The 72,089-nt window shown below is 34.8% G+C and overlaps 6 protein-coding genes and 3 long non-coding RNA genes across 9 annotated transcripts; 6 read left to right on the top strand and 3 right to left on the bottom strand.

Moving 5' to 3' along the window:
• Positions 1 to 12,256: 12,256 nt before the first annotated feature.
• LOC123274156 (DNA repair and recombination protein RAD52-like) lies at positions 12,257 to 13,030 on the bottom strand. The gene is made up of 3 exons (XM_044741646.1): positions 12,931 to 13,030; positions 12,474 to 12,622; positions 12,257 to 12,382 (listed from the first exon to the last, which is right to left on the bottom strand). The coding sequence occupies exons 1-3, from the start codon at positions 13,028 to 13,030 to the stop codon at positions 12,257 to 12,259; spliced, it is 375 nt and encodes a 124-aa protein (XP_044597581.1).
• A 2,250-nt stretch (positions 13,031 to 15,280) lies between these two features.
• Positions 15,281 to 18,784, top strand: LOC123274155. The gene has a single exon (XM_044741645.1). The coding sequence runs from the start codon at positions 15,281 to 15,283 to the stop codon at positions 18,782 to 18,784; it is 3,504 nt and encodes a 1,167-aa protein (XP_044597580.1).
• Positions 18,785 to 18,794: 10 nt separating this feature from the next.
• LOC123274147 lies at positions 18,795 to 38,173 on the bottom strand. Its single transcript, XR_006511459.1, has 4 exons — positions 38,164 to 38,173; positions 31,060 to 31,070; positions 27,709 to 27,711; positions 18,795 to 19,280 (listed from the first exon to the last, which is right to left on the bottom strand). It is a non-coding gene; the product is annotated as an uncharacterized LOC123274147 (long non-coding RNA).
• LOC123274145 lies at positions 22,371 to 23,722 on the top strand. Its single transcript, XR_006511457.1, has 3 exons — positions 22,371 to 22,969; positions 23,095 to 23,390; positions 23,467 to 23,722. It is a non-coding gene; the product is annotated as an uncharacterized LOC123274145 (long non-coding RNA).
• On the bottom strand, positions 24,277 to 25,942 carry LOC123274146. Its single transcript, XR_006511458.1, has 4 exons — positions 25,394 to 25,942; positions 24,753 to 24,991; positions 24,506 to 24,644; positions 24,277 to 24,431 (listed from the first exon to the last, which is right to left on the bottom strand). It is a non-coding gene; the product is annotated as an uncharacterized LOC123274146 (long non-coding RNA).
• Positions 38,174 to 43,966: 5,793 nt separating the features above from the next.
• Positions 43,967 to 46,246, top strand: LOC123274154. Its single transcript, XM_044741644.1, has one exon. It carries the CDS (start codon positions 43,967 to 43,969, stop codon positions 46,244 to 46,246), a length of 2,280 nt encoding a protein of 759 aa, XP_044597579.1.
• A 102-nt stretch (positions 46,247 to 46,348) lies between these two features.
• Positions 46,349 to 47,296, top strand: LOC123274153. The gene has a single exon (XM_044741643.1). The coding sequence runs from the start codon at positions 46,349 to 46,351 to the stop codon at positions 47,294 to 47,296; it is 948 nt and encodes a 315-aa protein (XP_044597578.1).
• A 99-nt stretch (positions 47,297 to 47,395) lies between these two features.
• On the top strand, positions 47,396 to 48,990 carry LOC123274152 (ATP-dependent DNA helicase pif1-like). Its single transcript, XM_044741642.1, has 2 exons — positions 47,396 to 47,690; positions 47,762 to 48,990. Exons 1-2 carry the CDS (start codon positions 47,396 to 47,398, stop codon positions 48,988 to 48,990), a joined length of 1,524 nt encoding a protein of 507 aa, XP_044597577.1.
• Positions 48,991 to 49,123: 133 nt separating this feature from the next.
• Positions 49,124 to 50,137, top strand: LOC123274151 (DNA repair and recombination protein RAD52-like). Its single transcript, XM_044741640.1, has 4 exons — positions 49,124 to 49,326; positions 49,407 to 49,558; positions 49,650 to 49,785; positions 49,866 to 50,137. Exons 1-4 carry the CDS (start codon positions 49,227 to 49,229, stop codon positions 49,925 to 49,927), a joined length of 450 nt encoding a protein of 149 aa, XP_044597575.1. The 5' UTR covers positions 49,124 to 49,226; the 3' UTR covers positions 49,928 to 50,137.
• The last annotated feature ends 21,952 nt before the right edge of the window (positions 50,138 to 72,089 follow it).

Raw genomic sequence — 72,089 nt, 5'->3', positions numbered from 1 at the left:
AAAAACGTATCAATTAGTTACAAACTATTAGAAATTAATCTGAGAATCACTTACTTGCTTCAGTAGTAAGGATAGAATTTAGAAAAAGGAAAATGTCTTGAAATTTTTAATTATCAATCTAATGATAATTATATAGTTTTAAACGCATGAAAATATTTTCTTTTTATTTTTTAGAGTAAGCAGTTACAAGTATATTTTTGTTAAAGTTAGGAAGTCTTTGACGATGCTCTTCGACCACTTGCAGTAAATATTGCTTCTGTTCCTCACTTCGTGTCAAACAATCATTGAACTCCTGGATCAATGCAACGCCTCTTTCAGCGAGATCATTAACAACTTTTAAGTCTGACAGGACAAATTTGTATTGTTGATAATTTTGATCGAAAGTCCAGAGCTCTGGATCCTTGTTTATAAAATCATGCTCCAGTTCAAACTGTTCAAATAAAAATAACGACCGCTTGCTCGCGAAATTGCTGATATTCATCGATAATAATAAGCTTATATCTGTGACAGTAAACTTTTTGAAGTTCGATTGATCACTTTTGCGCGTTTTCATGGTACTTACGGTCTGTCTTTTAATTTTTGAAGAAATTGCATCATCAAACAAAGCTAAACCAATCAATTCTTCCGATAAGTACCATAAATGTCTTGATATTGTCGAAGTTGCTGCATCAGAAATTTGCTTATGAACAGAACGGAATATATAAAGATTTTTAACCATGTTCAAATCTTGATAGGATGACTTAATAGCAAGAAGTGCACTGAACCATGAGACAACATAAAAATTTATCAGAAATAAACAGATATATCTAAATCCATTAACTTCGGTTGCATTTATCTTGAACTGTTTTTTAAACATGAAGAGTTCAAAGGCGTAAAGAGATTTCGACATCCATCTTGCATGGTGGTTTGCTCCTGGAGCTCTGAATTTTATACCATTTGTCGGAGTACCGCCCAAAAATATCAAGGCCAATTCCAAAAACTCTTTATCGTCGTCTCTGTCATGTTTTTCCTGAAATATAAAATTTATTAATTCATGAAGCTGTAAGAATTTATTTCGAGAGTTATCACTGAATAATAGATTAACAACATGATCTCGTAAATGTCATTCGACAACTATGATTTGTAATCTGAATTTGGAAAGAAATAATTATTAGTTAATGTTAACTATATCGTGCCGAAAGAATGAAAAATCAAAGAATTTGATGTACTAAAAAATAAGAACCAAACTATTTTGTATTTTTATCGATGGTTCACTTGAACAAAGCTAAAAATTAGAAAAATAGGATTTTGTTGGTCTGTAACTTTGAAAATATTGACTACAAAAAATTTATTGAGATGTTCTTTGTAATGCGTCTAACGAACTACAAAATTGTTATTTGACTTTTTGTTCTATCTTGGATAGTTCAGCTAAAAATTACGAAAAACACGAAATTTGGAGAAAATTGATACTGTAAAGCTTTATAAAAAGTCAGGCTTCGATGGTAGCAATATGACCCAATGAAATTTTTTGGTCAAAATTTAATCTTAAATGAGGTCTAATAGTTTATTTTATGAAAAAAAGAAATCATCAGACGTTGCGGCAGTAAAAATGAAAAAAAAAATTTTACCCGCGTTATTTAAATGGGAAAAACTTTAGAATCGATGGAGGACCTCTTAAAATTAAAATTAAGAACTCTCCTTTAAACAGGCCTTTTGTTTCAACATCTTCTACGATATTTTTAGCAGAAAGTGAAAAAAAAAATATCCGATTTTTTTGGCACACCCTAATATATATATATATATATATATATATATATATATATATATATATATATATATATATATATATATATATATATATATAAATAATAAAGTTACTCGAGAATATATTTGATATGAGGTACCCTGAGATAGTAAAAATGTTTAACTACTACGCTTGAAGCATAAACACTAGTAATAGCCGAAAACTGTAGAGGTAACATCCCTACCCTGTGCTGTTTACAGGGTGAGAAGTGACACCGGTAGACACATGGAGGGGATAACTTACCAAGTGATAATAATTGATGTTATCGAGCGGGATAGAAAATGATAAAATTATAAAAATGACTATTAAAAAGCAAGGGTTGGTGATAAAAAAGTGCAAATTTAAAGTTGGATGTATTTTTTGATGCTACATAATAAAAAAATAAAAAAAAAAAAAAATTTTATTAAAAAAATAAAAAAAAAAATTTTAGGGTGAACACCCCTTATCACTTAGAGGTTAGAAAAATAGATAGTAGCCGATTCTCAGGCTTACTGAATACGCATAAAAAATTTCATGAAAATCGGTCAAGCCGTTTCGGAGGAGTATGGGAACGAACATTGTGACACGAGAATTTTATATATTAGATTAGATATATATATATATATATATATATATATATATATATATATATATATATATATATATATATATATATGTGTGTATGGAGACCGCTGTCTACATTAAGACATTACTCTAAACATACTCCCCCCGTTGCGAAGGTGTGAGCAATATGATATATGGATGTGTTTACAATTTGATGTATAACAGATTTTACAATAAAAAGTATTACAATTTTCAAGAATTGATTAGTAATGGACATAACAAAGTAATGTTTCGTTTGTATAGCCCTTGGGCCGTTTGAACAGATGCAATTCGTGTAACTTCATCATTCCCTGGATGGATTTTGTATAAAAGTTAGCAATTTATAAATTAAATAAGGTTAAGGATAATCAAAGTCAACTAAACTTAAAGGCTTCGTTGTTATTAGCACTTTTATTATATAATTTCACTTTAAGTTTAGTATCACAAATTAGTTCACAATATCACAATTTTAGTATATTTAGTTGTTAAGTTTATGAACAATACTCATGGAATAATTAAGTGTGTATAATTAATTGCACGTGTACGCCGAAAATAAATGTTGAATTTATTGGCACGGTAAAAGAAGTTAATCGAACTAATTAATTAACTTAATAAAGGAAAAATTGATGAATTTAATTATGTTAGTTTTTTATGTGCTGGATAACTGATTACTTTTAGAAAAATCGATTTAGAAAACAAATTAAAATTGCAAAACAATAATAAACCGACATTGCATGAAAGCGGACAGTTGGAGAAGAAAGAAGCATCAAATTGACGGATTGAATTGGTGCTGGCCATACTCGAACTATCATCGCAGTTGAACATGGGTTCAAGATTCTCCTCCCGTTGCACCATGAAGTGGTGAAACAATAATAAAACAAACCAAAAAAAACAAAAAAAAAAGCAAACCAAATTCATTGCAAACTTGAATGCTGGATTTGAAGTAGTTGATGTTTAGTGTACTTGTTTGACATGATCCGTAGATTCCAACAAATCTTTTGTACGCAGCAACGAAGGCTTCGTCGGTGTAAGCAGTGACGAGTTCCAAGTGAATAAATGACGTGGCTGCACAAATGAATAATGCAACGTAAGCAAGAATTCTTGGATTATTACTGCACCATTTTTTAAGATTAAATTGACCTTTGTTGCAGAGGCCATTTGCTTGGTCGACGATCTGAATGCATTCAGGAATAGTGTCTGCACTACCAAATTCATCATCAGCGTATCGACCTGAAGTAAGCATTTCTACTGCGCGTGGAAACTGATGTCCTTCATCTTTGATTAATTGTTGAAATGCTCGTAATGCTAGATAAGGAGCACAAGCTTCACCGTATGTCACGGTACATAGATGAAAATCAATGATTTTGTCACGTACCCACTAAAGAATTCGCTGTCGATCCCAATCATCAGGATGTAGCAGGACTTGGCGATACATTTGCTTGACATCAGCTACTATAACATATGAATATTTACGGAACCGTTGAAGTACATCCGTAATCTCAGTTTGAAGCTTTGGACCCGTGTAGACTGTCATTGAGCGATTTTCCGCTTGACGATCGTGCAGATCCATTGAAAACGGCTCGAAGTTTAGAAGTTGTACTGGTTGGGCGTAGAACACCGGGTTGAGTAAGATAATAATTGACTGACTTTGATATATGATTATCAGGAACCCTTTTCATGTGCGCACTGTCCTCGTAGTCGCGCATGAAGTCAAAATACAACTTGGAGTATTCTGAATCAGCTTTCAGACGTCGCTTTTGTGACAACAATATTTTTACTGCATTTGTTCGAGAATCTCCAAGCGTAGCTGGACTTTTTTTCAGTGGCAAACGTACGACGTATTGACCTGACTTAGTACGTGTGTGCGTGCATTTGAAATGATCTTCACAGGCCAATTCTTCAGGAGTCAAAGTAGATTGAGACGGTGTGCAATCGACCTCTTCCTGTTTCCAAAACTGTTGAAGGAGTTGATTTAGCTCGTCATTTGGCGTGGTGCAGAAATGAGCGCGAGCTAATTCAGTTGAAGATGTTGAACTGAATGGTCCAGATACAATCCAGCCAAATATTGTTGCTTGAGCGATTGGAGTGTGCTTAGGACCTTTGCGTACGCCTTGGAGGATGATTTCAGCGTAAACGTCTGCACCTAAAATCAAGTCAATCTTTCCTGGTGAATTGAAAGAAGGATCCGCAAGTTAAAGATTTGATAGATGGCTCCAATCGACGGATTTTTCTTCCGGTGACGGCAATAATGAAGTCAATTTTGGCAATATAAAGGCATTAACTGTGCAAGCATACCTGGTTGTAGTTGTTGAAAGCAAATTAATAGAGACCATACCTCTAGTAGTGGAAAGATATGTTGCTCCAACGCCGAGTAAGTTTATGGAACCTGTTGATCGTGGTAGTCGCAGCGTTTGGACGATGCGCTCGCTAATGAATGAAAGCTCAGACCCAGGATCGATGAGAGCTCTGAGTGTGTGCTGCCTATGATCAGTCTGGATAGTTACTAGCACTGTTGCTAATAGGACCTTGACTCGCCTATTTTTACCAGAAGACGAGTGAAGAACGTGTGCTGAATCATTGTTGTTTTGCCTTGACGATTGGTTATCAGACAATGACCCAGTTGATTGACTGCGTGAATAAGATGCACTTTGTTGACTATTTGTTGGTTCTGACCTGCGAAAAGCTTTATGTAGTAAAGAATTATGTCTTTGGTGACACTTACGACAATTTCCATTGGATCTGCAGTCTTTTACGGCATGAGGACCCAAACAAATGAAGCAAAGATGATTGCTTTTGACGAATTTATTCCTTTCTGATGCTGAAAGGTCGTTGAACTTTGGACATTTGAACAGTCGATAGAACTCATTACATGACGGACATTTTTGAGCTGGCTGTGCAGTTGTAGATGGAGCAGTAGTCATGTGAGCTTTGGCTCTTGGAGTCGACACCTGAGGCTGTCGATGACGATCCATTATTTCAATTGCTGCTGCTCAAGATTCCAGAAACGTGGTAAAAGTTAGCAGATCGCTTGGAATTACAGTAGCACCTTGATCGAGTGCCCATGCTTGACAAGTTTCTGGATCAAAGCATTGAGTGATCAAGTGGACGATGACGAAGTCCCAATGATCAGTTGGAGCTCCTAATGATTTTAGAGCTGCTAGATTTTCAGTTATCGTGGCAATAAGATCGAACAAGCCCTTTGATGCTTGCTGAAGTCGTTTCAGATTGAAAAGTGTTTCCAGGTGCGCTTCGATTAGGACACGTTTGTTTTCATACTTGGCAACGAGTTTGTCCCAAGCTAAGACAAAGTTCTCATCTGTAATTGCAAACGGTGCTATCAAACGCTAAGCTTCGCCTTTGACATTCTTCTTCAAGTATTGAAGCTTGATTGAACCCTTGTAGAAGCGAGTTCCGATCGAAGCTTCAAACATGTTGGTGAATAATCTCCATCCTAGCACTGTGCCGTCGAACTCTTCAAGATTCAGCTCTGGAAGTTTTGGTTGAAGAATGGACGGATCAGCGGCAAGCGTCATGTTTTGCATAGCAGTTCCATCCAGTGGATTGGCATCTGTGAAGTCAGCGAGCAGCTCCTGGAGGTATCTCGGTGCATGTCGTATTCTTCGAACATGGTGGCGAAGAAATAGTCCTTGACGTAAGGATGTTCCTTAAGTTAATCATACATAATCTCAAATATCGCATCATAATCGCGTTCGATTTTTGCCCACAAATTTTCTAGATGCTCCAATCTGGAGGTAATTTTTATTTTTGTTAACTGCGCGACTTCGAGATTTCGAATAGACGTTGTTGACGACTGCAGGCTCTTCATTCGGCTTAATTGAAGCTGGTATTTAGCCTCAAATGCGGTTGAAACAGACATGATGAAATTTCAGGTTATGCACAGCACTCACGTATTTCAAATTTGTGACAATTTAATCAAAATAAAATTAATATCAATGACCTTGATCTATCCGGCTCGAGGGACCATGTAAAAAAGTTAGCAATTTATTAATTAAATCAGGCTAAGGATAATCAAGGTCAACTAAAATTAAAGGCTTCATTATTATTAGCACTTTTATTATATAATTTCACTTTAAGTTTAATATCACAAATTAGTTCACAATATCACAATTTTAGTATATTTAGTTGTTAAGTTTATGACCCAAATTTTACTTTTTGTAATTGAGTATTTTAGTTTATTCGTTGTTAATTACTTAAAAATTAATAGAAACAATTATTGTTATTAGTGCGGCGATTATTATTTAATTATTGTATTTATTTAGTTAATAATTTTATATTATTGTTACCGAAGGTATGATTAAATTAAGAAAATAAGCGTGTGAGAAATTATTACGAAGCCGAGCGAATTAATTGTAAAAGAAATTAAAAGACTGGGAAAATTATTCTAAGTTCCGAACAAGATTTAGTATGGGAAAGTGATGAATGGATATAAAATGAAAGAAATGACGATTATTATTTTGTAAGAAATAAATTAGGTAAGCGAAAATTTTATAAGTCCCGAAGACAATTTAGTATGGAAAAATCAACGAATGGATATATAATGAAGGAAATTGCGATTAAAATAATAAAGAATTGTGAATTTGACGAAACGAATGGATAGAGAATGAAGAAAATTGCGATTAAAATAATAAAGATTTGAGTTTCAAAAATAAAAACTTAGAATTTCGCGAGACGAATGGATAGAAAATGAAGGAAATTGCGATTAAAATAATAAATAATTATTTTTGAATGCTAGTTCGAGAACACCGGATAGGTGTCTAAAACGACTCTTCCTTTTCGTTACAAGAGAGTTAGGCAAAAAATGATAAACGCCAAAATTTGGCTCGATAAAGCAAGCAGTTCTTTCTCGGGAGAATTACTCGGGCGAATACTCTTCACCAAGTAATTCCAGAGGATGATACTCTACCTGGAGTCTGACCAAGGCCCAGGTAAGTATCATGAACCGACCGGATGAAAGTGCTTCTCCCCGTGCCGAAGCCTTCAGCTGAGGTACGGTAGGTGATCATAAGCCGTGTAGGTGGGGGCGAAGAGGACACTCTCCATTCGCTCTCGGGGTAGAGGTTTAGGCCCAGGGGTGACGGCTAGTCTCCTGGGGAAGCGGGGAATCAGCTTTTGAAGTTTAGTTCGCGATTTTGACGCTCACGGCGAGTGAGAGTATGTGTGAGAAGAGTGTTCTAATATATCGTTTATATTGCTTAATTTGTTTATATTGTTTATATCGTTTATTAACATGTTCAGGCCAATAAAGAGGTTTTCTTTTTTTCTTTGATTTATTTAAAATAAAGTGTTTTGTTTATTATTTTGTTATTGATAATATAATCCCCGTTTATGACCCTGGACTCCGGCGAGCAAATTTCGAGCCGGGGACAAATAAATTATTTTTATTTATTATAATTTTTTTGGAAAACGTGGACGTTACAAGTTTATGAACAATACTCGTGGAATAATTAAGTGTGTATAATTAATTGCATGTATACGCTGAAAATAAATGTTGAATTTATTGGCGCGGTAAAAGAAGTTAATCGAACTAATTAATTGACTTAATAAAGGAAAAATTGATGAATTTAATTATGTTAGTTTTTTATGTGCTGGATAACTGATTACTTTTAGAAAAATCGATTTAGAAAACAAATTAAAATTGCAATACAATAATAAACCGACATTGCATGAAAGCGGACAGTTGGAGAATAGTTGCGGCCAGGCAATTGGCCGAATAGCGATGGAAAGTTTCGAAAGGCTCCGAAGCATCAAATTGACGGATTGAATTGGTGCTGGCCATACTCGAACTATCATCGCAGTTGAACATGGGTTCAACAGATTTCGACGACCACCCCCAGCTGCCACCGCATACATGGTTGATTTTTATCCATCAAAAGGACAACTTGATTGACTTTAATTTCCCCTTGGATTGAATGCCATTTCTGACGTGCTTGCAGCTCGTGAAGGTATTCCAAATACCAACGCCTCCAGAAATCCTGTCTGGCCTTGGTAATGAATTGCCATACGCTGAGTTGGTTGTCTGGAACGTCAGAAAAATCATTTTCAGGCAGCATTGTGAGAGATCATCCAATTAGTATATGAGCAGGTGTTAGTGCAATAGGATCATTAGAATCGCTAGATAGTTGACAAGGGACGAGAATTAAGTATAGCTTCAATTTGTATAGTTAAAGAGTTGAGTTCTTCAAAAGTGAGAAGTTGATCTTTCACCAATCGTTTAAAATGATGTTTAAAGGATTTTACTGCCGCCTCCCAAATGCCCTCGAAATGAGGAGATAGTGATGGGTGAAATTGCCAGATGATATTTTTTCTCACCGTGGAGTCGTTTACGAGATCCTGATGGGATTTAGAGGTAAATAAGGAGTAAAGCTCCACTAATTGATTATTTGCTCCCACAAAATTAGTACCGTTATCAGAGTATACATCAGATGGGACCCCCCGGCATCCAATGAATCGTCCAAAGGCGCCTGAAAAACTGTCAGTTGTTAAATCGCTGGCGATTTCGAGATGGACAGCGTTGGTGGCCATACGCACGAAAACGCACTCGTACACCTTTATCTTAGTCCGATTTCTAAATTTACACTCCTTGATAAACAGAGGCCCAAAATAGTCCACGCCCACGTGAGAAAACGCGGCTGATTCCGTGATTCGGGCACTGGGCAGGTCTGCCATTTTTCCATGTAGTTTTACGGGACGATGTCTAATTCAGTCAATGCACTTTCAAACAACTCGTCGTACTTGACTTTTCCCATCCTGTAACCAAAATCTATGACGAAGATTAGACAGTGTGCTTTGTATACCCGAATGATGTGCATTTTTATGAGTTTCGCGAATAATTAAATCTGTGACATAATGACGTGAAGGTGATAAAATGGGATCTGTTTCAGTAAATAAGATAGGCACGTGTTTTAAACATCCACCGACTCTTAGTAAACCCTTCTGATCAATAAATGGGTTAAGACATCTTAATTGTAGATTTTTTGTTTCTCCAGATTCTTTGATCTGCTCAATTTCGCTGTGGAATTTTTCGTTTTGAATTAATTTTAAGATTTTAATTTCGGTTTGTACATTTTCTTCTACGCTCAAAGGTTTATGTTCAAATGTGTTATTCTTAAGCATACGCAAACAAAATGACATTGAATTGATAAGAGTTGAATATGACGAAAAACGTTGGAATAAATTATTGGTAGAAGCTAACAAACAGGTATTTTTTCGGACACCGGGAAGTTCTGATGGAACTTCTTGTTGTAAAACGGGCCACGTTTTTTGGTCTTGTTTTAGCTACGTTGGGCCTTCGAGCCACATTTTGTTGGCCAGAAACTCAGACGGGAGCTGACCTCTAGATAATCAATCCGAGGGATTGTCACGAATTCTAGTATGACGCCATTCTACGTTATTTCCAAGAGACTGAATTTCTTTGACACGATTGGCTTCAAAAGTTTTAAGAAAATGGGGTGATCGTTTAATCCATTAAAGGACAATAGTTGAGTCTGACCAAAATATAGTTCTAGATATAGTATAATTAAAAGCTGGAAGTGTATCTTTATATAGTCGCGAAAGCGATTGTGCCCCACATAATTCTAATTTTGGGATAGTAATGTCTTTAATAGGAGCAACTCTTGATTTTGAACAAGCTAATCTAATAATTGGTTTTCCGTGTTGATGAGTTGATCGTAAGTAGATACAAGCCCCGAAACCGATTTAACTAGCGTCACAAAAACCATGTAATTCTATGACTGTTGCGTTAGGAATTATGATATTACGTTCAATTGAGAAATCTGTCATGTGAGTAAGTTGTTCAGCAAATTAACGCCAGTGTGAATGTAATACCTATGGTACCTATGATACCGCTTCATCCTAATGAATTTTCTGCTCCAACATTCTTGAATAATAGTTTTCGCGGTAAGGACTACTGGACCTAAAATACCAATAGGATCGAAAATTTTTGCGATTTCTGACAAGATGGTACGTTTAGTTATTTTTCGCGATGTATCAATTGAGTTAACAGTATAAATAAATTGATCAGTTAGTGAATTCCAATCTATGCCTAAAGTTTTTGAAATGGGATCATCATTAATAGCGCAATCTAAATCAAGAGTTCTTTGATCAAAATTATCAAGTGCATGTTGATGGTTAGAGGCCCGCTGCCTAAGTTCAAATCCCCCCTTTAGGACCAATTGAATAATTTCATCGCGCAATTGTAGAATTTCAGTCAATGAATTACTTCCAGTCAAAAGATTGTCAACATAACAGTCTCGTTTCAGTATTCTAGAAGCTGTTGGGAAGTTGTGAGCTTCATCGTCCGCAAGTTGATTTACTGTACGCGTGGCTAAAAACGGAGCGGCGGATACTCCAAAAGTAACTCGTTGCATTTCAAATGTACTAATATTGTTATTAGGATAATAAAGAATTCGTTGAAATTTATGGTGATCTAAATGGACACGGATTATATATATATATATATATATATATATATATATATATATATATATATATATATATATATATATATATATATATATAAGAGATTCCCACCTATATATTGACTCATCACGATATCTCTGGAACCATAAGGCGTAGCGACTAGAAATTTGGTAGGAATATTCCTTTCGCCGAATAGAGGTCAGCTAAGAACGGATTTTACGAAATTCCACCCACAAGGGGGGTTGTGGGGGCGTTAACAATAGAAAATTCCCATTTTTAACCTATAGCTCCTATTGACTTCAAATTTGGTAGGAATCTCCTATATGTGATGTAGAAATGATCTAAGAGCGGATTTTATGACAATCTACTCCCAATATGGATTGCGGGGGTGGACGTTAAATAAAAATTAAAAATTTCCGACTTCTAGCTCATACAGACTCCTAATTTTGTATGAATTTTGTGTAAGTGATGTAAAAATAATTTATGAACGAATTTTACGATATCCCACTCCACAGAGGAATGCGGGGTGGGTCTTAACAATGAAAATTTTTAATTTTTTAGCTGTAGCTCCTAAAGGCTCAAAATTTGATAAGTATCTGCTATATGCGAGGTAGAAATGATCTAAGAGTGGATTTTATGACAATCTACTCCCAATATGGATTGTGGGGGTGGACGTTAACAATGAAAATTAAAAATTTTCGACTTTTAGCTCCTACAGACTCCTTATTTTGTATGAATTTTGTGTAAGTGATGTAAAAATAATTTATGAACGAATTTTACGATATCCCACTCCACAGAGGAGTGCGAGGGTGGGTCTTAACAATGAAAATTTTAAATTTCCGAGCTGTAGCTCCTATAGGCTCCAAATTTGGTAAGAATCTGTTCTACGGGATGTAGAAATGATTCAAGAGCAGATTTAATGACAGCCTACCCCCAATATGGATTGCGGGGGTGGGCGTTAACAATGAAAATTTTAAATTTCCGAGCTACAGCTCCGACAGACTCATAATTTTGTATGAATTTTCTGTAAGTAATGTAAAAATAATTTATGAACGAATTTTACGATATCCCTCCCCACAGGGGGGTGCGAGGGTGGGTTTCAACAATTAAAATTTTAAATTTTCGAGCTGTAGGTCCTATAAGCTCCAAATTTGAAAAGAATCTGCTATATACGATAAACTGAAACTAAGGAAACGACCCAAAGTCGAAGAAAGTATTTACTAGCGTTATAGATTGAAATATAGATTAACTATCAAGTTGGGATACTAAAATAAAATAATAAATTATAAAATTAGTGTTAGAAAAGTAGATTTAACCGAAAGATGTATCAGAGTTTGTTAGACAAGCTGTACATCTGGTGCCAATAAATAATAAATAAAATTCTCTTATGAGTATTAAAATCAATAATAAAATTTAATGAATCATAAATAATTATGAATTATTTTTTTTTCTTCATTCAAATTTTAATCGTTCTTGATTGGCCAATCTTTTTAATTTTTGTTCGGTTAAAGAGAATAAATGGTCGCGGAATTCATTAAAAAAAAAGAAGGTGTCATAAATAGCCCTGATGAATGATCCCTATTGAAAATAAAAAGAAATTATTATTGTTAATTATTAAGCAAAATTAATTATTAACCCTAATACTAATCAAGGAAATTTAATGTTTTACATTTCGTGCTTGATCATATGCAATTCTATAAGAATCACTTCGTGATTCTTTAAAAGCTATTGCCTCATGAATGCGACCATCTCTCAAAAAAATTTTCACAATAGTAGTGCATCCAACGACATAAATCCCATCAATCTGGTCGACAAAATCTATTTAAGAACAAAAAAAAATTCTTAATGATTTTTGTGAAATTAATTGATCTTATACTCAAAGAAAAATTTAATTCTCAATGAAAAAAGTATTCAGAAAGACATAAGTTGTTTTAGAGCAAGAAAAAATTTTCTACAGTCAAGAAAATATTCTTCACTAAAGAAAGTGTTACATAAGTAACTAAAATATTCGATAACTAAAATAATTAAAGCTATCCAATATATTTTCTTGAGTCAAAAAAAATTGATCAATGATGTATGGATTTGTATCAAACAAGATAAACAAATAATGACTATTATTGACTTACCAATTATTTGTTTTTTAATTTCATGAGACCAATCGTGAGGTCCAAATGTTTTATCTCCATTTACTATTAATTGTTCTAAATCCAAATTATTTAAATCCATTTCGAAAAAAAAAATTGGAAAAAATTTTTTTTTTAATTTGTTATTTTATATTTGGTTATTTTATTGTTTTATTTATTGAACTTTAAATTTTTTTTTTATTTACATTAGTTAATTATTTTGTAAATATACTTATTAATAATATTGGTTGAATATTCTTTGTGAATAATCCCGATAAAAAATATTTATATATAATTATATATATTTATATATAAATTGGTTATATATGATTATATATGAAAAATGGCCAAATATAACCATATCTAATCATATATAATTATATATAATAATATATAACAATATTTAATTATATATTTATTACATCTAATTAATTATTGGGTTAATTTTATGGATAGAGTATTTAATATGGTCCTACGCAATTCTCTGTAACCAATTAAAATGCAAAAAAAATATCTAGCTATAATTTTACGGCTATAACACCAGCGGTCACCCATCCAACTATTAACCCTGCTCAATGCTGCTTAACTTTAGTGATCTCCGTGCGTCTTGAAGTTTCTGTCTGCTGTGCTGCTGTCTTAGATGACAATGATTCTATGATCTACATAATGTATCATATGGGTTTATCATAAATATAATATAAAAATTGATTTTAAAATATATTTGGATAGTCATAATTCATAATTTATTTATTTTACCGAATCTCATTATAATATAACACTTATTTAAATAATAAAATAAATAATGATTTTACTATTAGGTAGTAGCAGAGCAGACCAAAACATCTCATAGGAAATGTAACAAATTTTGTATTTCAGAATTATTTAAACGTAATTATAAACATCATTTTATACTTTTTGTGATTACCAAAAAAAAATTTTTTTTCAAAGAAAAATTTTTATATATGTTAATTATATATAAGCATATATAATTATATATACTTATATATAATTATATATGGGATCATATATAATCTTGGATGGCTGTATATTGCTCCATATATAGTCATTTATAATTATATATGATTATATATGACCTCATATACAATTCCATATATAATCATGTATGATTATATATAACTATATATAATTATATATGGAACTATATATAATCTTGCTTGGCTGTATATTGCTCCATATATAGTCATATATAATTATATATGATTATATATGACCTCATATACAATTCCATATATAATCATGTATGGTTATATATAATTATATATGGAACTATATAATCTTGCTTGGTTTTATATTGCTCCATATATAGTCATACATAATTATATATGATTATATATAACCTCATATACAATTCGGTATATAATCATGTATGATTATATATAATTATATATAATCTTATATACAATTCCATATATAATCATGTATAGTCATGTATGATTATATACAATTATATATGATTATATAGAAACATTTTTTCTCGGGATATTAATTTTTTAGTTTATAAATATATTATTTTAGTTATTAAATTGAAGTAGGTTAATTATTTGTAAATACATAACTTCAGTATGCTTATATTTAGGATGATATTTGTTTTGACACTTTTTTTATTGTGTCAAAATAAAAATATTATCAGACAGCTGTCACGATAAATATTAAAAAAAACTGATCTTATTGATTTAATAAAATCTATTAGACCGGATTTAAGTGAGCTTAATTGAGTGAAGTTAAATAATCTATAATTTTTTTTTATTATTTTTTTTTTTTGTTAATAAGGTGATTCCTTAATAATAATAGAATTTTAGTTAATGTAGTGTTAATGATAATTTAGTGAAATGCTACTCAATTAAGAATTAATTTTATGGATATTCAAAGTGAGTGAAATCAAACCAAAAGTGATTTCTTCTTTTTAATGTTCTTGCAGTCTTGGTGAGTTTTTATTTAATCGTTTTTCTGTTTCAAAATATATAATTCAATATACTTTGTTATTTTCCTCATTTAATTTATCATCATAATTTTAAATAATTTAATTTATAAAGTAATCATCGGAATATTTATTTGATCTCCATTCAATAATAATAACGGATTTGTCAAAACATTGCTAATTGATATATTGAATTATCATTTATTTATTGTTATGATGATAATTTAATTTTTTAAACTATTTTTTCAATTAAATTCCATCACCATATCAACCTAAGTTCAAATAAAGTTTTGTTTATTTACATTTTATAATAATTATTCACCAATGGATTCTGAGATTCTTCTAAAAGTTGTACATATTCTCGGTGATGGCGCGTGTCTTTTTTCTTCAATATCGTATTTATTGTATGGCACTATGTCAAAAAGTGCTCTTATTAGAAATCAGATCGTGCATCATGTATCCAACAACTGGCAGAGGTTCAAATATTTTACTCAGCAAGAATCTGGTGAACCTTATGGTACTAAACGTTTGTACTTCGAGGACATGTCGAAGCCTTATACACAAGGATCTCTTTGTGAAGTTAAAGCGGCGGCAGAGTTGTTTTCATATCAGTTTCAAGTATATCAAGATGGCTGTCTCAGGGCTACGTTTGGTGAAGCATCAGATGTAATTAAAAGACTCAGGTTTACTGGAAACCACAACAACGGTCATTATGACGTTTTAGTTCCATTATTTGAACCAATAAGTATTGATATTACTCAACCATCAAACAATCTTGATCAAAATCTTGAAACAGAGACCGAAGATGTAACAAATTTGTCTTCCTCTCAATTAACTTCTGACACAACTTTCTTGAGTAGTGATGGATCTGCTTTTGTAACTGAAATATCAATACGATCAAAAAGTGGAACAAAACGAAGAAAAAGATTTTCTAGCGCAATCAGAGCTAAACAACTGAAAAAAGCTGCTTCAAAATATACAAAAAACCATAGAGAAGTTCATAGAGAGGCCGCTAGAAAATATAATGAAAGTCATCCTGAAATCTTAAAACAAGCCACCCAAACATATCGTCAAACTCATCCTGATGTAGTGAAAAAAATTCACAAGGCTTACAACGAAAAAAATCCACACGTCAATCGAGCAGCTACTGCCAAATATCATGAAAAAAGATCAAAATCTAAATTATTGTCCTGGACTTCTAAACATTTGTCCGGTTTCAAGTACGATAGTAGAATAAATTATTCGAATGATAAAATTGTCAATCTTGGTCCACGTTCTCCTTGCCAATGGTGTCATGCTCTGAAATGGAAAGATGAGACTCAAGGAATGTGCTGCAGTAGTGGTAAAGTCCAACTTTCTAAGCTTGGCCCCTATCCTGAACCTTTACACAGCCTATTGACTCATCAGGATCCACTATCAGAACATTTTCTGAAAAATGCCCGTAAGTATAATGGATGTTTCCAAATGACATCTTTTGGAGCCAAAGAGGTAAGAGAAGGAAATTTTATGCCAACTTTCAAAGTTCAAGGGCAGGTTTATCACAGAATAGGCAGCTTGATGTCTGAACCTAATCAAAAGCCTTCTTTTCTTCAAATATACTTTGTTGGTGATGAATGTCATGAAAGAGACATCCGTTGTGGAATTTATCCTGGCGTTTATCCGGAATTAGTTCATCAACTGCAGAAGTTGTTACATCAGCATAACAAATATCTTCAGGATTTTAAGGCTGCAATAGATTCAATTCCTAAAGATCAAAAAGACTTCAAAGTAATAATTAATGCTGACAGAAAACCGGCTGGAGAACATAAGGGCCGTTTTAATGCTCCTCAGGCAAAAGAAGTTGCAGTTCTAATTGTCGGACAGGATTTCGAAAAAAGAGACATTGTTCTTCACAGTAGAGACAATAAGTTGATGCGAATTAGTGAAACACACCGCTCATATGATGCTTTACAATATCCTTTGATGTTCTGTTATGGAGAAGATGGCTATCACATCAACATATCTAAGCGTGACGAGACGACTAAACTGCCTCTCGATAAGACAGTATCTGCTTCAGAATTTTACAGCTTTAGAATTATGGAGTGTGAGAGTGAAGTGTGCTATTTATTGCGATTCCGCAATCTTTTAAATCAATTTTTAGTTGACATGTACGCAAAAATTGAGACTGAAAGACTTAACTATATTCGTAACAACCAAAAAAAACTGAGAAGTGAGGAATACGTTCACTTGAAAGATGCTTTGTCAAAAAATGATGAACAATTATCAACAATGGGAAAAATGGTTGTGTTGCCTTCTTCTTTTACTGGAGGACCCCGTTACATGCATGAGCGAACTCAAGATGCAATGACATATGTACGTCATTATGGACGGCCAGATTTATTTATAACATTCACCTGCAATCCTAAGTGGCCGGAAATAACGCAGCTTTTGAGTGAAGGTCAACAGTCTCATGATAGACATGACATCGTAGCGAGGGTTTTCAATGTGAAAGTGAAACATATGATAAAACTTCTTACAGTAGGTCGTATCTTTGGTGACACGAGGTGTCACATGTACACCATAGAATGGCAAAAACGTGGACTCCCTCATGTTCATATTCTATTATGGTTAGAAGAGAAAATGAGACCAGAGTCTATTGACCAAATTATCTGCGCTGAGTTACCTGATCCAGACATAAATCCAGATCTTTATCAAATTATCAAGACAACCATGGTTCACGGTCCATGTGGATCTTTCAATTTAAAATCACCCTGTGTTGTTAATGGTAAGTGCACAAAAAATTACCCCAAGGAATTTTTAAAAGAAACTCAAACAGGAGATGACGGATATCCCAAGTATCGTAGACGATCACCAGCAGACGGAGGAAAAACTTTCAAACTTAACGGAGTTGAAATCGACAACCGATGGATAGTGCCGTACAATCCCGTTCTATCCCATACCTTCGGGGCTCATGTTAATGTTGAGAGTTGTAACTCTGTAAAATCCATAAAATACATCTGTAATTATTTAAATAAAGGATCTGACCAAGCATCGTTTACCGTTCAGGATCTTGATGAGGTGACGAACTACCAGGCGGGACGTTACATCAGTAGCTCTGAAGCAGTCTGGCGAATATTTCGTTTTCCTATTCATGACAGGTTTCCTTCGGTGATGCATCTTGCTGTACATCTTGAAAATGGTCAAAGAATTTATTTTACTGAGCAAGATGTGGTTGACAAAGTAATTAATCCAAAAAAAACAACACTAATGGCTTTTTTTGAGCTTTGCCAAGTTGATGACTTTGCAAAAACTCTTTTGTATGTTGAAGTTCCAGCTTATTACGTATGGAAAAATAACCGCTTTGATAGAAGAAAAAAAGGTAAGGTTGTTTCAGGTTATTTAGGAGTCAAGAAAGATCAAGTTTTAGGTAGAGTTTATACCGTGCATCCCGGAAATACTGAATGTTATCACCTGCGTCTTCTCTTACATGAGATTCGAGGTCCTACATCATTTTCTACTTTGAAAACTGTTGATGGAGTGATTCATCCAACATTTCAAGCAGCATGTAGAGCACTTGGTCTTCTAGAAGATGATGCTAATTGGTGTCGCACTCTGGATGAAGCTTGCATCTCTGATTCGCCCTACAAGATCCGTGAGCTGTTTGCCATTATGTTAGTTTTTTGTCATGTTGACGACCCACCAAAATTATGGGAGAAATATCGAGATTATTTTTCAGAAGATATTAAGAGAGAGGTAGAACGAGACGGTGGAAATGTTGAGCTGTTACTTGATGTTATTTACAACAAATGTCTCATACTACTTGAAGATATTGTTATATCAATGTCTGGAAAAACACTTCTTCAGTTCGGTCTCCACTCTCCAATCCGAGATGAAAGGTTTATTGTCACTAATCGTCAATATTTGCATGAATTGGCTTAAGACACCGTCTATTTAACTAAAGTTGTAGCAGAAAATGTTCCTAAATTAAATCTAGAATAGAAAAAAGTTTACAATGAAATTTTAAATTCAATTATATCTGATTCTGGGCAGTTGTATTTTCTTGATGCTCCAGGTGGCACTGGAAAAACGTTTTCAATCAATTTACTGCTTGCGAAAATCAGGAGTGAAAAAAACATCGCTATAGCCGTTGCTTCTTCAGGAATTGCTGCGACTTTGATAGACGGAGGTAAAACAGCTCACTCTGCCTTTAAACTACCTCTCAATTTAGGTTATTCTGAGTCTCCACTTTGTAACATCTCTAAAAAGAGTGATATGGCTCATGTGCTGCGAGAAGCAAAAATTATTATCTGGGACGAGTGCACTATGACTCACAAAAATGGTATTGAAGCTCTAAACAGATTGCTCCAAGACATTAGAGGTTGCGACCGAATTATGGGAGGAGTAATTGTTCTCTTGGCCGGTGATTTTAGACAAACTTTGCCTGTTGTGCCACGAGGAACACGTGCAGATGAAGTTAAAACCTGTACCAAGTCATCAATTTTATGGCCTTCGGTCAAAGTTCTATCTTTGAACATCAATATGCGTGTTCATCTTCAGCCAAATTCGAAAGCAGAAGAGTTTTCAAAAATACTGATTGATATAGGTGATGACAAAATTCCGGAAGAAGACGGAAGAATAAACGTGTCCTATATTAATTGTGAAACTGTCCCAGATTTAATCACCTTGACAGACAAAATATACCCGAATATTGACAAAGCTGGCGACAATTGTAGTTCATGGTTAAAGGAGAGAGCCATCCTCACACCAACCAATGAACAAGTCAATTGTATTTACAACTTTTTGCTGGAGAAACTGCCAACTGAGCAAGTAAGATATGAATCGGTGGACAAAGTACTGGAGGATGAAGAAGCTGTCCACTATCGTGTTGAATTCTTACAAACTCTCAATCCACCAGGGATACCACCTCATGTTCTTCAACTCAAGATTGGCACTCCAATAATGTTGCTCCGCAATTTAAATCCGCCAAAATTATGTAATGGTACCAGGCTTCAAGTCAAGGTCTTACACAAAAATGTCATTGAAGCCATGATTTTCACCGGAAAATATGAAGGAGAAACTGTATTCATTCCAAGGATTCCTCCGATCCCATCAGATTACCATTTCGAATTTAAACGTCTGCAATTTCCTGTCAAAGTTTCTTATGCCATGACGATTAACAAGGCACAAGGGCAGAGTTTGAAGATGACTGGTATTGATTTAAGAAATGACTGTTTCTCTCATGGCCAACTATACGTGGCATGCTCAAGAGTAAGTTCACCTGACAACTTGGTCATTCTTCAACCAATAGGAAAAACAAAAAATGTTGTACATAAAGAAGTTTTAAGTATTTAATTTTCTATTTTTGACTATATTAATGATTATTTCTTTAAATTAAATCGATAGAATCAGAAAATGAACAGTAATCCAAATAATAAATATTCAAATTTTTAAAAATTTTTGGATCTACCGCTAGAGTGGTTTTTAATTCAATTATTTTAAATATTTTATCTATATAATAATTTCTTTTTACTGTTACAAAAGAAATGTTTATCAAGCTTTCAATTTTGTTTAGTGTTAATTGATTGGATACATTTATAAATTGCAAAAGAATATATATAATAAAAAATATATTTTAATAATTTTCAGGTTTATTGTAAAGCTAAAACTATGAACAATGTGTTTTTTGGATTTTAATTTAGGTTTCTAATATACAAAATTAGTGATCAAAAAAATTTTAAAACTATGAAAATAACAGTATAAAAATAAGAACCAATATTAGCATATGCTAAAATAGAAAATGCTAGCAATATGTTAAAAAGTTCATAGTTTTAAATTTATAACCAATGTTCATTTAGAATTAGTTAATAAAAAAGATATAAGTTAAATTACTGTCTTTTTATTTAGCACGACAGAGTATTGATGCCTAGGTTTAAGTTGTTTATATCTAATCTATATTTATATAGATTTGATATGTATAACAAATTCTAAACTTGATGGTATTGACACTCACGTCGATCCATGGTGTAGGCCTACTGGGGATCCCGCCATGTAAAATAATGGGAACGCATCGTACGACACAGTACCTCCATGGTGATGTGAAAAGCTGTGTTATTAGCTGTGATATTATTTTAACTCATATGAATCGATAAGACCCTAAGTAGTTAAGGGTATGTTAATTTCGTAAAATCCGTTTATGATAAATAATTAGGCAGCTAGATAACACAATTTAATATTTCTTTCACTTGGCATGTATTTTATACCACGCGAAGCGGGCGGGTAACGGCTAGTATATATATATATATATATATATATATATATATATATATATATATATATATATATATATATATATATATATATTATAATGGTCTTTTCACCGGCACTGACGTCGACAGGGCCGGAGAGCACCACCTAAAATGGCTCACCTGGGTTTCGAAGGTAGTTGGGCGCCAGGAACTTACTATTCCACGATTCGAAGTCGTTGTCGTTTGTCGTCGGGCGGCGGGTCGATGACGAAGAGATTTAAAATTCGAATGAACGGCGAAACGTAAAATGCTTAAATCTAAGTAAGCTCGGGAAAAGAAAAACAAAAAAACAGTAATCGCCGAATGTCCAGTCAACAATTTATTTTTAACAGTCGCCAAGAATTATTAATAATTTTTCAAAAATTACTATAATAACAGTTAATTATTCGCCGAATGAACGAACAATAATAAGTACAAGAAACAACAATAATATCGATACGTCGGTGACTCGCAGATAATAATTTAAATGACTTATAGTTAATACTACGATGACGTAAGCAATTAATCGATCTTCAAATTACTTAATCATAACCAAAAATTATATTCGGTCCGTCAACGGCTCGTAAAAATCCCGAATTGATTTATAATTACTTATACGATGAAATAAACAATTAATTTTGCTCAAATTAATTAATAATAAAAACAAAATAATAAAACTCAATTCGCTCCGTCGGTGGATCGCAAATGCTCAAGAGCCATTATACTTAATAATACAATACTCTAAATAATTAATTTATCTCAAAGTAACTAATAATTACGTATACGATGAAATAAACAATTAATTTGTTTCAAACTAATTAATAATTCAATAAAAGCTTAAAGTCGGTCCGTCAATGGCTCGCAAATTCCCAAATTAATTTATAATTAATAATACAATGGAATAAACAATTAATTTTTCCAAAATTAATCAATAATTAAACAAATAAATAAAAAAAATTGAATTCGGTCCGTCGGTGGCTCGCAAATTCCCCAATTAATTTGCAATAGCAAATTAAACACAATGTAACTTTAATTTAACGATGATTCGCAAAATAATAATTCAAATAATTCAAAATTCAACAATTTGGCGGGCTCGCGGCGGATAACTAATTACGGTCGGTAAATCGACTAAGCTTGCGGGTAGGTGAAGCTCGAGATAAGTTTGGGCCCGCGCTCGGAGATGGCGCGTCGATCGGGCTAGCTGTCTTAGAGCTGTATTCATAGTTCGGGCTTAAGTGTAAGTGCACCTTAAGCACAAGCTTAAGGCAGCGTTTAGATTCATATACGGCTTTCTTAAGATATACTTCAAAATTTGATCTTATCTAAGACATGTGGCTGGGATAAATATTCATAATTTTAACTTAAGACAAGCTTGAGCATTAGATATTTCTGATGTATTCATATTCAAATAAGACGGTCTTATAAAATACCTTAACCTTACTTTTCATCCAAATAAGAGAGTTTTTTTCTAAGTCATCATTTCAGTTGACTTGAGATAATCTTAAATGTATTTACAGTGAAAAAAGTGGTTCAAATAATGAATTTTTTGGGGTTATATAATATTGACATCGACGATAATAATGATATCAATTTTGATTTGGACGACGATGATTTAATCATACGTATTCCAAAACGTTATATTCGAGATGTGCAAGATCCTTTTGATTTTTGTTCAGACATCGAATTCAAGTAAAGATATAGATTTGACAAGGATAATGTTAAATTCGGAATATTACCTCTTATAGAACAAAATTTAACTAAAGTCAATAAACGAGGATTACCAATCCCACCAATTTTTCAATTATTATGATTGCGATTTTATGCAACTGCAAGTTTTCAGGTAATTATAAATCAAGTTGAGAATATTTATTTCTTATTTACAGTTATTTGCTAACTTAGAGAACACTGAAAAGAGCGTTTTTATTTTTCAAACAAATATATATTTTGATAAAACTATTCTTACAGCTCATTTTAGGTGATACCATGACAGTATCACAACCAACAGTTTCCAGAATAGTTTTCGGGTGAGCGTTTTACTTGCAAGCGAAATTCATGATTACATTAAAATGCCTCGAACTCAAGCAGCAAAATTAGAAAACCAGAGACTTTTTGAACGTTTGGGATTTGGTAATGGAGCAATTGGAATACCCGGGGTTGATGGAGCAATTGATTGCACTTATATCCGATGAGTTCATACAATGTTTCAAAATATTAATGAAATCAACAGAAATCGAAAGGGCTATTTTTCTCTGAATGTACAAGTAAGTATTTCTCTTATTTTCACTAGTCATTACAGACTGAATAACTTATAATATGATAATTTTTATTATTTCGTAGGCGATTGTTGGCTCATGGATGGAATTTTTAGATATTGTTCCAGAATGGCCTGGTAGCGCTCATGATAGTCGAATTTTTCAAAATTCTCGAATTTACATGAGATATTCTGAACGTGAACTAACTGGGATACTTGTCTACGTATTCTTGATAATTTGTAATCATAAATTAAAGTCACAATTTTATCTCAGTTGAATTCCGAACTGTAAATGTAATAAATTCAGAATTGTAAATATAATGGATTCTATAAAAATTTAAACTTTCGTTAAATAGATATCATTTGTAATTACTTTTTCAAAAATATATCTATAAGAAAAGTTTTTGAACGTGTTTTAATAAAAAACAAAATTTTTTATAAAAAAACCATTTTTATTTTCAACCTTGACATTTTTGGTTTGATTACATTAAAAAAAGTAATTTATTTAATATAAAAATTTAATACATGCTTTAATAAAATGTTACGGGCTTAACACTCTAATATAGTTAAAAATTGCATTCAAATGCACTTTAAAATTAAAATACTGTTAGCCCTTGGTACTTAAAAAGTTTTTTTAACGTACAGTATAAAATTATTTGTATTTTAAAAATTGCTATCACCTTATAAAATCTTTCAAACTAACGATAAATTTTTATCTTTACATTTCTATGCTATTTATTATAAAAATTAATAATAAACTAGAAACATCCAGAAAAAATCATGTCAATCATGCCCGTAATTCTTATTTTGTTGTCTTAATAAATTTAACTCACTTAGTTCAGCTGCAGCGGTTGCTGCACGAATCTCTAATTTATATTTTTGTTTCAGGTGTTCTATTGTTAGATTATGTATCTCTTCTTTATGTTGACATTTCAGTTGAAATAATTTCTCTTCTTGCTTTATTATTTTCTTAACCTTTCGCTTCTATAGAATTTCTCGTCTTCATTGGGTGGATTTTTTCTTCCTTTAGTTCTTTTCCTATATTGTTGAGCTAAGATGATTTTAAAAATATTAATTAAAATATATATTTTAAGTATTATGGCTAATAAAACTATTTCTACCAACGATTTTTTAGTAACAATAGACGATGAGGGTTCACGTGGTAATTCTTCATCATCATTGCCATCATTCTCATCATCTGGGAATAGTTGTTCAAGGCTTATGTATTCTTCACATTCCATTGAGTCAACAGCATTACACTTAGCTAGATAAAAAATATTTCTTATAATTTCATTAATAGTGAACGATTAACCAATATATAAGAAAGTCAGAACTGCAAATATCTTGGTAGTTTTAAAAATAAAATAATTACAGAAGGAAAAAAAGATGAAAACGTCCTAGTAACTTCTTCTTCAGACTTATTTGAAGAAAATAAAATCGGTGCAGTTTTAATTAAGTTTGGGGCAATAAGGAAATATCAGGATCAACTTCAGAATCTGGAATTGATGGACCGACCCCAGTTGCAAGGCGATGTTGCTTTTTGGTTGTCAGCGCATTCCGTTGTTTTGTTTTTAGATTTGACCAAAGTTTTTTGAGTTGATCTGCGTTTCGCTGCAATATTTTTAAAAATTATTATAAATTCGGCATACTATGTATTAAAAAAATAAAGATGAAATTAACAGATAACTAACAATTTTTAATTGTTTCTCTTTGAAAAAATCAAAATAAAACGCAATTAACGAAAAAATTTCACATCCCAAGCGGCACAAATTTTTTTTTGTTAATGTTTTGTTAAATTTAAGTTGACAATTATTAATTTTTTAACTTCTTGTTGAGTGAAATCTACCAAAAAGTTAACATTTTTTTTTGTGACGCTTGGGATGTAGAAAATTTGAAAAACTACAAGTCCAATTTTCAAGAAAAACTTTCTAAAACTAATTTATTTGTAAAATTTAATTAAAAACTGATCAAGTGGCTGTTAATTTTAGAGTCATATTAAAAATTTAATTTTACCCTTTCAGTAATTATACTAGATGAATTAAAGTCGGTTGCGATGAAATCCCATGCTTCTTTTTTTTCACTTAATGTAGCAGCATAACTCTTTTTATTTTCAATTACTTGGGCATAATTTTTTAAAATTTGTAGAAAATATTTTTTTTCTACAGCGGTAAAATTAGTACTTTTTCCTTTTTTTGACATATTTTCTTCTGATCTTGCGGTAATAATTTTCTAGTTGAATTAGAGGCTTGAATTTGAGGCTTACAATTTTCTAAGGTACATTTGTACATCTGTTTACAATTTTGAATAAAAAACTTCATTGTCAAAATTTAAGTACTTTTCAACCAATGAGATTGTTGGAAACATAAGAATTTTCACGGAAATTGACGAACCCGCGTTGACTTGGTCTTAAGTTGGGTCTTACTAAAGCTTATCTTACTGAAAATAAGATCCTGCTTAAAACTTTTTACTTACTCAAGTTTATCTTAAAGAATGACTCTGAAAACATCATAACTTACAGCCGATAAGGCCGTCTTCATGAAGACAGGCTTAAGTACAAACTTAAGACCGGACTATGAATACGGCCCTTACACAGCTCCAAATTTCTCGGGCGTTACGTTTAATAACAACAACAAAAAGAAATCAAATTCAATTGTCAGCATCCATCAATGTTCCAACCAATAAGACCATTAACAATAGTAATAATACTGTCACACCGTTGGTTCAATGACAGCGTCTCGAACAAAAAAAAATAACAAAAAAAATAAATAATAAGAAGCGAACGCTCGACTTTGAATCTACGATTTAATGTACGAACACAAACACAAATACACCCCGATGGTACCGTGCCTCTGAGTGTCGTCACACACGTGTCGATAATCCGAAAGGAATTCAATAATTACTTTCGTAAAAAAAATATTAATAAAAAAAAATTACACCAAAAATCAAACTGGTGAAATTAACTAAAATCGATCGCGATATCGCGGTGAGGACACCCTGGGGCTAAATTAGCGATCAGACTCACCCTGCGGCAGCAGTGAACCCCTCGGGTCGGTACTCGTCCAGGTAGCTGACTCTCAACGAAGTTGGCGGGATAGCAGGCGGAATAGCGCCGATGTCTCGGCGATGGTGTCACCCATGAACACGTGATAATAAAATAATCGTCACTCGGCGATTTTTCAATAAAAGATCGTCAAAATATCTCCAACAAGACAAACAATTTAACGAATGGTAAAATTTAACCCAATAACGGATCGTAATTGCGTTTCAAAATTATTTTATGCGCGTATCGGAATTTTTTTTTTGCGACTAACAGGCACGGCGTCCAGATCAGAATTCAACTATGGTTGCCTCCTCGGCAACATGTGTTCTCTAGTTTTCCGTTAGTTCAAAAACCTCGCATCCAATCAGCTCACGGCTTCTTCTAGCCGACCGTTGTATTACGGGGTGCGTCCAGTACTCCGCTGCGATCGATGATTGGTCGATATGTCACTCGGTTCGGCTTACGGCATCCAGATGGTGCCTCGCTCGACTTAAGTTGCTCAAACGCCGTCGTCATTCATCGATTTCAAATTTTGCTTCGCTCTCGCCGTGGTCCTCCTCCAGATGTCACGCTGGTCGTTGATGGCTCTGTGTGAATTCGCGGGTTCGTCTGATCGCTTAAACTTAATTTCGCTCTCACTCTCACATACTCTCTACAATAGTCACACTCATTCATGCATACTTTTCAAATTCAGCGCGGTTTCGGGTATAAGCCTTACCTCAAGCTCCACACTCTGATCAGAAGGCCGCTTGGGGCGACATAGTCGTGTCGAATTTCCGCATTCCATCAGCTGAGCCAAAATAATTAATAATGATAAAGAAAATTAAAATAAACAAATAACCAAACTATTCTTTTGACATGGGGAATTTTTCCCATGTCACAATATATATATGGGCAGATCCATTAGTTTTCAACGAAAGTAAGCGCACTTAGGTCAGCGATTTTGATGCCGATTTTTTCCTCGAAAATACACCTCAAAAGAAGACGATTCTGAAAATTTGAGCCCAAAATAATCAAATCCAGCTGCTGGAGAATTTTTTGAATTTTGGAAAAAGTCGATTTTTCCTTGATTTTCAATTATTCATATCTCAGCTTCTATATAACTTAAAGACCCCTACCAAACGGCATTTTTCTCAATAAACTCTCTACTTTTAAGAAAAAAATAGTTATTTGGTCTAAACTTATTTTGGACTTAGCTGACAGCCTCTAACTAACGAACTGTTTTAGTTAGATTTTAGCTATTTATAAAACACTATTATATGTACAGTGTTTTAAGTTAAGGGACGACCAGCTTCTAATATCTTCTATTGGGGTATACTTTAATAGAATCTACGCAATTTTTCCTTGATTGCTTCTGTTAAGTAAAGTTATAGCTATCCAAAACCTATCGAAATGTAAAAAATTGCTATTTTCAGATATCTAGAACTTTTTTCTCAGAGCTTCGATTTACTTCAAATTTTCAGGAAAGTTGCTTCATTATATCCTTAAAAAGTTCTGAAAATTTGAAGTATGCTATCGAGTTTGTATTCGAGTTATAAATTTTTTAATATCGTCGAAATTACGTTTTAAAAAATAATTTTTGTCGATAATTTCTTATATGTCTATCAAATTATTGATTTGTTAACAAGTAAAATTTGTACATAGATAAAACTTCTGTTAGATATTCCTTTCTCGAAAGTGCTCTAATTGTTTTCAAATCGTTTGAATGTTTATTAAAGGTGGCGCTTGAACCATTTTTGTTACCTTACTTATCCGCTTCGTAGCGTGACTGAGGTATTTACGTTAACATATGTTCATGTAAACAATGTAAACACCTGTATATCTTCCTACAGTATTAAGTAGATGTTATTTGATTAATTTGAAGTATTGATAGTATCAAAAATTTTAATAATGGAAAAGTGTTATATCGGTTTATCTACTGATTTAGAATGTCCCTTCGAGACATACGCTGATAAAAAAGTTCTATATAATCTAAGTGAATTAAGCGAAGAAAATATTTTACTTTTAAAGTTGAGATTACAACACGAACAATTTTATGAACAAATTTCAGATGGGAAAATTTGTCATTACCACAAGCTCCGATTTTTAGATTACTTTTCTTCGTATAAATATAAATGTCGTGATCCTTTAAATAAACATAAAAAAAAACATAACTAATTTCCTCAGTATAATCAGATTAGAGACATGTGAAAATTTTAATAATGTTTTATCAGAAGTACTTTCAATGAATTTAATTCCTGGAGATAAATGGTGTCGAAACTGTGAAGCATGAATAAATCAAATAGTCGAACCATATTTAGATAAATCAGAACCTATGGAAATTGGAGATGTCCATGAAGATCAGAATATTGCAAGAGGTGACAGTGCTACTTTATCACGAGGCAATTCATTATTTGAAAGTTTCACCTCACAACCATGTTCATCTGGATCTTATTATCAATCTAATTCGCAAACTGTTAATTCAATTAACAGTATATTGAGAGAATCGAATATTGATCCTATAAATAAATCTAAGTTATCTACGGAGCGCTTGCAAAAAAAAAGCAGAAGAAGTTTTGCTAGAAGTTTTAGATAAACTCACCCAAAAAATAAATAACGCCTATGATTTAAATATTTCTAGTTTTAGTAGTCAAATAACACAATTTGATAGAAGATAGTAACACGCTCAAAGACATTATATTATCTCTGCAAAATCAATTTCAGCAAGTAAAAACTGTTTCTGAAAAGATTCAAGTATTAACAGTTTTACCACTATCTTGGCAATTTAAACAAGTTCAACAATACTTTAATTGTTCTGATTACATGTTTAGAGAATTCAAAAAGTCCAAAGTACAAAACGGTACGTACAGTATAATTTCATGTATATATTAGTTCTTCATTAAGTAGTATGATAATGAAATTTTATTTGAATACATACTATCAATTCTATAAAAATTTATCGGTTCTACATCTTTTTTTATTTTTTATCAAAATACTGATTTTAATTTTTATTCCAGGATTATTAAAAATGAGGAAGAGAAAAAAGTTTTGGAAAGTTACAGATGATATGAGAGAAATCATAAAAAATTATTATTTAGACGAAAAAAATTGTTATATTTGTCCCGGTATAAAGCAATACAAAAAAAAAGTGGAAGTGGTTCCGATTCAGGAGAATTGGTGCAAAAAAAAATGTTATTGTATACGCTTAGAGATTTATACAGCAATTTTATTGAGGATCATTCAGAATACGATAGTTTACCAAAATTTTCTGTCTCTGCCTCATTGAAACCAGAAGAATGTGTTTTTGCTGGTGATCCAGGAACTCATAAAATTTGTGTCTGTTCAGAACATGAAAATGTCAAGTTAAAGATATCTGCATTTAAAACTGATTTAAAATATAGAGATTTATTTGCAGTCGCAGTTTGTAATGTTGATAATGCTGATTGTATGCTACATAGATGTCATAAATGTTCTGGAGTAGCAGGTATGAAAAATTTAATGAATGAATCAGAAATATCTATTTTTGATGATTTAGTTAATTACAAAAACTGGGATACAGAAGGCAGTAGAGCAGTTCTTAGAAACCATACTGAAAGAAAAGAAATATTTTTAGAAACTTTATTTTGTGATGTGTGAAAATTGACCGTGCATCATTACATTGCAGATTCACAGAAAAATTATTTATACGATTGCAAAAATAAATTAGAGCCAGATACTTGCATTATTACCATGGATTTTGCTGAAAACTATTCTTTTATTATACAAAGATCTATTCAATCATTTTACTACAATAACACACAAGCAACACTTCATCCTCTGCCTTCTGGAGAATCCGACGCTTGACAGTACAACGCGATGCTCATACCCTTCGCAGGACGCACTCATTGCGTCTTCGGAAATTGAAACCTCTTGAGGAACTCCCGGTGCGCCAGTTGCCCATGAAAACCATGCCACTGCAATTTAATCGATATCATAAGTATTTATTATTTAGTTTATTAATTTTGTTGTTATTATTATTTGCAAAATATTTTCTGAGTTAATAAAATGTTTATTTTTAAATAAATTTCAATATGTTTTTTAATATAATAAATATATTCAATAGAACTCTATATTAAAATACTATGAATGAATAATGCAATGTATATGTCAGCTCAATGAAATGGGGCGACTTATAAATGTCAAGCCCAAAAATATCTTTAAAAAAAAAGGTAATGTTTAATAAATGATATCTAACATTACAATAATCTATATTATTAAGAGAATAAGGAAAATTTTGTTTCCAGGATAATTATGTGATAAAATCAGTTTTTTTTTTTTTTTTTGTGAAATTCAATGTCATTGCAAGGGTCTTGACTCGAATTTGTGCCTATTCAAGGTTTCATTTTATTTTCACCGATAATCAATTTATTATGATAAGTATTTAGGCTACATTCGAAAATGCTCTATTTCTAGATACATAATTAAGAAATGACCTTGTATCTTGTGAAGTATGGACATTTTTAAAAATATAAGCTCATCTCAATGCTACACTCGTCGAGACCTTTCATTTGAGTACCCACATCAATTTTTCATATATTTATATATATTATATATATGTATATATGAAAAATATATCAAAATGCATGTGGGTACTCAAATGAAAGCTCTTGATGAGTGTAACATCGGAATGAGCTTATATCTTTAAAAACGTCAATATTTAAGAAAGTACAGGGCATTTAAATAAATATCTCGTGAACTATTGACATTTTTAAAGATATAAGCTCATCCCGATGTTACACTCATCAAGACCTTTCATTTGAGTACCCACATAAATTTTTCATATATTTATATATATTATATATATGTATATATGAAAAATATATCAAAATGCATGTGGGTACTCAAATGAAAGCTCTTGATGAGTGTATGATTTACTACAAAGATCCTCAGGCAACTGATAAAGAAAAGCTCCAACAGATGAGTTTCTGTGTGATAAGTGATACGACTGATCATGTAGCTTACACTGTACATGCTTTTCAAGAAAAACTCATGAAAATAATAAAAGAGGAATATCCATGGATAAAAAATGTTATCTACTTTTCGGACGGCGCAGCTACACAATATAAAAATAAGTAAGAATTCTTAGAAATTTTTGAGTTCCAAAATATACTTAAAAAGCAATTAATACTAACGTTGTTTTCGTCGATTTAAGAAAAGTTTGCATTTTGAATAAATCTTTAATTTAATACTTATATTTACTTTTTATAAAGGAATAATCTAGCAAATGTTTGTTGTCATGAACAGGACTTCGGTATTAAAGTTACGTCTTATAATTTTTTTGCCACTAGTCATGGAAAAAGTGTATACGACGAACTAGAGAAAAGTAATGCGACATTGCATACGATCATCTCCTGATCAACAAGTAACAACACCATTGGAGTTTTATGAATATGTTTTCAGAGAAATGAAAAGTATAAGGTACACATTAATAAAATTATAACTCATAGTAATACTTAGTGTAATTAATACTCTTTATTTCCAGAGCAATTTGGGTATCTGACGTTGAAGTTCAAAAACATAAAAAAAAATTGAAAAAACGATTTGATATTGTAAAAACCATCAAAGACACTCGAATGAACCATTCGTTTACACCGATTAACAACAATTCTATGGAAGTAAAAATGACTTCTTTTGACAAAAATTGTAAAGTAGTTAAAGTAAATTTATAAATAAACATTTTTTAAATTTGCTAATATAATGACTTAATTCATAATTTTTCGGAGTTTTACGGAATAATCAGAAATAAAATACAAGTAATTATCGATTATGATGCGGAAATTATATTTATTTTATAAGATAATTATTATTATATGCCCTCCACTGACGATTAATAATGAATTCTATATAAAATTAAACGTAATTTTGACGATATTAAAACATTTATAAGTCGAATAAAAACTCGATAGCATACTTCAAATTTTCAGGACTTTTAAAGGATATAATAAAGCAACTTTTCTGCAAATTTGAAGCAAATCGAAGCTCGGAGAAAAAAGTTCTAGCTATCTGAAAATAGCAATTTTTTACAATTCGATCGGTTTTGGATAGCTATAACTTTACTTAACAGAAGCAATCAAGGAAAAATTGCGTAGATTCTATTAAAGTATACCCCAATAGAAGATATTAGAAGCTGGTCGGCCCTTAACTTAAAACACTGTACATATAATAGTGTCTTACAAATAGCTAAAATTTAACTAAAACAGTTCGTTAGTTAGAGGCTGTCAGCTAAGTTCGAAATAAGTTTATACCAAATAACTATTTTTTTCTTAAAAGTAGAGAGTCTACTGAGAAAAATGCCGTTTGGTAGGGGTCTTTAAGTTATATAGAAGCTGAGATATGAATAATTGAAAATCAAGGAAAAATCGACTTTTTCCAAAATTCAAAAAATTCTCCAGCAGCTGGATTTGATTATTTCGGGCTCAAATTTTCAGAATCGTCTTCATTTGAGGTGTATTTTTGAGGAACAAATCGGCATCAAAATCGCTGACTTAAGTGCACTTATTTTCGTTGAAAACTAATGGATCTACCCATATATATAAGGGTGTGCCAAAAAAAGACGATATTTTTTTTTTTTGCTCTTAATCCAAAATATTTTAGAAGATGTCCCAACAAAGCTCCTATTAAAAGCGGAGCTCAAAATTCCAATTCTAAGATGTCCTCCATCGAACTTAAAGTTTTTCCGTTTAAATAACATGGGAAACATGATTTTTTATTAGTTTTTTGTCCTGCAAACTCTGATGAAATTATTTTTTAAAAAAACAAATGGATGAACCTTGTTGATTATTAAATTTGCTACAAAAAATTCTTTTGAGTCGAATTTCTATCTTCAATATTTGATTTGTTACATAGCTTTGAAATTCAAATTTCCGGTTTTTTGCATTTTTTTTCTAAACTGTAAGAGTTAGACAAAAATGTTGAATAGCAAATTTGTAGGACTTTTAATATTCTATAAAAAAATTCTCATCAACTTTTTCATATCATCAATAACGACGAAGTTACAGGCTCATATATATTTATTTTTTCAAATTTTCGCTTTTACGAACTGAAATATTGATAATTATACAAAAAGTTTGGTAAAAATTTGTTAACACATCAAACTTACAACAAAATTTGGTGACTAAGATATTTCGTAGTATCAAACCATAAAATTTACAGACTGAGTCAGACATATTTTTATGATTTTTCAACTATTTTATAAAATATATTGATAAAGGACATAAAATGTCATTAAGATATCAAAAGCAAATACAATTCACAATTTAATTGCAGTTATTTTTAGTTCAATAATTTTTAATATTAGCTTCAAATATGAAAATATTTATATCTTTACTATCTATTTATAATTTGAATTAAAATTTTTTTGAGAACTTGCTTTTAGCGCCCTCTGTACATATATCGATTTCCGTGCCATTGATCACTTACCGCTTGATTGATTCAATTAGTAGATTCGATTGTCTTTTGATTTAATTAGTCCTTAATTGGTTCAGTTTTTAGGTTAGTATTTAGCTAGTTATTGCAACAACAGCAACGCGTGTATCTTTTTCATAGAAAAAAGCAATGTCTGAAAATACAAACCAACGGAACTTGGAAAACAACCCTTTCCAGCTATGCGGTGGCCAAATTTCCCCCACATGGTCAAGTCAGCACTTTCATCCGGTCGGTTCACGATACTTACCTGGGCCTTGGTCAGACTCCAGGTAGAGTATCATCCTCTAGAATTACTTGGTGAAGAGTATTCGTCCGAGTAATTCTCCCGAGAAAGAACTGCTTGCCTTATCGAGCCAAATTTTGGCGTTTATCATTTTTCCCCTAACTCTCTTGTAACGAACCGGAAGGGTCGTTTTAGACACCTGTCCGGTGTCTTCGAACTAGCATTCAAAAATAATTATTTATTATTTTAATCGTAATTTCCTTCATTTTCTATCCATTCGTCTCGCCAAATTCTAAGTTTTTATTTTCGAAACTCAATTCTTTATTATTGTAATCGTAATTTCCTTCATTTTCTATCCATTCGTTTCGTCAAATTCACAATTCTTTATTATTTTAATCGCAATTTCTTTCATTATATATCCATTCGTTGATTTTCTATACTAAATTGTCCTCGGGACTTATAAAATCTTCGCTTACCTAAATTATTTCTGACAAAATAATAATCGTCATTTCTTTCATTTTATATCCATTCATCGCTTTCCCATACTAAATCTTGTTCGGAACTTAGAATAATTTGCCCAGTCTTTTAATTTCTTTTACAATTAATTCGCTCGGCTTCGTAATAATTTCTCACACGCTTAATTTCTTAATTTAATCATACCTTTGGTAACAATAATATAAAATTATTAACTAAATAAATACAATAATTAAATAATAATCGCCGCACTAATAACAATAATTGTTTCTATTAATTTTTAAGTAATTAACAAAAAATAAACTAAAATACTCAAATACAAAAAGTAAAATCTGGGTCATACCCCTCTTTCCTCGGAAAGAAAAGTGGTGAACTTGGTTTGCCACTTTTCTTTTGGTCCATTCTTCTCCCTTTCTGAAGTTCAGAACACGGAAAAAATGAAACACGACTGGTTACTGTGCTACACAAGAATGAGCGAAAATATATAAAAAAATTAGGAAAACGGTTGACCCTGAAGGCCCAGAAAAAGAGGGACACAAAATCGCCGAATGTAATAAGCCTGCTAAATGCGCACTGTGTGCGGATCAATCCGGTACAGAGAATAACGCCCATCATGCCGGCACAAGCAGATGCCCAGTATACCAAGAGGCACTCAAGAAGATAACTGATAAACGAAAATGAGAATACTGCAGCTAAACATCAACCACTGTGAAGCGGCACATGATTTGCTCATGCAGACAGTACGTGAACAGAAGCTTGACCTTGTGCTTATATCGGAACCGTATAAACACCTCGGCGGCCAACCATGGGAAACTGACTGCACCAAAAAAGCTGTCATATGGTCCTGTCGCAAGCTCCCCTTCCAGAGTGTCGTTAACAATGGCAGCGCCGGCTTTGTAGCAGCATCGGTAGATGGCATCCGCTTTTACAGCTGCTACGCACCACCTAGCCTCACTATTGTTGAATTCATGGACTTTCTGGATCGACTGATGGAGAACGCGAAGCAGTACCACTCAGTGGCAATAGCTGGAGACTTAAACGCCTGGGCAGTGGAATGGGGCAGCAAACACACCAACGCTCGAGGTAAAGAACTACTGGAAGCTTTTTCTACGTTAGATGTAGTATTGTTAAACAGCGGCGATGCGCCGACGTACACTAAAGGAGACGCAAGTTCTATTGTGGATCTTACTTTTGTCAGCAGCAGCCTCATCAGAGGAAACTACGACTGGAAGGTGATGGAGATCTACACGGCCAGCGATCACAATGCAATTCTCTGGGAAGTATCAAAGGACCAGAATCCTAGAAGACCGGCTAAGAAACTTGACATCGTTGGGTGGAAGGTGAAATCCTTTGACCCAGGTGCTCTCGTAGCTGCCCTAAATAGTGAACCGCTTACTACTGGATCTGCAGAAGAAATGACCAAGGACTTGATGAAGAGAGTGACCCAGGCTTGCGACACCTGCATGCCCCGTAAACGGGGCATGAACCAAAGACCTTCGGTGCACTGGTGGAACGAACACATCAGCTTCCTACGGAAAGAGTGTCTCAAGAAAAGAAGAATATCTCAGCGTGGTTATCGGCGGCCTGACTCAGCGGAACTAGTCGCAGAATACAAGAAAGCTCGTCGACATTTAAACAAAGCCATCAAGGATAGCAAGAAGAACTGCTGGAAAGAGCTAATCAACGAGGTGGACAAAGACTTGTGGGGTAGACCTTACAAGGTAGTCATGGCACACCTGAAATATCAGCTAATGCCGTCTCCTACGTGTCCTCAACTCTTACAGAAGATCGTGACTGCGCTGTTTCCACGACAGCGCGTTTTCAACTATCTGTTGACACAGGACGAACTGAATGATATTCCACCTGTCACGAAAGAAGAACTGATGGAAGCTTGTAACCGCGTCGGGAATAATAAAGCACTGGGATTGGACGGAATTCCTAATATTGCCTTGAAAACATCTATTAAAGCAGCGCCAGCGTTATTCCTCGACGTCTACAACATCTGCTTGAAGGAAGGGATTTTTCCTCGGAAGTGGAAACAACAACGGCTGGTACTACTTCCTAAAGGGAAAAAGCCACCGGAAGAACCGTCATCTTATCGTCCACTCTGCATGCTGAATACAGCCGGTAAGATACTAGAACGTATAATCCACCAAAGGATAGAAGCAGTTGTCAATCCACTCTTGGCAGACAATCAGTACGGATTTCGGAAAGGACGATCAACCCTGGACGCGATCAACCTGGTTGTCGGTATAGCCAAAGACGCAATCGCCGGTACCAGATGGAAGGGGGGAACGAAGAAATATTGCCTGGTGGCAACTTTAGACATAAAAAATGCCTTCAACTCCGCCAACTGGGATTGCATCATGCAAGCCCTTCAAGAGATAAACGTACCAGGATACCTACGAAGGATAGTCGCTAGCTACTTCACAGATAGAGTCCTGAGATATGACACGAAGAATGGTCCAAAATAGTATGATGTTACTGGAGGTGTACCGCAGGGTTCTGTTCTCGGTCCACTTCTCTGGAATGTCATGTACAACGGATTGCTATTTATTGAAAATAAATTAATTTTATTATATTATGATTTCTATTTGTAAATCATAATAAATATAATGATAAAAATATGAGTTAATATTACAAATATTTACAAATGAAATAAGTTTCGTTTTTTTACTACTATTACAATGTGATCCACAGGGACAGTTCTCATTTAGCACAGGAATGATTACTGTGCTGCACGAGAATGAGAAACGTTTGTCAGGTGACTCATTCGTACGCTTGCGCAGTACTCATACTTATTTTATATAGTAAGAGTTCTTCTGCTCACGGGAATCTCTATTGTCCTAAAAGCTAACAGCGACTGTGAACATGAGAATCACTCGTGTTTTCAGTGTAATGTGCAACATAGGAATGGTTACTGTGTTGAAAGATACTCAGTCATATGTAAAGACGACTCATTCTTATTATCACATGATCTAGTAATGTGCTAAGAACTTTTTTTATATATTTTCGCTCATTCTTGTGTAGCACAGTAACCAGTCGTGTTTCATTTTTTCCGTGTAAACATCTTGTTGGTCTTTGACATCTCCATGGTTGTGAAAACGACGAAAACGCGATAGATGGCTTTCGCACGTCATCAATTCAGCTTACAAACAAAAAAAAAAATAATTTTCTTTTCACGGTTTCAGGTCAATAAACAGGCTCGGTACTAATAAACTATGTAACTAAACAGACTCTCGAATTTACATTTGGTATCTTTTGAAACTTGGGGTCTTTACTCGGTTTTACGTGGATTTTCTTCCGGTGTCCTCATCGCTGAATCTGGTTCACAATCGGGACCTCGGATGGATCTTCCTCACGGTTGTTCTACGGTAATGCGTCGTGGTTCAAGTTCTACTCATACTCGGCTTTGGATTCAACTTCAGGTGCCTGCCCACGTAGTGGCACACAGGACTTTTTCAGGTGCCTGCCCACATAGTGGCACACAGGACGAATTCTGCACACCCGAACGGGATTAGGGGAAAGTAGGGCCGGAAAGGGTTGCTTTCCAAGCACCCGAACGGGATAAGGGGTAAGTAGGGCCGCCATTTAGGGTGTAACCGTCGGTAGGAATACTACTTTGTAAAGGTAGTAGACAGAGTTTAGCCACCAGGTGGCACCGAAAACGGAAAAACAAACGGTGTGTGCGGGTTATGTTCGAATATTGACATAAAGTTTGTACATATTATCACTTAAGCTTTTGATATTTGTTGAAAAGAGTGTTCTAATGTATTGTTTATATTGTTTAATTTGCTTATATTGATTATATCGTTTATTAATATGATCAGGCCAATAAAGAGGTTTCCTTTTTTTTGATTTATTTAAAATGAAGTGTTTTGTTTATATTTTGTTATTGATAATGTGATCCCCGTTTATGACTCTGGACTCCGGCGAGCAAATTTCGAGCCGGGAACAAATTAGTTATTTATATTTTGGAAAACGTGGACGTTACAGTGCAACCGGTTTTTTTGACTAAAACGATTATAAAAAAAAAAAATTCTAAATCTTTGCTTAACTTTGAAACGGCTCATGGACTCGAATTAGTTTTATTCAATAATTATTGATAATTATTGAAAATTATTGATAATTTCACTATAAAGTAAATTTATGTATAGTTAATTTTACCTTCAAGAATTCTGCTTTTGTTAACTTCATTATATGACATTTTAAAAGTTAAAGTCGTAATTTTCTGAAATGCCACATTTTTCATTTTTGCTGAGTTAAAATTTTGAGAAAATAATACAAGCTACGAAATAATTTTGGTTTATTTCTTTTAGACATATGGCATATGACTTATTGTTAGTACTATAGGGTCCAAAAATGTGAAATTTGTGTTGTTATTCTTGTCAACGTCGATTGATAAATAATTTTATAAAAATTCTAATCAATTTCAGTGCAGGAGTTGATAAAGGAACATGTGTTCGACTAGAGAAAATGTTAAAAAGACCATTATTATACTTGGCATGTCGATATTACATTTATGAATTGATCTTGAGGAGCGTTGTTGAAGTTGTTTGGCCAGGAGTGAATTCTCCCAATGTAGCAATTTTTGTACGCTTCCAAAATTTTTGGAAGAATATAGACCAAACAAAATATGAAACTGGAACTTAAGATTCCCTGATAATGAACCAAGTTCAAGGAAAAAAAGATGAAATAATAAGTTTCATCATTAATAAACTTCAGGTAGTTATAATTATCTTATTTATCTATTAATTTTTGCAAATTTACTGAAATAGCATAATCGCCACTTGAGAGCAGTTTGCTAATAAGAAATTTTGAAGAATAGAAGAATTATCAAATATTTCAGTCGAATTTTAAACGCTGTTTCGGTGAAAACGTTTTTATCGGGAATAGTTGATGAGGTGAATTTTCAAATTGTTTATTCAATAAATTTTGTGTTTAGATACTGATGATTAAATCCTATACTACTTGAAAAAAATTTACGCATCGGGGTTTCACAACTTAATATTTCAGTAGTATTTTTTGTCTCTCGTTACAACAGTTATTGATGAATAAGCAATCTTTCACTCGTCATTATAAAATCTTAGGAAATTCTTTGATTTTTCATTCTTTCGGCACGATTTAGTTAACATTAACTAATAATTCGGCTATTACTAGTGTTTATGCTTCAAGCGTAGTAGTTAAACATTTTTACTATCTCAGTGTACCTCATATCAAATATATTCTCGAGTAACTTTATTATTTATATATATATATATATATATATATATATATATATATATATATATATATATATATATATATATATATATATATATATATATATATTAGGTGTGCCAAAAATCGGATATTTTTTTTTTCACTTTCTGCTAAAAATATCGTAGAAGATGTTGAAACAAAAGGCCTGTTTAAAGGAGAGTTCTTAATTTTAATTTTAAGAGGTCCTCCATCGATTCTAAAGTTTTTCCCATTTAAATAACGCGGGTAAAATTTTTTTTTTCATTTTTACTGCCGCAACGTCTGATGATTTCTTTTTTTCATAAAATAAACTATTAGACCTCATTTAAGATTAAATTTTGACCAAAAAATTTCATTGGGTCATATTGCTACCATCGAAGCCTGACTTTTTATAAAGCTTTACAGTATCAATTTTCTCCAAATTTCGTGTTTTTCGTAATTTTTAGCTGAACTATCCAAGATAGAACAAAAAGTCAAATAACAATTTTGTAGTTCGTTAGACGCATTACAAAGAACATCTCAATAAATTTTTTGTAGTCAATATTTTCAAAGTTACAGACCAACAAAATCCTATTTTTCTAATTTTTAGCTTTGTTCAAGTGAACCATCGATAAAAATACAAAATAGTTTGGTTCTTATTTTTTAGTACATCAAATTCTTTGATTTTTCATTCTTTCGGCACGATATAGTTAACATTAACTAATAATTATTTCTTTCCAAATTCAGATTACAAATCATAGTTGTCGAATGACATTTACGAGATCATGTTGTTAATCTATTATTCAGTGATAACTCTCGAAATAAATTCTTACAGCTTCATGAATTAATAAATTTTATATTTCAGGAAAAACATGACAGAGACGACGATAAAGAGTTTTTGGAATTGGCCTTGATATTTTTGGGCGGTACTCCGACAAATGGTATAAAATTCAGAGCTCCAGGAGCAAACCACCATGCAAGATGGATGTCGAAATCTCTTTACGCCTTTGAACTCTTCATGTTTAAAAAACAGTTCAAGATAAATGCAACCAAAGTTAATGGATTTAGATATATCTGTTTATTTCTGATAAATTTTTATGTTGTCTCATGGTTCAGTGCACTTCTTGCTATTAAGTCATCCTATCAAGATTTGAACATGGTTAAAAATCTTTATATATTCCGTTCTGTTCATAAGCAAATTTCTGATGCAGCAACTTCGACAATATCAAGACATTTATGGTACTTATCGGAAGAATTGATTGGTTTAGCTTTGTTTGATGATGCAATTTCTTCAAAAATTAAAAGACAGACCGTAAGTACCATGAAAACGCGCAAAAGTGATCAATCGAACTTCAAAAAGTTTACTGTCACAGATATAAGCTTATTATTATCGATGAATATCAGCAATTTCGCGAGCAAGCGGTCGTTATTTTTATTTGAACAGTTTGAACTGGAGCATGATTTTATAAACAAGGATCCAGAGCTCTGGACTTTCGATCAAAATTATCAACAATACAAATTTGTCCTGTCAGACTTAAAAGTTGTTAATGATCTCGCTGAAAGAGGCGTTGCATTGATCCAGGAGTACAATGATTGTTTGACACGAAGTGAGGAACAGAAGCAATATTTACTGCAAGTGGTCGAAGAGCATCGTCAAAGACTTCCTAACTTTAACAAAAATATACTTGTAACTGCTTACTCTAAAAAATAAAAAGAAAATATTTTCATGCGTTTAAAACTATATAATTATCATTAGATTGATAATTAAAAATTTCAAGACATTTTCCTTTTTCTAAATTCTATCCTTACTACTGAAGCAAGTAAGTGATTCTCAGATTAATTTCTAATAGTTTGTAACTAATTGATACGTTTTTATTCTGTAATTTCGATATTTATTTCCATAATGATTTCATTTGTATCTACAGTCGAGTCGCGTTATAAGCCCTCCTTGTATCTCTCTCTTATTAACGTGAGTCTGGTTAAAAAACAAAGAAAACAAGCCGGACTCATAACGCGATTCGACTGTATTTAACATTTATGCCAGAAAAAATCGTAAAATTAACAATAATATTGTTAACATTTTTCAGCCACTGGTTACATAAAAAATTTACAAAGGTTAATTTTGCCGTTAATTGACTAAGGTTTTTATATTTTAATTATATTTCATATCCTTTATCAATATCTATACTACTATATAAATCTATTGACTCTGTCTGTACATTCAATTTTTTCATATAATTTTGTGATAAATAATCGTTTTATGATGCGCTGATTCACATCCAACTTTTTTTTTTTTTTGTCTGTCTGTCTGTCTGTCTGTCTGTCTGTATGTCTTCTTATAACTCAAGAACGGCTTGACCAATCTTAATAAAAATTGGTATACAGTCAGAAGACGTTATTCTGCGAATGATAGGACATATATGATGTCGGTCAACCCAGTGGTGGTTATGAAATAGGAGTCCTAATCTATATTATTATGTGATTCCTATCTATATATAGTCACTCATCACGATATCTCGGGAACCATCAGACCTAGAAACTTGAAATTTGGTAGGAATATTACTTTTGCCATGTAGAGGTCAGCTAACAACGGTTTTAAAGAAATTCCTCCTCCAAAGGGGTTTGCGGGGGCGTTAACAATGAAAAATTTCCAGTTTTAAAATATAGCTCCTATCGACTCCAAATTTGGGAGTAATTCTCTGTCAAAGATGTAGAAATAGTATATGAATGAATTTTACGATATTTAACCTCACAGGGGATTGCGGGGGTGAGTATTAACAATGAAAAATTTTAAGTTTCAAACTGTAGCTCTTACAGACTCCAAATTTGGTAGGAATTTTCTGTAAGTGATGTATAAATCATTTATGAACGAATTTTACGATAGCTCACCCGACAGGGAATTGCGAGGGTGGGTGTTAACAATTAAAATTTTTAATTTCCAAGCTATAGTTCCCATAAACTTCAAAGTTGGTAAGAATCTGCTACATATGAGGTAGAAATGATCTAAGAGCGGAATTAATGGCAACCTAATCCAAATATGAACTGCGGGGGTGGGTGTTAACAATGAAAATTTTTAATTTCCAAGCTATAACTCTTATAGGTTCCAAATTTGGTAAGAATCTGCTATATGTGTGGTAGAAATGATCTAAGAATGGATTTTGTGACAACTTATTCCAAATATGGATTGAGAGAGTGGGTATAAACAAAAAATTTTGATTTTCAAAATATAGCTCCTACATGCTCCAAATTGAGTAGGAGTCTTCTATATCTATACTATATCTATACTATATGAATGTCTGCGACATAAATTAAAACGTGAATTGATTCATTTATCAAATCGAAATTATTGAGTTAATAATAAATATCATCATCATCATATAAATAAGTAATACTAACATATTTAAATATATAGCTTTTATTATCTACCCACGTCCCTGGTAATCCTTAATTAAAAAATAATCGATCATAAGAACTTCTTCTTTCATAAAGAACATGACGATATTCGAATTCCTTTTTGTGTTAAAAAGAAGAAATAATCATCATTCATCTTCTTTACTCTATAGTTATTAGCAATAACACCTCGATAACTATAATAACATAATATATTTTTACTTACAAAATTAAATATAAATAACTCACGAGTAGTCTTCGCCATAGATAAATGGATTATTATTCGGAAAATAGTAACTGGAAGATGATTGGACATGTTTTTTGTTTTATTTTAACTCAAATATAATAATTATTATATTATTTAATAAGATATTTATATTATATTGATATTGACATTGATGTATTGATGAGAAAGAAGAAATCGTGCTCAAGTACCAATCAATAATGAGATTTATTTAATTTATTATTCAACACAAGAGAATGTTTTGGTTAAATGTAAACATTTAAAACGTTATGAGGTTACGTACATCTGTCATCTAATTACCTGGCATTTGTTTGTGAACAAAATATTATTTGTAAAAAAAATATAACCAATAAGTAAACTTTGAATAGCTGTTGCGGAGATCAAAGATTAATAGGAGTGAGAGCCATATTATGAACGACGATTTATGCCAATAGAAGTGCAGTTTGATGGTCGCTTCATTTAATAAGTATTTAAACGTACTTTTGTTGATTTATTTAGATTCAAAATACGTTTTTAATTTTGATTAAAAAATTTATTTTTTTAAAAATAATAATGCCCAAAAAAAAGAAAAGTAATTTGAATACGGTGACAAAAGCTTCTAAACTGAAAAAACTAAAACGTTTAACAGAAAATTCTATTGATCGCGCGAAAAGATTAGAACAAAATAAAAAACGTAATGCAGCTTCAAGAGCGACTGAAAATGATGAGCAGCGAGAAAGTCGTCAAAACTATGATCGTTTAAGACATGTAGATCGTCGGAAAAAAGAATTACCTAAAGAATATAATGCGCGCGTGATTAAAGATCGTGAACGTCATGTGGAATCACGAATTAATGAAACGAATGAACAGCGTATGACTAGATTAAACCATGATAAAGAACAGCATAGGTTTATACGATCATTAGAGTCTGATGAACATCGAGCTCAAAGGTTAATTCAAGATCGTGAACATCATTCTCAATCGCGTATGAACGAGACTTCTGAACTCCGTGAAGAAAGATTAAATAATGACCGTGAACGTCATGTGGAATCACGTATTAATGAAACAAATGAGCAGCGTATGACTAGATTATACCGCGATCAAGAACAACATAGGTCTATACGGTCTATCGAGTCCGATGAACATCGAGATCAAAGATTAGCTCAAGATCGTGAATATCACAGTATTAATAGAGAACTTGAATCGGTAGAAGCTCATGAAAATCGTAAAAAAGAAGCTCGGGAAAGATATTATTCAATGCTCAATAAAAAAGAAATAAACTTGCATCAAAATCAAGAACGTATTGCAGAAATTCGAAGAAACGAATCTGATACTCAACGTAGTGAGAGGTTACTTGCTGATGCACAACAACATGAAATTAATAGACACTTGGAGACAGAGGAAGAGCATGAACAAAGATTAGCTCTCGATCGAAATAGACAAATTCAGAGACAGAAACTTTTTTGGAAAGACAAAATAAACAGTGGTTATTCATACAATCCTCTTATTGATTACAAAAAGGAATCTTATATCGGTCAGATGTCTATAATATGTCCTGATTGTAAAGCCCTCAAATTTAAAGGAGAGTCTAAAGGCTTATGTTGTTCATCAGGGAAAGTCACTTTAGATCCTGTTGTTGATCCTCCTGAACCTATCAAATCGCTTCTTAAAGGAACACACGCGCAGTCAAAACTTTTTTTAAAATCTATCAGAAGTTATAATAATGCTTTTCAAATGACATCATTTGGAGCAAAAATTATTACTGAGGGAAACTTTATGCCTACATTTAAAGTTCAAGGCCAAGTCTACCATTTGATAGGTTCTTTGCTCCCAGAGGAAAATAAACCTTTTCAATTTTTACAGATATACTTTATATCTGATTACAATGAGCAAGCTAATGTGAGGTTAAATAATTTTCAAAATGTAAATAAAAATCTGATTATTGAGTTGCAAAATTGTCTCCATCATGTTAATCCGTATGTTCGAGATTTTAAAGTGGCTTTAGAATCAATTCCAATAAATAGCAGAAATAATTGTAACTTAATTATTAATGCTGATCGTAAACCTGCATCGGCACATTCTGGTTGCTATAATAAGCCATCTACGAATGAAGTTGCTGTATTATTAGTTGATCAACACTATGAAAGAAGAGATATTATTTTATCTACTAGAAATGGATTATTAAAGAGAATTTGTGAGACTCATAGGTCATATGATGCACTTCAATATCCGCTTATGTTTTGTCGAGGAGAAGATGGTTATAATTTTGGTATACAAACAACAAAGAAAAAAATTACTGCTCTTCAATTTTATTCTTATAGAGTTATGGTAAAACATAATGATTTTAATAGTTTACATCGCTATAAACAACTATTAAATCAATTTTTAGTAGACATGTACGCTAAAATAGAGTCTGAAAGATTATTATTCATACGAAATAATCAAAAACAACTTAGAGCAGAAAATTATATTCACTTACAGGATGCCATTCAGAACGATAAAGATTTTGGAAATTTAGGTCGCTTAGTAATTCTTCCTTCGAGTTACACTGGAGGTCCACGGTACATGCACGAACGTACGCAAGATGGATTTTGTTACGTAAAAAAATATGGTCGTCCAGATCTCTTTATTACTTTTACGACAAATCCAAACTGGGAAGAAATTACAAAAGAACTTTATGAAGGGCAGACTTCATCGGATAGACATGATATTACGTCAAGAGTTTTTCATTTAAAATTAAAAAAGTTGATTGATTTACTCACAAAAGGGCAACTTTTTGGTCCTGTAAAATGTTATATGTATAGTGTAGAATGGCAGAAAAGGGGACTTCCTCATGCTCATTGCTTGATATGACTTGAAAAGAAACTTCAGCCTGATAAAATAGATAATGTAATCAAAGCAGAGTTCCCTAATCCTCAAGAAGATCCAGATTTATTTAAAATTGTAAAAAAGCATATGGTACATGGACCATGTGGATCAATTAATTATCAATCAGTGTGTATGAAAGATGGTCGGTGTACTAAACGTTTTCCTAAAACATATGTAATTGAAACGATAACTAATGAAGATGGATATCCAACTTATAAGCGGAGATCACCAGAAATGGGCGGAGCTGTTGCTATAATAAAAGTTAATGGAGATAATATTGAAGTAGATAATCGTTGGGTAGTTCCTTACTCTCCTGTATTGTTGCGGACGTTTGATTGTCATATAAATGTAGAGTATTGCGGTAGTGTTAAGTCTATTAAATATATATGCAAATATATGAATAAAGGAAGTGATAAAGCAACATTTGGATTAAAAGATGAAAATGATGAAATTACTAGGTACCAGTCGGGAAGATATATCAGTACATCTGAGGCAGTATGGCGTATATTATCTTTTCCTATTCATGAAAGGTTTCCACCAGTGGTTCATTTAGATGTTCATTTAGAAAATGGCCAAAGAATTTATTTTAATCCCGTCAATTTAAATAATCAAATTGAAAATCCAAGAAATACTACATTGATGGCATTTTTTAAGTTATGTCAGGAGGACGACTTTGCTAAAACACTTCTATATGATGAGATTCCTTTATATTATATATTCGACAAACAAAATAAAATATTTAATAAGCGAAAGAGAGGACGTAAAGTTGATGATTATGTAGATATTTATAAAGAAAACGTAATTGGACGAGTATATACTATACATCCCAGTAATACAGAATGTTTTTATTTGCGTTTATTGCTTCATAATATTCGAGGTCCAGTATCCTTTGAAGCCTTAAAAACAATTGATAATATTATCCATCCAACTTACCAATCAGCATGCAAAGCTTTAAATCTAATTGAAGATGACTCACACTGGGATGAAACACTAAAAGAAGCAAGCTTAACTGATAGCCCTCAAAAAATTAGGTAGCTTTTTGCCGTAATGTTGGTTTTTTGTATCCCATCAGATCCAATGGAACTTTGGATTAAATATAAAAAATATTTATCCGAAGATTATTTAAGAATTATAATGAGGAATCTTCCTGATGCTGATCCAGATCAATACACAGAAGAAGTAGAAAATCGTTGTCTTATAGACTTGAATAATATACTTATCTCTATTAGTGGAAATTCTTTAAATCATTACGGGCTCCCTACACCAACTGTTGATTATAGAAATGCTATTAATAATAGAGAATATTTAGAAGAAATAAATTATGATCAATCAGTACTATCACAATTTTTAATAGAAAATGAGCCAAAACTTAATAAAGAACAAAATAAAATATATAATGAAGTGATTAATAGTGTGTCTACATCCAAAGGTGACATATTTTTATTGATGCTCCAGGAGGTACCGGCAAAACATTTTTAATTAACTTAATTTTGGCAAAAGTAAGAAATAGTAAAAAAATAGCATTAGCAGTTGCATCTTCAGGTATTGCGGCCACTTTATTACCAGGTGGAAAAACAGCTCACTCAATGTTTAAAATACCTTTAAATTTGGATATTACTGACAGTCCAGTTTGTAATATATCTAAAAATACTAACAAAGCCGAGCTTCTTCAGAAAACTTGCCTTATTGTATGGGATGAATGCACGATGGCTAATAAAAAAGCTATTGAAGCTGTTGATAGAACGTTACAGGATTTAAGAGACACAACTTCGGTAATGGGTGGAATAACATTTTTGTTTTCTGGTGATTTTCGTCAAACACTACCAGTAATAACAGGAGGTACAAGAGCTGATGAATTGAATGCTTCTCTGAAACAATCTTACATATGGAATGAAATTAAAAAATTGTCATTATCAATTAACATGCGTGTGAAAAAAGATTCAGCCTCTTTGGAATTCTCAAATTTATTATTGAATGTAGGGGAAGGTACTTTAACTGAAAATCAACATGGCGAAATTTTATTACCAGAAGGGCTCTGTAAAATTGTTTCATCCATTGATGATTTGATCGAAAAAATTTATCCCGGCATAAATGATATTTCAAATAAAGACAATGAATGGTTCTCTGAACGTGCTATATTGTGTCCGACAAATGAAATTGTAAAAGGTATTAATAGTGTTATCATAGAAAAATTTAATGCTGTTGAAAAAATTTATACATCAATTAATACTACTCTTAATCAAGATGACCTTACTAACTATCCTGTCGAGTTTCTTAACTCTTTGAATACATCAGGGTTGCCAGATCATATAATTAAATTAAAAGTAGGCACTCCGATAATTCTTATGAGAAATTTGAATCCACCCAAACTATGTAATGGGACGCGATTGAGAGTAACTAAATTAATGAAGAATATTATAGAAGCCACAATATTAACTGGATCAGGTACAGGAGAAAGTACATTCATTCCTCGAATTCCTATTATTCCTAACAATTATCCTTTTGAATTTAAACGAATCCAATTTCCTGTCAGTGTTTGTTTAGCTATGACGATAAACAAGTCACAAGGGCAAACTTTGAAAGCTGCTGGTGTCGATCTAAGAACAAATTGTTTTTCACATGGACAATTATACGTAGCGGTGTCTCGCGTAAGCTCATGTGATAATTTATATGTTTTATCTCCTAATAACACAACACGAAATGTTGTTTATCCGGAAGCATTAAAATAAGATAGAATAACTTATACTTTAAATATATTGTTTATATTGTTTACTTATTACTATTTAAATATAGTTTTTATTTATTAAATTTGTAAATTGTAAAAGAATAAATAAAAAATTCTAGAAAAACGAATAAATGAACCAATAGTCTTTTATTTTTAACCTAAATAATTGAAGATTTTTTTCAACACAAAATAATTTAACGAAACGTCATTTAAAAAATTGATTAATAAGAAAAAAAACAGATGGCTGAAAAGAATTTAACGTTTGAACATTTGTGTGTGTATGCTGATCAAGTGTTCGGCAGTGAAAACTGGTCACATGTAATCAAAAACCAAACCATTGGTAAATTAATTTTAATTTACATGTAAATAAAAATTATCAAATCTGTAAAAAATTATCTTTGAAATTATTAAATTAAATAGATTTCGAAAAAGAAGATAAGACTAGGAAAGTTACGATAGGATGTTTTACAATAGTGAGAGTAAGTTATCAAGATGAGAGACATCACGAAGGTGTTGGATTTTATGAGGGTACTTTTGAGACAAAAGGGACAGCTTTTAAAGAAGTTAGAACGGTATGTGACTTTAATTCTTATAGAGACTTACGATCGAATACTTCTATATTAACACATTTTAATTTTATTTTATTCATTAACCCATTTGTAGAAATCTTTGGTTGATGCAATGTATAATACTCTTATCAGCTTCAAGGAAATTCGTGATTATTTTGAAAATCTAGAGAAGAAGAAAGTGGAGCGTATTAAACGACAAAATGAACTAAAACAACAATGGATTTCTAATAGTAAGTATTATCAGATATATTTAATGATATTAGTATGATACATAAATTAAAAATAACTAACTAAATAATATATTTTTCAGATTTCGATTCCAAGAAAACAATGATAAATGAATCCGAGAATACTCATCACTTAAAAAATTAAATTATAATTTGTTGTTTTAATTTTTATGTGAAACCAAATTTATTTATGTAATAAATGAATAAAAATTAATTAATAACTATAAATTACTATTAGAATCAAAAATAACCAGTGAAGCGGGAAAGTAACAGCTATATTTGATATATATTTATATATATTCATATTAGATATTATATTAAGTGTACAGTTGAATTATGCCACGCGAAGCGGGCGGGCACAGCTAGTCTAATATATAAAATTCTCGTGTCACAATGTTCGTTCCCATACTCCTCCGAAACGGCTTGACCGATTCTCATGAAATTTTTTATGCATATTCAGTAAGCCTGAGAATCGGCTACTATCTATTTTGCTAACCTCTAAGTAATAAGGGCTGTTCACCCCAAAAATTTTTTTTTTATTTTTTTGATAAACTTTTTTTTTTTTTATGTTTTTATTATGTGGCATCAAAAAATACATACAACTCTAAATTTGCACTTTTTTATCACCAACCCTTGCTTTTTAATAGTCATTTTCATAATTTTATCATTTTCTATCCCGCTCGATAACATCAATTATTATCACTTGGTAAGTCATCCCCTCCATGTGTCTACCGGTGTCACTTCTCACCCTGTAAACAGCACGGAGTAGGGATCTTACCTCTATAGTTTTCGGCTATTATTAGTGTTTATGTTTCAAGCGTAGTAGTTAAACATTTTTACTATCTCAGTGTAACTCTCATATCAAATATATTCTCGAGTAACTTTATTATTTATTTATTAATAACTAATATTATTGAATATAATTAATTATTAATAACTAATAAAATTATCAATTTTGAGTATAAATCGCACGATCAGTTAATTAAGTGACTTACATAACCTCTAAAATACTCAATACGTGTCACGAGTTCCCGCAAACAACGGCTATTGAGTTATAAGTATAAATTATTTTTTACGTTTATTATAAAATCAAAAATTATTCTTTCTTATTTATAACGAAAATATTGTTGGGAATGGTGAAAAACGAATTCGGTGAAAGTTAGATTTTTATTACAATTGGGAAATTTTTTTTTGTGTTTACTTATAAGAGCTCGAACTTCGACAGAATTTTTTCCACTATTTCTAACAATATGTATTTTCGATATAATTAAGAAACATAAAATTTTTCGCTTTCGTGAAACTATCTAATTTTTACATGTATATTTAATGTAATCAAAGATAAAATAAATGATTAATATAATAATTGAATATAATAATTAAATAATTCAATCAGTTCTATTCATGTGTGTTTTGTATTGTACAGTGAACAATGCCAACAAAACGCAAAGGGGCCAATTTGAGCCGTGATACAAATAAATCTAGAAGCATTCGAAATAGAAGAGCCCAAAGAACCGAAGAACAAGTTCAGGAAGAAAATACTGGAGCGCGTGTGAGAATGGCGCAATTGCGTCAAGAACAATCAGACGATACACGAGCTGAACGCAATGAAGTCATGAGATCAGAACAACGACAATCACACCGTTTTACTGTCAATAGACGCAGAGCGAATAAATGTTAAGACGTTGTCGATGAGTGATCGAGAGTGATCATTGAGTGATCGATGAGTGATCAAGTTTGTTTGTATTAGTTAAAAACGGGCTAACAAAAAATATTGTTTCCGCTGCAGCATTAAGAGATTAATATTATGTTATTAATTAATTATATAAATAATTATTACTTTTAATAAATTAAAACAATTAATGTTTGGTGTTTTGTTATTTTTAACGAAGTGTCTATTGATACCATCCACGGAAATTCCGTGACGCTAACACTGGGTCCGGGAATAGATTAAGTGGATGGATTTTTAATTCATGCGGGTATTTTAATTCCATTCTTTAAGTTCCGTGGCCCTAAGCACTAAAGTCCGGGTCTGTAAACATCTATCGTCCGTGGCTCCAATCATTAGTCCGGGTCTGCAAGCATCTCATATCCGTGACTCTAAATATTCGTCCGGGTCTGCAAGCATCTCATGTTCGTGGCTCTAAGCATTCAAATCCAGATCTGTAGGCATTTTATTCCGTGACCCTAAGCACTAATGTCCGGGTCTGTATACGTCTATCGTACGTGGCTCCAAGCATTAGTCCGGGTCTGCAAGCATCTCATGTTCGTGGCTCTAAGCATTCAAATCCGTATCTGTAGGCCTTTTATTTTGTGACCCTAACCTAAGCACTAATGTCCGGGTCTGTAAACATCTATCGTCCGTGACTTCAAGCATTAGTCCGGGTCTGCAAGCATCTCATGTCCGTGGCTCTAAGTATTCAAATTTGGATCTGTAGGCATTTAATTCCGTGGCCCTAAGCACTAATGCCCGAGTCTATAAACATCTATTGTCCGTGGCTCCAAGCATTATCCAAGTCAGCAAGCATCTCATGTCCGAGGCTCCTAGTATTCGTTCAGATCTGTAAACATTTATTGTCTGCGGCTACAAGCTTTGTATTTCGTTGTTCCAAGCATCGAATGACCGCGTCCGTAAACATCTACTGTTCCTTATTTCATTATAAGCAATGACTCTCTCCGCTTTTATCGTGCAGTACTTTTATAACAAAGATTATATTGTTCAAAAATTTGTTGTTTTCAACTTTCTTCTAAGAAAACTAAAGATTTTCGTAATTCGAGCAGTTATTGGATTTACTCTGTTTTCCGGAAGTCGAGTCTCCAACCGATCTCTACGTTTAAAGGTCTCAGGTTTTTTTTTTTCATAAAGGTGGAAATAAAATTTTTCAACGACACTTCTATCATTGAAACATGATGGTCGGTGGTGTGGTCATGGCCCGTCAATAACTGGGTCAGTAAGAAGTCCGTTTCTCCGTGCTGCCGAGAAAGTCAGACGCTAGTGTCTAGAATCAGGCACTACTCTGTCCATCTGCCCGTCTCCACCGATGTCCATCTGTCCCGCCAGTTATGTAGCGATTTCTTCTATATTTACGTTCTTGCCTTCTTAGAGATGTCCCCATTTATTTTGGTGTCGTAACGTTTTGCTCTCTCGAACGATAGTAAGTCGATCGGTGTGCTCCCGCTATGACCAATACAACTGCTTTTGAAACCATGTGATAGGCATAGGTGACTTTGAGCCCTCCCTGCCATTGCAGAGCCGCAATCTTGCACCAGTAGGTCTTCTGCTTAAGAAAATTTGCTCATATCTCCACTCCATATGGTAATATTGAGTGGTCTACTTCTAAGAGGACCCTCCTTTTACTGGTTGGTGGTCTCATTGTGTTGGCCATGATTTTCGACAAGTTGGATACTGTCTTGTTGGGTTTCGTGCATGCGTTTTCGAGGTGATCTCGGAAAGACAGCTTCTCGTCAATCACCTCGAAGCTTAAAAAATTGCGTTGAATGCTGCCGATCGCGTAGAACATTGATAAGATTTTTAAGCTCGAAGAGCTGCTTAAATGTGTGATCGCCCAAGTCAGACGTGTTCCGCCCGGCTATCTCTGCCACTTCCAGAGGCTGGCAACGTGATGCACATATTTTTAACTTCCCGCTAAAAAAATCGAAGATTTTCAAAAATCGGGAAGTTATTGTTTTCACCTCGTTTTACAAAAATCGACTTTTCATCAGATCTCGACATTTGAAGGTCACAGGAAGCTTCCCTGACTATCCCCGCGAGGTTGTCACTATGTATATATGTATGTATGTGTGTGTGTGTGTGTGTGTGTGTGTGTGTGTGTGTGTGTGTGTGTGTGTGTGTGTGTGTGTGTGTGTGTGTGTGTGTGTTTTTAGGGGGGGGGGAATCCTTTTTACGGATTCTAGGCATAGCTGTTTGGCCTGGATGTGTGGCGACTCGACGCAGCGTCATACTAAAACTCGACACTAACGCCCCTACCCACTAAACCCTAAACCCCTTTTCCTTCTTTCCTCTAATCCCTCATGGAAACCGCCGTCAGGCATTACTTCGTGAAGGGAGGATCTAGCTACTGCTCTTCCTTCTGGTGGCTAAGGTGTTAACTACCTTCCTTCTATCTTCTGCTATTTGCTCTTTTTCTTTCGGTGGAACGCAAGTCTTTAAGGACTTCTGTTGCAAACGTGTTGGTAGCGTTCCAGGCAGCTTCCGATGACAACATTGCTTCTACTAGTGAATCTGGTTGCATTCTCTGGTTCAGGATCCTCTCCAGTTCTTCACGCTGTGGATCGAAACGAGGACATACAAAGAAGACGTGCTCCGCGTCTTCAGCAGCTCCTGGGCAGGACGGGCACTCCGAAGAGTCATCGTGCTTAAAGCGGTGTAGATACTCTCGAAAATACCCATGTCCCGACAACATCTGCGTAAGATAGTAATTGACCTCACCGTGATTCCGGTTAAGCCAAATGTCGATCTGAGGTATGAGACGGTGCGTCCACCTACCCTTCTCTGCAGCATCCCATTGTAGTTGCCATCGGCCTATGCTCTTCTGCCGTTCTTCAATTCTAAGTTCTTCAGGGATCAGTGCAGTTGACCTTTTTCGTTGGTAAAGGGCCCGTCTTTCCTCTGCTAGAACTCTAAGAGGTAGGATTCCAGCAATGACGCACACTGCTTCTTCTGATATAGTGCGGAAGGCACTAGCTACTCATAGGGCACTCAGTCGATATACTGGTCCAGCCTTTCTCCATGATTCTTGTGTCTTTAATGCGTCGGCCCAAATGGATATTCCGTAAGTGAGCACCGATATGACTACTGATGACAATAATAGCCTCCTGCTCTGTTTTGGGCCTCCGACGTTCGGCATCAGTCGTGCGAGACTAGCCCTCACTACTGACGCTTTGGCACTGACATGTTCCACTTGCTGCTTGGAGTTGAGTCGGGCATCAAGCATCACTCCCAAATATCGAATATAAGGTTGTGATGTGATTTCTTGTTCGCCGACTTTCAGCTTAATGGTCTCTACCACTTTTCTGCTGGTAATAAGTACTGCCTCAGTCTTGTGTTGCGCCAGTTGCAGGTTCACTGCGTCCATCCACCGGTTAACATGCTCAAAAGTGAGATCGAACATATGATTTATCCCGTCAAGGTGTTTGGCAACGATCACTACGGCTACGTCATCTGCATATGCTACGAGTTTGACGTTTCTTGGCAGAGTTAGTCTTAATAGACCGTCATACATAATGTTCCACAGGAGCGGGCCTAGAACTGAACCTTGTGGTACCCCTCCAGTAATATCATACTCCCTCGGACCGTTCTTCGTGTCATACTTCAGGACCCTGTTTTCAAAGTAGCTTGCTACGATCTTAAGCAGGTATTCTGGTACATTCTTCTCTTGGAGGGCCTGCATGATGCATTTCCAATTGGCGGAGTTGAAGGCGTTTCTGATGTCTAGTGTCGCCACTAGGCAATACTTCTTCGTTCCACCTTTCCATCTGGTTCCTGCGATTGCTTCCTTGGCCGTATCAACAACCTGTTTGATTGCGTCCAGGGTTGATCGTCCTTTCCGGAATCCATACTGATTGTCTGCCAGATCTGGTCAGATCTTAAAATTTCCCAGGTAAAAAAGAATATATATAATTATATATATCCTTATACATAATTATATACGAAAAATGGCCATATATAATTATACACGGAAAGAAAAATATGGGAACTATTCCTATAATTTTATGAGAACATTTCCCAGGCAATTATAGGAACTGTTCCTATAAATTATGGGAACTGTTCCCATAATTATAGGAATTTTTCCCACAATTATGGGAACATTTCCTATAACGATGGGAATGGTTCCCATAATGGTATAGGAATAGTTCCCATAATTTATTTCCGTGTATACAATTATATAGAATTATTTCCATAAAAAAAAAAAAAAAAAAAACAAATCGGCGCGCGCGGGAACCGAACCTGGGACCTGACGCTTGAATGACCAATTCATTACTTTTTTTTTTTTTTTAAAGAAGTTTATTTTCATTCCAATCTTACATCTAGTTACATTAATAGAAAATTAACTTAAAAAAATATAGTTGGCCCTTTCTTCATGCTGATTCTTTATGCTCTAAGCATTTTTGTGTTAACGAAAGCAGTACAGAGTTTGTTATTATAGTATTTATCTACTATGTAGTATCATTTAGTAAAAAAAAAAAATTTTAAGCCGTGGAAAATTACAAGTTTTTGGTAAAAAAAACCACGCAAATGTCTCTAATAAAGTTTTGTCCTTACATACTAATTGATAATCTATATACATATTTACAAACAAGAATGAGTCTGATAATCAGACCAAGGCTTCGTAGTTGGCTTTCCGGCGACGTTGGAGTATGTCTATGTGAAGAGAGTTGGCGTTTAGCCACCAGTATTTCTCAAAGTTGAGACGGTGAAAGTCCATTGAGTCCCGTGAGGGAATGGCTGTCGAGTGAGTGAAGTTGAGCTTCATTTTGCTGGGAGTATCCAGCTGTATATTGATACGCTTGTCAGCTTTATTTCTGGTCCAGTGATAGATTATGGGGATGTTGTTACCATCTTGGATCATACCTTTCGCGTCGAAGTATATGAATGCTTGAGGAGGAATGCATCCTGATTTATTACCAAGTTCAATGGCTTTATTGTCTACTGCAGCAAGGTTCTGGATCAGGGTGTTGTTGATCTTCTTAAGATTGGAGAAGTAATCACGGACGAGCTTGATGATGAAGTTATCAATCCGGGGAATGTTGGCCACTTCGTATAGAGCTTCATTACTGATATATTTATGGTATCTTGATTCGCTTGATCTATAGAGTCCAGTGCAAGCTCTTAGACAGCGTCTCTCAAAGGCTCGGAGTTTTTCCATCGTGGTCGGATTGGAGTTCCACCAGATGGGGGCAGCGTAAGTAAGTATGGGTCTCACAAGAAGTTGGTAGCAGATTATTTTGGCGTTCCTGGTGAGATGTTTACAATAAAAGATTCTGCTGTTGGCTCTGAAAGCTCTTGAAGCTTTCTCGAGTTGAATGTCGAGGTGTGATTTACACTTGAGGGTGTAGTCAAGATGGACACCGAGATACCTTACGCAGTCCTTTCTGGGTACTACAGCTGGGGTATTGGTGTCTGGTTGAGTCATTGTGATTTGGAAGTCTTTCAGGTTTCTTTTTTTAGATGAGGCAAGATGTGCTAGAGTGCGGCGAAACAGAATGACTTCGCATTTGGCTGGATTTACCTGGAGGTTCCATAGGGCATAATGGCGAGTTAGATCATCGGCTGCAGTTTGGAGCTCATTTTGGAGTGTGGACACTGAGGGGCCAGACAGATAGATAATTGAGTCATCAGCGAAGGCTATTGATCTCAGAGTGTAAGGGATCATCTCAGTTGTTTGGTTTATCAAAGGTGAGTTGACGATTGATGCTGTTAAGATGTTGAATAGTATTGGTGAGTTGACCGTTCCTTGTTGGAACCCTTCTAGTATCTGGAAGACTGGAGATGATATGTTTATACCGTCCCAGGTTACAAATGATTTGTCACTAATCATCGCTAGGATCATGCAAATCAGCCATTTATCAAATTTGTAGTTTATGCATTTGTATATTAGTCCGTTAGTCCAGCCAGAGTCGAAGGCTTTCTCAAGATCAATTAGCAGAGCTGCTGTATGCTGGATGAGTTTTAGGTGGTGAGAGACATCTGACATTAGTTTATTGATGGCGTGTGTCGTCGAGTGTTGATGTCGGAAACCGAACTGATTATCGGGGATCACCTCGTTGTCAGTGCAAGCTTTAACGATGCGTTTATTTAGTATTATTTCAAATACTTTGCTGATACTGGGCGTTAGGCTAATCGGACGGTAACTGGCTGGGTCATTAGGGTTTTTTCCCTTTTTATAGACCGGCAACACTTTTGCTCGCTTCCAGCTGGTGGGGAAGTAATATCTATTTAGAGCATTATTGAAAAGAATTGTGTAGCTGTTGATGATTGATGCTGGCAGGTGTTTGAGCACTATAGGTGGTATGTCGTCGAGACCGCTGGAAACTTTGTTGGGAAGTTTTTTTAGGACCTTTGTTACTTCCGCTGGTGTGCAGAAGAGGTTATCACCAGATGCTTGTGGGTTACCAGGATTTGTAGAAGGATTTTCGTCGTTAAAGATGGTTATAGAGCAGTTGTTTGCTCTAAATTCATGAACTTCTTGTCTGATGGTTTCCGCTGTGGCGTCTACTGTTTCTTTGGTCTCTGTTCCGATGTTCAAGTACCTGGGAGAGTTAATGCGCTCAAAGTGGGCCCCAATTATGTTTAATTTGTCATGAGGAGTTGAAAAAGATAAAATATCGCCATTTGATGTGGCGTTTTTTATATCACAATTGCTCAGCTCAATTAATGGGTCGTCTTTTTTTAACTTGATGTCTGGGATATTTGTTGTTTTAGCTGGTCTCAGCATTCTATTGATTTTGGGAAAGAAGGAATGAGCTTTACGGTGGTCGATTTGCTTAAGCAGATTTGACCAGTAGCTGGTAGCCGATTTAATGAATTCTTGATGTATTTGATTTTTTAACTCTTTTATTGCTTTCTTAGTTTCAGCGGTTTTCTGTGAGTTTGGGTTTATCACAGTAAGCTTGTGATAGGTCGTGAGTAGTTTATTTTTATCTTTTTGCAGCTTTTTTATTTTAGAATTGACGTAGTTGTGGATTTTATCTTGCGGTTTTATTTTGGGAACTATTTGATCAATCGATTCTTTAATCGTGGACTCAATGTCCGAGAGATAGTTTTCGATTTCATTGATCGTAAGTGTCTGGTTGGAAGGTACTGTTGATGTGTAGCGAGAGTCTAAGTCTTTGGTGAATTTTTTCCATTTTGTCGATTTGTATCTGTATCGGTGTTTCTCATTTTTGCCAAACAGCGGTTTAAACGGAGTATTATCGATGTTGATTTCAAGCAGGATAGCATCATGATCACTGTCATAATGCAGACATTTTAACTTCTTGTTTTTGATTGTGGATACGTTTATACGCGCGTCTACAATGCCGATGTCCAAGTAGGAGTTAGCTGGTTTGAAGGTGGGATACGCAAGTGGGTAAATTACGGCCTTGTATTTTATTGCATTTTGTTCGATCCAGCGTTTGAACAGCAGGCCACGTTGGTTGTTAGTTTGGTCACCCCAGTCTTTGTTGCGGATATTGAGATCGCCAGCTATTACGTAATAGTTATTCGGGTCAGTGGCTCCAATTCCTTCTAATAGTGCGTTCAGCTCATCTAGGAATAAGCTTTTGTTATCATTTGTAGCATAGGCACTGATGACAAATAGATGAGAATAATTCTTGAGTTGAAGTTTTATGATGGTGAATTCCAGGATAGCGTTTGAGGAGGAGCTTGGGAAGAAGATTTTTTCATAACCAAGGTTTCGTTTCACTATAATAGCAGTTCCTCCACCTTGGATTGCTCCAGGTCTGTCGGTTCTGAAGATGTTGTAGCTTTTAAACTCGAGAGAGTGCTTGGGATTTAACTTGGTTTCGCTCAGTAGGACGATGTCGTGTTCATGTGAGTCTAATAGAGTTTGTAGCTCAAATCTCTTCCTGTTGTGAATTATTGAGTTAACATTAATAGCTATAATTTTGAGAGAGTTAAGGTGTGTACTTGATGTACTACTTATCTTGTTTGTTGGGCTGGAGGGAGCCATTACTCCCAGCATGCGTAGATTTCGGCGATGTGGGCAGAATTCTCTGCTACCTGCTTGGAGAGTTGGTTGAGGTGGGACTGGACCATGTTCAATATATCATTTTTGAATGATTCTAGCCAATTTTGGAGTTGAAAAGTGTCCAGAGGCTGCTGCTTCATTTGGGCGTGTTCAGTTGGTTGATGATTGCGTCGTGGGAGCTGAGGGAAGCTCTGGTTGTAATTAGCGGCGATGTTAGCGTATGAGTTTTGCGTGTTGACTAATCTTGCTGAGTAGTTTCTTTGATTGTTTTTATTAGTATTAGGGTGACTGTTGTGGATTAAGGTAGCATTCTTGTAGTATAAACAGCCTTTGTAGTTGGCTGGGTGACCTTTTTGTTTGCAATTAGTGCACGTCATATTTTCTTTGGGCATTTCTTTGGTGATCGTGCAGGCATTGGGGAGGTGGTTCTCTCCGCATTTGACACAACGAGGCGTACAGTTGCAGTTTTTACTAGAGTGGCCGAATCTTTGGCATTTATAACATTGGTAGGGACCTCTTTTGCGGAGTCTTTGCCATTTGATTTTTTGCGCTAGTAGGCGCTTCGTATTAGTCAGTTCGTAGGTTCGACTGTCGCTAGAAACTTGTACAATAAAGAAGTAATTATTTTCATCCTTCTTATCGTAGACGATTTTTGTTACTTTTGTTATTTTTGCATGCTGGAGATTAAGAGCTAGAAGTTCATTTTTAACATCTTTTTCGTCATAACCGCCCAATATGCCTTTCAGCACCAGGTTTTTTGGTCTGAGGTGTTTGGGGGTGTATGAGTACGATTGGCAGTCTGGGATGGTTGCTATTGCAACTTTCATTTGTTCAAACACTTCTATTGTTTGCGTTGATATTGTTATGTTGTCTTCTTCAGTTTGTTTTAGTACGAAGTCATTTTTATTTATTCCGTTAGCTGTGGCTGTTTCGACTATTTTTTTGATAGTTGTGCCTCCTACGATGATAGGAGGTGGTCTGATGTTTTTAGATGTTGAGCGTTCACTGGCTGCAGTTGCAGGGAGCTGATTCGAAGGTGGTTGTGTTGATTTTGGTGAGGTCGCCGTAGGACTGCTTCTGCCTGACTTCTGAGACATGCAGTCATCAAGAACTTCCATTTCGTGGACATCATTTGGCAGTTCGGAAAACTGGTTGCTTGTACTGGCGTCTGGGGCGATGAGGGAGCCTGGCAAATTTTTTGTTTTGATTGTTTTACTGGGTGTAATCCAGTCTGATGCGTCTTGCGTGCCTACCAATGCATTGCTATTAGCCGACTGAGGTCTTGACTTTGACAGGTTGGGCGACACGGCTCGTATAGGTTTAGGTTTGAGTATTTTTCGAACCATTTTATCAAGAGTAAAGGAATTTACCTGCTTGGAGGATCTCATCGTTACTGCGTTGGGTTTTTTAGCGAGAGCCGCTAGCTCGTCGATGCTCTGCTCATTTTTTCTTTTGCCCATGCTAGGGGCCATTTTGAGGTTAGCCGCTCCGGGCACCTAGTTTATTTTGATTCGGCGTCGAATAAAACAGTTATTGGGATTTTCTTATGTGCTAGATTATGTGGGAGAAATAATCCTCGTCTGTATAGTAGTAATATTTTATGAAGTATTGTGATAATAAAATTAATGACACTAATGTTGACAGGATGCATGTGCACTCTGCCGTGGCTTTAGTGAGACTGACCAATTCATTACCTGTTTACCAACGAGGCTTACTTGAAGAGTAGAGTTTGTAATAACTAGAAGTAATGTGAATCGTGTCCATGATTTATGCGTAATGAACGAAGTTTTTTTATCAAATTTGCAAACTATTAATTATCAATATACGCTGATAGAAAGATTTATTAACTATTAACAAATTAATTTATTCGAAAGCGATTATTTAATTTATTAAATTCCAATAAATATTTTTTAACATTCAATAAATATTTATTTGGGAGGAAAGTATATTTAGTAAAATAGTTTATAAGTATTTATTAATAGTTAACAAATATAGTTATATCTGGCCAGATATAATAAAATCTTTTTATGTCTGATTTTTTTTTCAACTCAGATATAGTTATATCCGTTTAGATCGATCAGATATGACTAGGTCTGATCATGTCTGATAAATTTTTCAACTCAGATATAGTTATATCTGTTTAGATCTGATCAGATATGACAAGATCTGATTATGTCTCCAATCCCATATCTGCCCTGGCGGTTTTGTGGTCACGGTGAAAATACTATGGAAAGTCGGTAGTTCCCTCTATGGTCAACAGTGAGAACTTAGTATTACAGTAGTAATTTCACGGTGAAACATTGGTGACTTTGTTTCATTTCACTACTGTCAAAATATGGTATATATCAGATTATTAGACCTTGGTAAAATGGTTTAAATGACATTTTTATATGGCAACTATGGAGTGAAACCATAGTAAAAAGTTTATAAATGTAGTTATTTGACAGTCAAAGCACTGTTGTTACACAGTAAAATAGGAGTGAATCCAAAGTCGTTTCACTGTCGTGCCACTGTCGATTTACCGTCGTTTCACGATCCTTCCATTGTCGAATAACGCTCTTTGAACCGCCTTTGAATAACCTACTCATAAAAAATCCCATTTGAAAATGCTAAAATTCTCCAAAATGAAAAATTTAGTATTTTTAGAACAATAATAATTTTAAGTAGTATTTACGGATTTTTTTTTAACTTATTAATTACTAACTCATTGATACACTACTAAGCCTGTACAGCCCGGCGTGAGTTATGAGCACTGATGTTCACTGAAAATTTCAGCTCACACCGGGTCTCAAACCCACGCCTCACCAGTCTCAAGCAAGCATGACAAGCGTTGTACCGCTTAGCCATGGGACTGTCTACTAAATGGTAGTGAGTTTGAATGAATATTTTTAGACACGGGCAGGTAGTTTTTAATTAAAAGTTGATGAAATTTTCTTTTATATTTATACCATTATAATTAAGGACGTTTTTCATGGTATCTTGAAATATCCTGATTCTGTAAAAAAACATATAATTAAAATTTTTTATTTCATAAGCTTTCCTTCATTTGTGTTTGTCATATAAATATTGATGTAATTATTAAATTTATTAACTGTCAAATAGTGTTAAAAAATAAATATTTTTTTCCTCACTCTGTAAGTTATTATCTTGTTTCAGCTTTTAACGCTGACATTTTTTAACTAAATTTCTGAACAGTTATTTGAAATAAACTGTGGCCTTGCATTGATGATATACATGGATTCTTTTGAATTTATTATCACCGTGACAAGTGACGTGTTATTTTTTTTAATCGAGCGAAAAAATATTAATTTGTAAATGAAATTTTTTTAAGCGTTTATTTAAAAAATTTTTTTATTCTGAAAATTAACTACAAATAACTAAATTTAATGTGAAATATCAATAGAGTTCAGCACTATACACTGTTTATAGAATAATAATTGAACAGCATTTACATCATTTGTCCGGAAGAAAACGAACGAGTATATAAGGTGAAAAGAAGGTGATTTTACCGTGAGTTGACGGTCGAACGATCGTCGTAGTAGGTCCACGGTGATATCACTATGAGTTTATGAGGTTGTAACAAAACTTTCCCCGGAATTTTAAACAAATTCCCACCGGTGGCGGAGATACCGGCCGGGTACAGTTTTTCACGCTCGCCCTTTTTCAACAAGATAATAAAATAAACCCGAGACTACCCAGGATGGGTTAGTGCACGAAAGGGCGCCAGGTAATTTTGTATAAAAATTACCAAAAGTATCTAAAATGCCAGGGACCTCGCCGGACGATCAATTAACGATCCAAATGAATACGAATGAAAGATAAATTACAAAATACTTACAGTCAGGACTAATTTATATAGCTTATACTCAGAGATAATACGTAGTTAACAATAAATAATATCTTAAATCGTTTAATTAAATGGGAATGTAACTTGCAGGAAAAGATTCCGGGAATTAATTTACATAAAATAAATTGTTGTTGAATCGATAAATGTTAATAAAAATAAATTATTTATTTATAAATGTTGTCACTTAACTAAATATTCTTTCTAAGTAACAAAATAATTCCTTTATGGAGTGTTCAATTAATACATATAACTCTTTCTTCAACTTAAATATAAAATTGCGCTCGAGAATAACAATGGTTGCAATGGGAAATAATAATCTTAACGATAATTAGAATTTAATAATAATAATAATTAACAATTCGCAACGTTCATCGCAGAATGCGCTCAAAATAATAATTATAATAATTGACGCCTAATAAAATAATTGCAATAACGAATTATGACGCAATATCTTAATTAAAAATTGCTGGCCGTATCGAGGACCTAACACGCGGCTTTCGGGATAGGTACAAATATTCCCTTATAATATAACCCTTACTCGCTGCGGGATCGACCCGATTAATCGATAGCTAACGTAATTAAACAATAGAAATAAATTATTGAAGCCAGGAGACGGCGGTGTGCGGATAATAAAAAGGCTCAACTTGTGAGTACTCACCAAAAGGGACTCGAAACAAGGCTCTAGATCCACACTCTTACACTTTGCGAGTTGCCGCGTGTCTGTTCAATCTACGTCACCGTAAACCGTATGAGGTCTCGTGTTCGATCACGAGGGCCTCTTTTGCCATTTCCCCAAATTTCATAGAACTTTGCTCGCGATCGATAATACGGGACTTCACCCGTGCGAGTAAAGGCTATGACAATAAAATCAGATAAAGTAACAATGATTTACGGTGATACATTCAGATGATAAAAATAATAATAATAATAATGAATTATAAATAATTCATTATAAACATCTGAAATAAATATAAGATTAATTTTTAAATTAATAAAATAATATCGAAAATTTCAAACATATATATAGTAATAATAATAATAGTAATAATAAATTATAAATACATTTATAGATAAATACAAAATAGTAAAATTGAGACACACATTGAGTGTGAATCTGTTGCCAAATATTAGGCGCAGGGAGGAACGCGCACAGGGAATAAAAACCCTGTGACAAGGTGTTCACTTTGAAAAAATCATTTTTCCGCAGTAGAAGCATGCCATACTGACAACAGAAATGCTAAAGTTCCACGAATTAGGAACAGTCTTTTCACCATAGAACTGCTGATAAATCAACATTTATTTACCATCCGTAGTAAGTGACGCAACAGAACGAATATACTGTTTTTCGATAGTGATTTCACCGTACTACAACCCTAACTAGATAGTGAAATAGCCGTCACGTGAAACGACCGTGAATCGACCATATTTTCACTATGGAGTCACCGCAGATTTACCGTAAGCATGAAACCGCCAGGGTGATCAGATCTAAACCGTTTTTCCCGGGTATTTCGAACGACATAAGCTAATTCTGGAGTAACACTTATCGAGACCTTTCATTTGAATACCAACACGAATTTTTTTACATATTTCTCAAATATGAGAAATATCATATATAAAAAAATCGTGTGCGTAGTCAAATGAAAAGTCTCGATTAGCTTAACTTTAGGATAAGCTTATATCTTAAAAAATGACAATAACTACGATATGACGTATTTTGTCTACTGATGATATTTTCAACTATGTAAGCTCATCTTGATTTTATACTTATCGAGACTAATTATTCGGACGCCCACACGAATCTTTCATTTATTATGTATATTTCACAAATATGAGAAGTATTATATAGATACAATCTTTTATTTAAAAGCTTATGCAACATTTTCATTGTTGTCGCTTTTTGTTGCTACAATAACAACTTTGGCAACGGTTACTATGGCAACGGTTAAATACTAATGAATAAAATTTGTAAAAATATTAATAAATTAAATTGTCGATAATAATCATGTTGGCAAAAGCGCACTTGATTTTCTAGTATATAAAAATTTTATGTGGGTACTCATATGAAAGGTCTCACCCTAGTTGCCATGATAACCGTTGCCAAAGTGGTTGCCATAGCAGCGAAAAGCGACAACAATGAAATCGTCACATAAACTTTTTAATAAAGGAATTTTAAATAGCAGTTTTATAGTACTAATTTTTAGTACAATATTAAATCAGCACATAAGTAGAATAATTAATTCAGTGAAGAGAAAAATAAATTAATTTAAATAATCCTAGCTAGAGATAAAGCTATAGAATTTCCAAATGTAATCTATAATGACACTCCTTCAATGTCTGATCCATCGTGTCGTTGATCTTATTATTTGAAAAAAAAAAAAAAATTGAATTTTCATGGAGAAAAGTCAAAATTGCGGACTGTTCCGGGGCGGGGGGTCCAAATACACCAAGAAATATTTATTACAAATAATAAGCAGACTTCACTATCAAATAATTATTAAGACTTCATTTGGTCAAATAAAATAAAATAAAGTAATTTCTACACAAAAATTAGTTAGGTTATCAACAGAAAACGACTGTTTGAATTATTCGGATTATTCTAATTATTCGAATATTTGAATCGAATAGTATTATTCGATTCGATTCGATTCGAACATGATTCGCACACCCCTACTTAAGAGCTGATTAGTTTTTGGAATTGATAGGACAAGCCGTTTAGAAGTTATTCCAAAAAAACGATTTTTTGAAAATTTTATTTTTGAGATTTCTCAAAATCTAGCGAACCGAATCGATTCAAATTTTTACGAAATTTAATGGCAATGATACTCTTTGGATCGTCACCTATTTCGATCCGATCGGCCAAGCCGTTCGAAAGTTATAAAAGGTTTACACACACACACACACACACACACACACACACACACACACACCCCGTGTCGGGCTTGCTGGGTCCCGCATCGGGCGCCTCCTCAGGTGGCGGATAGGGGAATGCCCGGCATATCTGCACGTCAGATGCGTCGGGTACCGAGGAAACAGAATACTCGGGGTGGACCAAAACCTAGCAAAAGATGATATGGAAATGTCAGAAGATTTTCAAACATCGTTTACAGTACAGAGGATGGATACCTCAGTGCCGGCGAGGGAAGGCGTGCAAACGGGCCTAAACTCGTCGTTATCAAGCGACCGTTTGAACAGTGGAGTAGACCCCATGGCTCTGCTGTCTAGCAATGCTAGCAAGGTTACAGGGAGTACAAAATCAGCCCAGATGGCAGAGAACGGACAGCTGAGCAACATTCCTTCAAAAAGTGGAGGACCTTTTGCTCCTGCCACTAATCAAACCCACCGAGGAAGAATGAACTCTCTACCGACCGTCACCGGCCAACAGTCACCAATGGAGAGGCTCGGCAACAAGATTGATGAGTTAGCCGACTTCATAAAAGACAAAAAGAATCTCCACCATGAGATCAGAAAATTGGTTTCATCTGTTAGTACGGCATATAGGCTGGCCAACAAATCACCAACGAAGTCGGCGTCAACGACTCAAACATCTCCGAGTCTGAACAAAAAATCACAGCCACCTCTGACCACTCCTAAGAAATTACCACAGCAAGGAGATGGCAACAAGAAGAGGCCGCTGTCCACGCCCAGCCCTTCCTCAGATATTGACAAGCCAGCACAGAAAAAGACAGCCCGGGATGATACCTGGACTAAAGTGACTCGGCAAAACAAGAAAAAGAAAGAACAGGAGCCAGTGACTCAAACTGCTACAGCCCAAGACCAGCCAAACAGCGGTGGCTCCAAGAAACCAAGGAGGAAGAAGACAAGAACTAAAGCTGTCCTAGTCCAACCAGCTGAAGGGCGAACATACGCCGATCTCCTGAAGGAAATCAAGGCCAAGGTAAGCCCTGTCGAGACGGGCGTAGACATAAGGTCTATTAAAAAGACGAAACACGGAGGCGTTCTCCTTGAAATGGCTCGAAAGACCGAAGACAGCAAGGCATTCACCGATGCAGTAAGGGCAGCCACTGCGAACATCGGCACAGTCAAGACGCTAACACCAACAACAACGATCGAGATCCTCGACTTAGATGAAATCTCTACCGAGAGCGAAGTCCGTGAAGCACTCAAACGTGAATTCACTGACAACCTGGAGGTCAAACGGGTAAATTTGACAAAACCCACACCACGAGGTAATCGGGCAGCCTTCTGCGAACTAGACGAGCCCAGTGCGATTAAGGCCCTTGACAAGGCCCGTATACGGATCGGTTTGGTGAACTGTCGTATACGCCCAGTAGTAAAAGTAACACGTTGTTTTAAATGTCTTGGTTATGGACACCAAACACGTCAGTGTGCGGGACCAGACAGAAGCAGGTGCTGCTACAAATGTGGCGGAGAGAACCACAAGGCCGTAAACTGCACGGAGAAGTTAAAATGCTTCCTTTGTGCTTCGGACAAAGATGCCCAGGATAGTCTATGCCATATTTCTGGCACTGGAGCGTGTAAGGCATTTCGCAAAGCACTTGCAGAAGCCATGAAAGGTCAGAAATGACACGCATACTACAAGGCAACCTGAATAGGTGCGCCTTGGCGCAAAACCTGATGCGCCAGCGTGTTTTCGAAGATAAAATTAACGTCTGCTTTATCTGCGAGCAATATCTAAACATCGAAGGTAAAACATGGTTCGCAGACGAAACGGGCACGGCAGCAATTTGGATTGTGAACACAAAGAACGTTACCGTCAACAACAGCGGAGGTGGAGCAGGTTTTGTCTGGATTCAAACCCCCACAACCTACTTCATGAGCGTCTATCTCTTACCTAACGAAGGGATTAGTGTGTTCCGACAGAAACTCGCAAATATAGAAGATGCGGTCACTAAGTTCGACGGCGAAGTTATCGTAGCCGGAGACTTCAACGCTAAATCGGCTGAGTGGGGCGCTGCTTTCTCCGACACCAGAGGAAACGAGGTCGCTGACGTCGTGGCTAGACTCGACCTCATAGTGCTGAACACCGGTAGCACCACGACCTTTAGAAGACCAGGGTACCAAGAATCCATCCTCGACATCTCATTGGCGACTCCAAGGACTGCCAACATGATTGAAGACTGGAAAGTATCCGAAGAATACAGTGGCAGTGATCACCAGTTTGTGACATTCAGCGTTGGATTGGCATTTGCTCCGGTTTCACAACGCAACGTTTCTAAGCGGAAGTGGAATGCCAAAAGGCTTGATCCAGAGGCATTGCAAGCTTCACTCGCACGAAGCTGGTCTATTCTCCAGAACAACCCGACACCGGATACCTGCAGCGAGACGGAAAAGGCAGTGCTAAACACGATGAAAGAAATTACTGCCGCATGTGACGCCTCTATGCCGCGGCTGAAAAACCAGAGCTTCCACAGGCCGGCGTACTGGTGGTCAGCGGACATAGCAGAACTTCGCAAAATATGCCATCAGCTACGTCGCCGAGCAACGAGAGCTACGAAACGCTCCCCAAGCCAGGACTTGTATTCAAAAGAGTACAAGCAGGCCAAAAAGACGCTAAACCGAGCCATTAAAGCAAGTAAAGCGAAACTGTGGAAAGAGATCTGCAACGATCTCGACAATGACCTCTGGGGTAAAGCCTACCAAATTGTCGCCAAACGACTTGGAAAGGCTTCACCAGAGGCGCCGAAATCTCCTGCCTTGATGGAGAGCATTGTAACGGAGCTTTTCCCCAAACACCCACCGCGGGAGAAGAAACACTACACTAAGAACAGCGAAGTAACACCCTTCACAACTAAGGAATTACAAGACGCGGCCAAGTCACTCAAAACAGGAAAGGCACCTGGACCTGATGGCATCCCGGCATCGGTGATCAAAACTGTAGCCCTGGAATACCCAGACATACTCCTGAACACCTACAACGCATGCTTGGCAACTGGCACGTTTCCCGTGTTCTGGAAACGGCAGAGATTGGTTCTCTTAGACAAAGGTAAGGGAACCCCCATAACACCTTCGTCGTTTAGACCACTCTGTATGCTGGACATTGCTGGAAAACTGCTCGAGAAGCTCATACAAGGGAGACTTCGCAACGACATAGACCGTGCTGGAGGTTTTGCCGCAAACCAACACGGCTTCCGGAAAGGACGTTCGACAGTCGGAGCGATCAAGAAAGTCATAAAGACAGCGAGAGAAGCATGGACTGCTAGCCTCAAAGCTCGTAAAGTATGTCTTCTCCTCACGCTAGATGTCAAAAACGCATTTAACAACGCAAATTGGGGAGACTTTTTAGACGCTCTGGAGCACAAGTTTGACGCGGAGCCAGAAAATCTGGCACTAGTCGACAACTACCTTGACGATAGAAAGCTAATAGTGGAAACTACTGAAGGCCCACAAGAATACGCCATAACGGCTGGCGTGCCGCAAGGCTCAATAATGGGGCCTGATCTATGGAACGCAGACTACGACGAGCTTCTTGAAATCCCGTTTCCAGAGCAAGTAGAGCTAACAGGCTTTGCAGACGACGTTGCAGCTACTATAGTGGCGGACAGCGTGGAAGAGGCCGAACTGCTAGTTCGGGAAACCATCGACACCGTCGAGACTTGGCTCGATAAGCATCACCTGAAACTCGCCAAACAGAAAACCGAGATGGTCGTTTTGACCCGTCAAAAATGGTTTCCAAAACCATTCGCTATGGACATGGGAGGAACAACGCTGACGTCAACAAGGGCCCTGCGGTATCTAGGGGTAATGATAGACGAGAAACTATCTTTCCGTGAACACCTCGACAGTGTATGCAAGAAAGCCAGCAAGACTGTGTCTAGCCTAGCACGAATTATGACCAACACCATGGGACCAAGAACAAAAAAGAGAAGAGTTCTTCTAGAAGCAGTCCACTCGGTACTGCTTTATGGAGCGGAGATATGGGCAGACATATTAATGCAAAAGACCTACCGGCGAAAGATCGCAGCAGTACAGCGGCGAGGCGCTCTCAGGGTTGCCTGCGCCTACCGCACAGTTTCCGAAGCGGCTGTATTGGTCATTGCAGGAGCCGCGCCCATCGACCTATTAGCGTTCGAAAGAGCAAAACTCTATGACGCTAAAGACAGTGATGATAACATGAAGGACGCAAGAACAAGGATAAAGGCGGAAACGCAGCAAGAGTGGCAGGACCGATGGACATCGGGAGAGACGGGCAGATGGACGGCGCGCCTGATCCCAAACATCAACGTCTGGCTCTCTCGGAAGCACGGGGATACGGACTTCTTCCTGACCCAGCTATTGACGGGACATGGGCAGTTCAATGCCTATCTTTTCAAGATGGGTTTGCACAGCACACCAACGTGCAAATACTGCCCGGATAAAATCGACGACACCGAACACACATTCTTCGAGTGTGCTCGATGGAAGGACTACAGAAGAAGCACCGAAGAGATCATAGGCACCAGGCTCTCCCCCTCAAGCCTGGTGACCTATATGATCAAACAAGAGGAAAACTGGTCAGCTGTTGCAGTTTATGCACAGCACCTCCTGAAAGACAAAATCGCAGAAAGGGACCAGTAGCCAGGAGTAGGCGTCGTGAGACGCAGCACGACTGGATTGAAGTAATGCTAACGCGGTTCCAATCCAGTCCTCCCCGTACCATCTAGGGGAGAGGGGAAGAGGAATGTTTTTTTAGTGGGTAAAAATCTCCACACTACCGACTATCGATATCTGCCGGAAGATGGGCGGCAGAGTTAACGATACCGGTGTCTTTTGAAGATCTTTTTTCGTACCTCTTTACAAAAAAAAAAAAAAAAAAAAAAAAAAAAGATAGATAGATAGATAGATAGATAGATAGATAGATAACCTAAGCTCCCTCAAAGCCATCAATATTTAAATTACATTGGTTTACATAGGTTACAAGATTACTTACTAATTAAAGGTTTACAATTAGATTTAATTTCAAATGTTATAAAATCCAAATAGATTATTTAATACCAACAAATAACTTGATTTAAAGTCATAATAATTCTACAAGAAAAAATATTTAAATAAGATCCAAAATAAAGATTGCAATTCTTAATTGTCATGTTCAAAAAAGTGATAACTAAATTTTTGAAATATGGAGTAACATGTTCATATTTTGGTACTTTATAGATAAATCTAACACATGAATTCAATTTACGCTGCATCTTTAATAATAATTTGTTTGACATATTCGTACGCCGCACAACAATAATCAAAGAGAGGAATTATTAAAGTAGATACTAGCTTAATACATAAACTTTCACTAAATATATCATTGTTTATTTTTAGCTGTGCTAGAATACTCATAGCGCGGTTGCACAAATTTTTTACTCGATTCTCCCATGAGAGAGTACTATCTATAATCACTCCAAGGTATTTTACAGTGTTACTATAAGGAATAGCACACCCCTCCACAAAGATTGTGTCGCCTAGTCTGCACTTATCACTACTAATTTTTGCTCTACTTCCACAAATAATTGCTTTCGTCTTCGAATGATTCATTTTTAGATGATTAGTTCTGCACCAATCTGTGATTTTTATTATTTCACCGTTTAGCTTATTCACAAAAACACTGATTTGAGAAAGATGGCAAGAAAGGTATATCAGTAAGTCATCAGCATAGAATAAGTATTGGCAATCCAAACGTTTAGCTAGATCTGTGATGTATAGTGAGAATAATAACGGACCAAGCACACTTCCCTGAGGTACACCACTTACAATTTCTTTCCACGACGAGTTACCTTCGCTAGAGCGTACGGACTGCTTTCTGT

Source organism: Cotesia glomerata, unplaced genomic scaffold (genome assembly GCF_020080835.1).
Source record: "Cotesia glomerata isolate CgM1 unplaced genomic scaffold, MPM_Cglom_v2.3 scaffold_24, whole genome shotgun sequence".
Lineage (NCBI taxonomy): Eukaryota > Metazoa > Arthropoda > Insecta > Hymenoptera > Braconidae > Cotesia > Cotesia glomerata.
Note: the sequence above shows the minus strand (reverse complement) of the source record. Positions and strands in the feature narration are given on the sequence as shown.

Excerpts from the sequence above, each read along its gene's own strand:
- LOC123274154 (XM_044741644.1), top strand. The coding sequence starts at position 43,967 with ATGCCCAAAAAAAAGAAAAGTAATTTGAATACGGTGACAAAAGCTTCT.
- LOC123274151 (XM_044741640.1), top strand. The coding sequence starts at position 49,227 with ATGGCTGAAAAGAATTTAACGTTTGAACATTTGTGTGTGTATGCTGAT. Across the intron at positions 49,559-49,649 it reads CTTTTAAAGAAGTTAGAACG|AAATCTTTGGTTGATGCAAT; the intron begins GTATGTGACTTT and ends ACCCATTTGTAG. Across the intron at positions 49,786-49,865 it reads ACAACAATGGATTTCTAATA|ATTTCGATTCCAAGAAAACA; the intron begins GTAAGTATTATC and ends TATATTTTTCAG.
- LOC123274156 (XM_044741646.1), bottom strand. The coding sequence starts at position 13,030 with ATGGATTTAAATAATTTGGATTTAGAACAATTAATAGTAAATGGAGAT. Across the intron at positions 12,623-12,930 it reads AATTAAAAAACAAATAATTG|ATTTTGTCGACCAGATTGAT; the intron begins GTAAGTCAATAA and ends GTTCTTAAATAG. Across the intron at positions 12,383-12,473 it reads CATATGATCAAGCACGAAAT|GGATCATTCATCAGGGCTAT; the intron begins GTAAAACATTAA and ends TATTTTCAATAG.
- LOC123274155 (XM_044741645.1), top strand. The coding sequence starts at position 15,281 with ATGTCAAAAAGTGCTCTTATTAGAAATCAGATCGTGCATCATGTATCC.
- LOC123274152 (XM_044741642.1), top strand. The coding sequence starts at position 47,396 with ATGAGGAATCTTCCTGATGCTGATCCAGATCAATACACAGAAGAAGTA. Across the intron at positions 47,691-47,761 it reads TAGTGTGTCTACATCCAAAG|TAAGAAATAGTAAAAAAATA; the intron begins GTGACATATTTT and ends TTTTGGCAAAAG.
- LOC123274153 (XM_044741643.1), top strand. The coding sequence starts at position 46,349 with ATGGTACATGGACCATGTGGATCAATTAATTATCAATCAGTGTGTATG.